Source organism: Zalophus californianus, chromosome 6, assembly GCF_009762305.2.
Source record: "Zalophus californianus isolate mZalCal1 chromosome 6, mZalCal1.pri.v2, whole genome shotgun sequence".
NCBI lineage: Eukaryota > Metazoa > Chordata > Mammalia > Carnivora > Otariidae > Zalophus > Zalophus californianus.
Window position 1 is genome coordinate 55213955 of NC_045600.1, and position 72089 is coordinate 55286043.

Below are 72089 nucleotides of genomic sequence, written 5' to 3' on the forward strand. Positions count from 1 at the left end.
TCTCTTTTCTCTGTCACCTTAAAACTTAGGCATTCGCTATAATGTATTTATTAAGATATTCCCATCCTTTACTTTGAGGCATTCCTCACTAGATTTTGAACTCCTGGATAGCAGTAGTTATGTTCTCATTACTATATCATTGTTTCCTGAAATTAAGTTCTAGAAACTGGAATAATGAAATCCCTGATATTAATGTGTTTCGATGGCCTATTGCACTTGCTAGGTACCTTACATATGTGTTTGCTCAATAGATCAAGATAACGCTCCCAGAAAAACCTTAAAACATAAATTTCCTTCCTGAAATATATTTCCCGTATGTTCTACTAGAGTCATATTTTCTTTTTCTTGTCTTTTGGTGATGCTGTGTCTCCAATGAGGTTAATTGGATTTTAGAGAGTAGCATGCCACTATCAATCTTGGGAGAAATTCTTTGAGTGTGCTATAGTGGGATACTATTTACCAGAGATAACTGAAAACCTCACTGACAAGATGGTCCTACAAAGGACAAAATATCAAAATAATGATGCTGAAACAATTGCAAATTCACACGGAAATGCCAGGCGGAACACTCTTGAACCAAGTGACAGAATAAAAGAATAATTTACTAAGGTATTTCCTATCTACTGTACCTCACCCCTAAAAACACATTGAAGCTATGTTGAAAACTACATTACAAGTTATTGCTGCCCTGAGCTGCAATAACATGTAAAACGTCAGCAATGTACCTACTATAAACACTTTGATAAAGCATCTTAATACATTACTGCCTCCAGGAGTGGAGACCATGTTTATGGAATTGGGGAGTTATGACCCCATCTGTTATGTATGTCGAACAGCTTACCCAAGGTAAAAAAGGCTGCCATGCAACTTCACACATATCAGACAGGGATAGTGGTACTTGGCAAGGTGAATAAAACAACAACAACATTTGTTTCTTAGCTCATTTCCCTCACTCCGACACCTGGCTAATATATTGCTGTTAAAATGGACTCTGAAAAACAAACTGAGGGTTCTAGAGGGGAGGGGGGTAGGGGGATGGGTTAGCCTGGTGATGGGTATTGAGGAGGGCACGTTCTGCATGGAGCACTGGGTGTTATGAACAAACAATGAATCATGGAACACTGCACCAAAAACTAATGATGTAATATATGGTGATTAACATAACAATAAAAAAATAAAAAAATAAAACAGAAATCAAATGCAAATAAAAGTAGTTAAAGAAAAAAAAATCTCTCATACAGTATTAATCATGCTACTTTCCTTAGAGAGCTTTCTTAACCCATGTTCAAAGATAGTATTAAAAATTCACTCAAATGTAAAGCACCAACAAATGAGTCACTAAAAATAAAGGGGGAAAACTTCCTTTTATGAATTGAAAAGGTCATTCAAATTACTGCTTCCTGCCATTTCCTATGATCAAAACAACTCCATATGAATTACATCCTGTCTTCTAATATAAGTGCTCACTGGTCAGCTATTCACAGACAGGCTACCATAACCTGGGAGCTAATTAGAAATGCAGAATCTTGGGCTCCGCTCCAGACCCACTGAGTCAGAATCGGCAATTCAACAAGATCCTCAAGTGATCAAAGGGCAGATTAAAATTTGAGGAGCACTCGCTAGGATCAAAGAAAATGGAAGAATTAACCTAGAATGGAGGTATTACAATCTGTGTCTGCAGAGATTTAGGTTAGTATTTTTTAAGTGATGTATGTTCAAGTTTGTTTGTGAAATGTTAGACTAAGTGAAATAAGCAGCTGTTTCTACTGCTCAACTGACAGTTCATAGTAAGTTCATGTGTACTGTCACTCTCCCAGAGAGGTATATGGTGTGCTGGATTCCTTCCTTAAAGAATGGAGAAATATCCAGTCACTCAAGTGAATTACTGCATGCCCAATATATACTAGCCCTGAACAGGTAAAAGAATATACTTCTTTAAAAAGGAATGATATAGGGGCGCCTGGTGGCACAGTGGGTTAAGCGTCTAACTCTTGGTTTAGGCTCAGGTCATGATCTCGGGTCATGGGATTGAGCCCCAGTGGGGGCTCTGGGTGCTCAGTGTGGAGTCTGCCTGAGACCCCCCACCCAACCTGTGGGCATTCTCTCTAAAATAAATAACTGTTTTAAAAATAAAAAAATAAAAAGAAATGATATAGCTTCATGTATTTCTATTACTTCAGTAATGTAGACTTCTAATATCTAGTTTATTAAAAAGGAACTACAGATATTCCTTGACATGCAATGGAGTTACATACCAGTATTTTCAACTTATGATGGGTTTAAGTAAAAAATGCAGCTAATACACATAAACTTCTGAACATCATAACTCAGCCTAGCCTAACTTAAACATGCTCAGAACACTTACATTAACCTACAGTTGGGCAAAATCATCTAACACAAAGCCTATTTTATAACAAAATGTTGACTATTTCATATAACGTACTGAATACTGAACTGAAAGGGGAAAACAGAATAGCCGTTTGTACAGCAGGGTTCTGTGTCAGCTGTTCACCCTGGTGATCATTTGGTCGATGGGGAGCTGTGGCTGCCACCACCCAGCATCGCAAGAGAATATCATACTGCTTAGTATCGTACCATCCCAAGAAATGATCAAAATTCAAAATTTCAATTATCGTTCCTACTGAATGCATATTGCTTTCACATCGTAAAGTCAAAAAATTCTAAGTTGAACTCTCAGTCAGAGACTGTAGATATTTCTGTTCTCAAGTGGAAAGATGTTCATGATATATGAAGTGAAAAAAATTTTAAAAGTATACATATAAACAGTATGTGTCAATTGTTATAAAACATACACACCATATATTGTATAATATATATGACACCTATGTGGTGCAGACACACACACAAACAAGTATGGGAAGAGAAAACATACAAAAATTCTTTGTTATTCTGAGTGCTGCAATGAGGTACTTGGAATGGGTACTATACCTTCTTAAAACTTCTTAGCAATAGTTTTAGGATTAATATTTACTGTGTGGAGTTCCAAGAATTTTCTAGTTAAAAAATAAAAATGCTTTCTTTACCCAAATGCCACTATTTCTATTGTTAAGTAGCTAATTTTACTATTTGTCTCTGACCTTTTTAACAGGTCTTTTGGCCTTTCTTCTAGGAAGCATTTCCATTAGAAAATGTAAAGTAGTAGGCAGAAAACAAAATAATTTCTTGATAATGACTCAGACAAATTTGGCAGGAGGAATATTCTAATAGACAAAATAAAGTTTCAGAATTCTCTGTATAAATTATTTTATCCTTCCTTAATTTAAAACTAACACCATGGACTCTTGTCAAGCTTTGGTTGATCACGAATTGTGCCATTAGGTGCCATCTATTGCCCCATCTCCATGGATGAGTCATCCTTATTCAGGGGAAAATCAGTTCTTTTTACTTAGGAATCCCTGTGCCGTCGTTGTTGTTCTGGTGCCCCCTGGTGGAGGAAAATCCTGCAGCTAGGAAAATCGAGGAGCAACCCACTAGGAATCTGTCGTCTGGAAGATAAATGTGTTGCATCTTTCAGGTAACTTCTAAGATTGGAGCACTTTGGGATGAAAGTACATTTCAGCTACATTGATTTAGTGCTATGGCCTTCTGACAAAGACACTGTCAGGCCCTCTGTGGTGCAAACTTCTCTGTGCTTCCTGTGGGGTTTTAATATTTAGTATAGCAGCTGTGCACAGTCAAGTTCAATATCCAGGGATGCACGAGATAAGGTCACAGAGTAAACCCGATTCACCAAACTCTTAGGATTTAACACATATGTGTGTGTTTGCTTCCTATTTGAAAATTTGGCCCTGTATTTTGTGGGGTAATCCTACAGTGCCCAGAAGAGGTTGTAAAGGCAGAATTATTGAGTTGCTACAGGCAGTTTTTGAGGTCGGATGAATATAGGCTGTATGTATACTGTAACAGTTGTGTGTACCTTCGTGCTCTCATCTATGAAGAACGGAGGAGTGAATCAACGTGTATTTAAGAGAATTATGAGGTTTAAAAGGCAATACGTGTAGAACGTAATACTTAGTACATATTAAGCACTTAGGTTAGTAATACACAACAGCTTTCTTTGGAATGCAAATAAAAGTACTTTTTCATTTTCTTTAGTTTTAATACTAGAAAACTGCAGATGTCTCTCTTCTATTAATGGAAAATCAAACTGTACCAATAGTAAAATATATAGAGGTTTTTGCACAACATATGGTGATCATCCAGCAGACTTCAGTTACCCCAAATTATTGATGGCCTAGAATACACTATGTATTCTGATAAAACAGTGATGATCCCCTTGATCATCTCTCAAAAGGGAATGCCTCTCACCCCCAGTATTTCAATTTGACCTGACCTGTGGGAGATAGATATACTTTCAGACTGAGAGATCATTCATGACCCCATTTCTAGGTGGTCATTCAAGGAGGCCCGGGAAGAGAAACTCCCCTCTCCCAGGAGTCAGGCATGTGGTTTGACGTTGCAAAGCTTTAGTAATTGGAGTCACAAGAGTACTGATTCAGCCCAAGTGGCAGACAAGGAGTCATGGATGGCCATCTGTTGCGATTATACTGACAGCTGCAAGCTCTTCACTGAACAAGAACACCTGAAAAGTCGATCCTTAGTAAGTGGACCAGCTGCATCAGGTTCTCACTGCAGCATCTTCTGTTTATCCAGGTTTCTCAAGTGCAGTTTTTACTTCCCTTGGGCACAAGTCAAGGCCTTTTACTGTTCAAGCACCCAGGTGCATGCTAATACTTTTGGGGTTTTCTCTAAAACTAAATTGGGTGTCTCCCAACTAAAGTTCTGTCATCTGAACTGAAAGCACTGTTTTGGGGAAGGCTTTTTCCCCCCTCGGCATTTAACCAAAGGCAAGCATTATGTTCACAGCGTTCTAAGAGTACTAGCCTAACCTCATTGAAGCAACTGCACATAACATCTACTTCTTATCTCTACCATTTTGTCATTTCATGGATATGCCAAAGCCTCAGCAGCTTTCCATTATAATGTATATTACACGTTATATATATATATATATACACACACAATTTTTAATATGTTTGTGTAGTCTCCTTTAAGGTATATTACAACTGAAGGATAGGGACAATTCTTTACATATATTTTCTGTCTATATGCATGTGAAGTATTTGTAGGAGGCAGCTGACACTTCTCAACACTTATTTCTTTAGGAACATACCTAAATTTTGTACAAAAGCACATATATAGTGTTTCTTATAAGATACTCCTCTAACTGCTTCACCAATATTAACTTTTAAAATTCTCCTGGAAGCCCTACTACATCCTATTCCTGCTGTAATCAATTATCATAAACGTAGTGACTTAAAAAAAACAAATTTATTATCATGGTTCTGGAGGTCAGAATTCTAAAATGGATCTCACTGAGCTAAAATTGGTTTGTCAACAAGACCAGTTTCTTCCGGAGGCTCAAGAGGAGAAATCTACTGCCTTGCCTTTTCTAGCTTAGAAAGACCATCCACATTCCTGGTTCATGGCTTAATTCCACTATCTGCAAAGCCATCAGTGTCCAGTCATGCTTTTATCATGCTACATTACCCTGGTGCTCTGCTTTCATCACATTTCCTAACTCTCAATTCCTGCCTCTTTCATTTTTAAGGATTATTTCTCCATCTCAAGATCACATCTGCAAAATCCCATCTGCAGGGGATGTAACTATGTAAGGTACCATATTCAAGGACATGGACATCTTTAAGGGGCCATCATTCTGCAACACCTACTATAATCATCCTCATCTTACATATGAGGAAACAAACTCAGAAGTGGAGAAATTAAAAAAAAAAGTTGAGGAATTTGTCCAAAGTCACACAATTAATTATTGGCAGAGTTTGGATTCGAACACAGGCAAGTTGACTTCAGAATCTCAGCCTCTAACAACTCCAGTTTAATATTTGTAGACTATGAGAGTGAAGAATGAAGGAAGGGGCCAGAGATCTGTTTTTTATCTCTACAATCACAACAATGCCAGCTGGCATTTAATGAATTAAACTATTACTTCTCGTTAAATAATTACAGGGGAAAAAACACCATAGAAAAGAGAACTTAAAGACAAAAGAAACAATGTCCCAAAATAATAACTATGGGCCAGAGATTGATCATGTTTGTTGAACCAACTGCCAGAGGAAGCCTGAAAGATACTAAAACACAAATAAAGAATCACAGTAAAAGATTATTATGTTAATTATGTTGTTATTATAAAGATTGTTACGTTAATTATTGTTATTATGTTAAAACAACAGACAACTTTGAAAAGCAGAAGAAAGTGAGGAGGCTCTGAAGGGGTGATCAAAGAAGTCTAATAGAGTAGAAACCATAAAATTAGTATTGTATTTGGTAATCCAGGAATGCATCTAAAATGGGAATCCCTTAACCCACCATTTCCACTGTCAAACTACACAAAATAACCAAAGTCATTCAAAGTATTAGATCTTCTGTGTTGTGGTATAACGTGTTGGAACTCCAAGTTGAACGCTAGTATGGGATCCTTAACCAATTTAGAGATGATGAACTGAAACCAGGAAACTGAGAAAAAGTAGAACACAGTAACACAAATAACTTTAAAATGAACCTCTCTGAAGTCAGGATTCAAATTCATGATCTTCGGTTCCATAAAAGTAAAGCCATGGTGTATGCCACCCCACAGAGACAGCATTCTGGGCATCCCTAAGTAAATGTTGTGAGTCACATTCTCCAATTATGTACTCCTTTTCAGAAAATATAAATAACTGTTCTTTTACCAAATAGATTTGTATTCATTCATTATTTAGGAACTCTTCTACAGTAAGCATTGTGTTAAGATGCATAAAGAATGCCATGTTCCCAATCACATGCATGTGTTTAAGGTGTGATAGGACTATTTTAAATACAAACATTTATAATATTGATCTATCTTATTTCCAAAGAAATATGTATTCACTGTAGACAGCTTAGAAAATATACATAACTAAAAATAAAATATTCATCTATTATCCTACCAATCATCTAAACATCCTATTAACAAATGCTAGCATTTTGAATTGTTTCTATAGACGTTTTGCTTATGAATACATCTGCACTTTTAAGAAAAATTGAAAGTTACTAAAGTTTAGTCAACTTTTTTTAATTTAACAAAGTGTTTTGAACAAAATGCTTACGGACATTTCCCCCAACATTAAATACCATCTTCTCTCATGGCTACATACTATTCTGTTGTGAATGCACACCATAATGTATTTAGCTAAGCCAATTTTTTTTTGCAATCTAGTGAATTTAGTCACGGGACTGCAAATTTCTCTAAAATGTTTGCTCCACAATCCCTGCAGGAACACAGTTCCGTGATATTTATCACTACTTTCTGTCCAACTGTATTGTAGCATTTCCAGCATCTTGAAATTTCATTGCAATGGATATTATCTTTTCATTAAATATAGAACTCAGGAAGAGTTTTTAAAGTCCTATTTTTAACATATTAGGCCTAGAAATATAATCAATAATGGTCACTTTAGAAAAGGTTGCTAAGACATGATTTTTTTTATTGTTTCTTGTTGCATTTACATGATTTCTCTAAAATTACAGACTATAAAATATTCTTCAACATCTTTCCCTGCACCACCACTGCAGTTTCCTCAAACTAGTGAAAAATACCAGGAAAAAGAAATGTGTCTTGTAATCAACAAGACGGGTAATTTCCTATGAAAATACTTTTAGAGTACTAAACAGTAGAATTATTCTCAGCAGTAGTCAGAAATGAAATACATCATGTGATAAAAGTTTTGCATCATTATACTTCGATACGGTTGTCAGTATTTAATGTTGGATGGCATGAGACAATGAAAATCTAGAAAAGAGAATCAACAAGTGAAAATATTCAGGTGAATTCCCTGTTTGTTACCTGGTTGCCTTATAACCACAAAGCAATTTGGATCCATAAGCAAACATTGCCATGCCCTTAATGTCTCATTTATGTAGCAGAAATAATCTTCACACAAAAAAGCCCGAGTGTGTGGATCTAAGTTTGTGTGATGAAACCTAACTGGTACATACTAGATTCATTATTTTCTCCTTAAAAAATACATGCATTTGACATACTTATTTTAGACTAATATTAATTTTTCAGAAAAATCACATAAGAGCCATAAGTACTCAAATTTAAGGTTGGATTCAACAATACAAAGAATATGATTAAGATTAGTCTACTTTTACAGATCATTTATATACATAAAAGTAAAATACACAGTTCTAAAATATCTCATGGAAGATACTTCAACTCATAAAATTTATAGTTCAAATATCAAAGTATTTCATGGTAAGATACTTCAAAGTAAAATTAAGTTTCACAACAATACCAATGAACTGTGATTTTAAAATATTCCTGATTCAATTACTAATGAAAACTGCAGATGACATTATTACCATCGAAGAGTGAGGATGAGGAGTACTGGCTATGATTTTCAACCAATTCTACTAGCTCTTCATAAAAGGACAATCCTAGGGTAAGCCCAGGCTGTGAATTTGTTTTGTGTGAATGGATAGATGTTTCTCAAGAGTCCCTGTCTTCTAATAAATGCATACTTCACAAAGGACCAGAAAAGAATTGGTCCCTATTACATCAGAGGCTTAATGTTTGCAGTTTGGGTTTTTTGTTTTTTGTTTTTTTCCACTCCAAGAATTACTGAGGAGATTTTTGATTCCTAAAAAAAAAAAAACACTTCTTCCCCTAAGAGCGGTACCTAAACCTTTAGTGAACCATTTCCTAGAGCTGACAGCAGTTCCATTTCACTCAAGCCAGAACTCCATGTTCAAGTATCTCAGCCTCTGAGCCCTTTTTGAAAACAGTAGGTCTGGACAGCATAAATGGAGGCCATTATTTAGATTCACCTCAGTCACTGGACAATCTACATCACCTACAAATGGGTAGGTGCAGATTTGACCCTTCCACCGTGATAGGTTATAATGGACTTTAAAATCAGGACTGGACAGAACTGGGACTCCTTCTATGCCTTTTAAAACTAAATTAAGCACACTTCCCAGTACAGAGAAATTTCATCATTATTTGTTAATACTCCAGTCACTAGAAAAAAAAAAAAATTCTGAATGTCCTGAGTTTATCTTTCCGTCTAGTATCAAGCAGGCATAGAATGACTTGACTAATGAATTAATTCCAAGAGACCATATAAAATCACTCTACCAGCATGGCCACCTTCACGGCTTGCACTAATACTCGGGCTATTGTGAATAACCTACATAATTTTGGGGTACCTCGAACGTGACAGATGCTGTGCTAAGTGCTTAACACACATTGCCTCTGATGTATCTTTTAACACCAATGAGAATCGTTAAGTACATTCAAAATAAGGCTTATAGAGGTTGTTGGCTCTGACTCGGCCTCTTTCCAAGGCCTGCCACTTCCTGAGGATGCACCATCTCTGTCCATTTATACAAACCATGTATTGTGTTCATTAATGTAATGTGCCTGTCCCCTTTTTATAAAAATAAATAATCTACCTTTGAGAAGCTGGCTGGATCCACAGGTCAGGGCCTCCGCTCCACCCATACTCTTCCCACTGTGCCTCAGTTACATGGCATAACTTCAGAGTCTGACCTTGCACGCCACTCTGCCAAGCCTCCTCAGGCAGCCTTACATCCCAATTTTCTCAGCTTCGGCAGTACCTTATCCAAGCTTTCATTCTAACTGTGCAACTTCACATTGTAATCATTTATATCCCTTTCTATTAAAATGTGAGATACTTGAAGATATGATCCATGCCTGTAATCCTGGTGCTCCCAGTTCTTAATACACTGACTGGGAAAGAATAGGTATTAAATAAATAATTGGTGAATGAATTACTGTGTCTTGAGAAAGATGATTTACTGCGGAGGGATGCAAGCTGCCCTCTGGTAGGTCTGGTTTAGAAAGGATGTCTGACACTGCGAATTGGTGCTTGGAGCAGTCTTACTTCTGTGTAATTGTTTCAGCATTTCCTACTTAATCAATATTGTCTCATACGTATATTACCTCATTCAATCTAGCCATCCCACAATTTACTTCGTCTAACAGAACTCTTTTAAAATACCACATCTACAATTTGGTGCAGGTTACAAAGATGGGATCTGATCCCTGCAAATCAGGGTCTATGATGGGCAGAATTAGTTGGTAAGCATCCACGAGAACAAAAAATAAGAAATTATCTAAAGGTTTTATGACATTTTTAAATGCAGTGCTGGTGTGTGTGTGTGTGTGAGAGAGAGAGAGACAGAGACAGAGACACAGAGGCTCAAGAGGGAGCGTAGGGGCTGGGGGGAGGGGCACTGCATACAGCAACAGTAAACCAGCAGTGTGTTTTGAAGATGAGTGGTGGAATTAGCCACAAATAGCCCCAAGAATTGACAAGTCTTTTAATGGTGGGAAGACACAGAAAAGGTAAAGTCTCCAGTAAAGGACAGTATAGGAAACTAAAACTTCTGTAGTGATTAGCAGATCTGAGACAAGTATATTGAAAGATGTTTATCTGAATGACAAGGACCTCACCATTCCCTATATGATGAAGTATATCAAGATTTCGAAGATTCTTCTATTTTTAAGGCATCTATGCATTTACAGTATAACTAGATGTCCTCAGCTGAAAAGAATAAAGCAGTGTATTTTTAGTTGTATTAAGTAGTGCTTAAGGATTTGGGAAGGCAGAGAACTAGAAAAATCAAGCCAGTTAGGTTATATACAATCATGTCACCTCAACAGCTTTACTAGTACCTCTACTTTTATTCATTTTATCTATTAGATTTCTTGGTGAGCCTTTGGGGAATAAGATACTGTTGTTGTCAAAAGGAACGAACAAGCAGAAAATGAGATCTAAAAAGTGAATCTATCCATGTTTGAACAGAAGAAAAAAGGGGGGGAGGGGGAAACAACGAGAAACAAAACTGAGCATTTAAAACAGAGAGAACAGGTATTATGCGAGCAACGGAAGAGCCTGAGAAATCAAACCAGTCTCAGGGAAGCAATCGAGAGAATAATGCTGCAGAGTAAGCCTCTACCATCCTGCCTGGATTTTGAGGATGAAAGGCAGACATGAGCTCCAAGAACCCAGAACAGGGTCACCCCATCTCTCCCATCCATTTTGTGACTTCACCTTCTCTGCAAATCACATTTTCAGACTGACCTTCTTTAAAGGATCTTTACAGCTCTGTAAAAAGTTCTTGTGAAGATGCCGATAAATTCAGAAAAGCTTCCCCACTTGTTTTGGAAATCATCCCTGTGGCAGAGTGGGATATCCTGATAATTAAAGCTTGGGTCGTATGTCATGTGTTTACAATAATCTACAGGAGTAGATTATGTTACAGACAGGGATACGGAATAAACTCTAAAAAACAAAAACAAAACAACAACAACAACAACAAAAACCCATGGACTAGGGGTGGGAGGGCAGTAGTCGTTCTCCAAAAGAAAAAATTTATTGCCACCAGAAATACTCACATTAGCTGCACAAAGCTTAGCTTACCTGAGAGTTATATTCTATTCATAACACACCAACTCCACTCATTTAAAAAGCATATTGGAAAACAAGTGAGATATTGAATTAGGGATTACCTTGGGTTTCCCACATATGTAATGTTTGTAAAGAACATTATAAACATTTGCTATTTAAGTATTAGTAAAACTGCGTGACATCTGTATATGACACATTCTTGTATAAGGAGACCACAATTGAAATCTGATTTTCTAGAGAGGCACAGGAGAAACCCCAAGTCTTTTTCCAGCAATATCAGCATAAGCCAATGTTTGCTTTGCATGATAATGTGTCCCGAACTTAATGTGGGGGGAGGACATGGAGAAGCAGACTCCCTGGCATGTTGCTGGATTCAGCCAGCAGCAGCACCAACTGCCAAATCAGAAAAAAGGAAGGGAGATCAAAAGTTGGACCTAGGGGGAGTCATCCCTAGGGTCAGCAATTTTTTTGAAGGGGCCACTGTGATGGCCTTGGTATAGGACAAGGAAGAAGAATTTCCCTGGATGCAGTGAAAGTCGAGTTTTCACCCACTTGGGCAATTATATTTGTGTGAGAGATGTTTACAACTCAGGCAATACATACTGTAAAGTATCAGCTGAATTATAACTTTATCTCTTAAAAATATGCCCTGTATCCAGTGTTATAAAATTATGGCTTATTTTCTTATATTGAAGAGTTTATATTCGATAGTATTAGGATGAAAAACTGAAAAGCAGCTTCAAAAAGTGATGAGAGATCAACATTACCTTACAGGAAAGTGAGCATAAAATTTGCTAACAGCTTTTCATCACCTACATCACACATAATTACCACAATAATAATACACACGGCAGAGTATCTGCTTAGTTATCACAATATTGCAATTCTCAGAAGTTTTTTATTCCAATTTTCACTTCAGAGTAATATAGAAATACAGCAGTAAAATTAAAAAGCAATGGAAAATAAAGAGAGAAGGGAAAGGCATTAATTAATATGAGTAGGAAAGGACGCTTTTTAAGCGAGATTAGATTTACAATACATAATAGGTCAATGAAACAAATAGAGAAGTTGTATTAAAAGTCAAGATTTCAATATTACAAGTAGGTGCAATAGGTGGACAGATTGAAATCTACAACTAAAGGGGAGATAGGAAGAGGAAGTGATTATATTTGAAAGGACAGGTTGATGGGTTTACTATGACTATACGTATATTACCTCATTCAATCAATCTAGCCATCCCACAGTTAAAAAAAATAAAAGATCTCCAAAAATGAAATCATGCTTAGTTACCTATAGTATAAAATGTTTTCAAATTAACATTTCTCTATATTGTCTAAACCACTGCCTGAAGACATTTCACCTAGAATCGTATTGTAGAAAAACAGGGCTGAATTTGTAATCAGTCATCAGCTTTGAGCTTTCATAGTATACTATTCTCTGACTCTACGTCCAAACATTGAGAGACTAAATTCTTAATACTTATTTGAATTGATACTGTTTGCAGAAATGGAGTTATTTCAGAGGAAGAGAATTTCTTTCACACTTAGGAAAGGAGGCAGCTGATGCCAAATCGAAAAGACACTGGTAAATGAAGATCCGTTTTTTTCATAAAATTTGATGCCTGACTTGGAACATATAGAGATCATAGTACACCACTTTGAATCATATTTGAGTTTGTTCTCTTTACTTACCTGATAATTAATGCACTGTAGAATAATACAGATGTTTAAGATAAAGGTCCAAATATAAGGAACAACTACCCTATTCCTGTTTGCTTCAAGATATAGTTGTGGGCTTATTTTATCCTTGACCATATATTCAAACCCATATTTGTCCCTCTCAGTAATCTCTGCATGCCAGAATTCTAATTTTTGACCAAATAACATAATAGTATTTGCCAATTTCTCTGTCACCAGAGTCTCTTCTTTAAGGAAGAACATCACCCAAGTTGGAAAATAACCATGTGCTTTTTTTTTTTTTTGCTTTGTATTTGTTTTTGCACCACTACTTCTACAAATGAAGTCCTTAGTCTTCTTGATTAAATGTTTAGACTTCAAATTTAATCCCTCAAAATAAAACTTTCCCCCAGACCTTTGTAACAGTAAGAACACAAAAAGCAAATATAGAAAATAAAATATACAAAACTACAAAATATATAAAAGATATAAAAAGTAGGTTTACTGTGGAGAAAATTTCGGTAGAACATAGAAAAAGTCTAATATTTACTAGAAAAGTCAAATGCAACAAGGTTAAGCCGTTACTAAATTAGATTTATGTTCCTCTGATGTGGGATTTTAAGAAATTCCGTTGACAAATAACTTTTCTGATGGTCCACATTTGTTATTTCAAGGAATAATGAAACCAGTTCTTAAAAGAGTGAGCTACTAAATAGTGTATTAGAAATGATTTTTGTACCATAAACATATGTTCCTTAAATATATGGGTAGCACTAACTTGGATTTGGTAGAGAATTTAAAATCTGAATTTAAAAGAATGGAGAAAGGTTTGTAGTTAACGTAATTTATTATTTTGAGATAGAAAGTGTTATTGTGCATTGCCCATAGAGCCAGCCAATTTAGATATATGTATATATATCCCTATAATTCTGTTAACTTTTAATCACTAGATACTTAATCTTTAGTGGTCTATAAAAGGCAGATAATGACATTTAGTCAGAAGAATGGAACAGATAGATACCTGTTGGTATTAATGATAATTTAAGTGTTTTAAGAATTGTTTAGTGAATTGATACAAATAATTTACAATAAACCTGTTAATTTCATATAGAAGTATTTGTCATGCTAGGTAGATGCTTTCACAAGTTATGGGTTTGATTTTATTTTAGTTTATTCAACATCTCTGTTGTTCCCAGGCATTGCTTTAGGTGCTAGAAATAGAGTAAACAAAATTAATAACTATTTGCCATTATGAAGTTAATTAGGTGTGTGAGTCAGAAAATAGAGAAAACAGGGACAGATAGTGACAGATTATCCAAAAAGAAAAAAAAAAACAATTTTGATAATTGAATATTGAGTGCCAGCATGCTAGACTGGCTATTTAGGTGACCTTTGAAGAATAGAGGACATGAGAGAGTAAACCATGCTTGGCACTCAGAAGAACACACTTTGAATAATACCTGATCCATGCCCCTGAAATCCTCATTGTCTCAAAGAAAAGACCGGCATGTATTCAGTTAGTTATCTAAGGTAGATGTGGTTAAATGACATCGAAAGTTAAACTAGCTTCAGAAGAGTTATATGGGGTAAAATAATTTTCACCTTGAGGTCTGGAGGATTTTTTTTTTTTTTTTTTTTTTTGGAGAGCATGGCATTGGCAAAATATATGGTAGAATATGTGGATGTAATCAGAGGAATTTTAGGTGGGAAAAGTCATATGATCAGAAATATGGATACAGAAAATAAAATGTAGAATGTGACTAGTAGTAGCAAGCCTGTATTGTTGAATATTGATTTTTTTAGAATGACCAATTTGAAGCAAAGCCAATTCTAGCTTAGAACTTTAGTCAAAATTAAATGTGACAAACTTGGAAATGAGATTTCTCATGTAGTCTCTAAATGAATAAAAATGCATTCTCTAATCATGCACTTGTTCTCCTTTCCCCTTGAGTAGTCATGATAAAAGATGCCACATGGAGAAAGAAGTGGTAAGGAGATATTTTTGTGGCAAGATAGTTACAGAAATAACGACAACGATGAGTAAAGATATACCCTTAAAAGTTTGCTTTAATGGCAAAAAGTATAATCGTTAAGGGAATAGTTCTCAAAATCATGTTTACTTCTAATTAAAAATGGATGTATACTCAGGCCTTCTAAAGAGTATGGTCAAAATAAGTGGCAGGAGTCTTAGGACTCTTTAAACTCTACCCAGAGTTCAGTTTTGATAAAGCTCTATTAATTTCAGAGTTCCTCTCCTCTGCCCCAGCCCAATTCATGTGCAGACATTCATCTGAACCCATCATCATCAACCTGTGGGACTTGGGGGGAGGGAAACTGCTGCAGAGTAATGATCATTCCGCTTTCTGTGTCATGAGGAACAAAGTCCCTAATTTCTGACCCAGGAATCTTATCTTTTGCCAAAATACATGAAACTGTGGCAGGCTAATTTGTTAGTTTGCAAGTAAGGTAAAATATCAGCCCCTTGACATGGGTTAAAAGGATAAGTGAATTGGTTCAAAAGAGTTACTGGATATATTACTCCATACCCACTGATCTGAGTCTCTGGGAGTAAAGCCTGAAGATTTGAATTACCGTCAACCTCCCCAAGTAATTCCTACTAACGTACTCTTTCAGAACCACAGTTTTAGCACATTATTCATTCTATAAACAATTCAAACAAGTTAAATGTCTATTTCTGTTCTGAGGGTAGAAAATCAGTGGATGCAGACTGCACAGAGGTTGGCATATTACAGACAACAGCACTGCAAGTGAGGTCTTCTCTGTTCCAGAGTTATTAAGTTAGATTTCTCTCAACTAAGAATTTTCCCTTATCCTCTTGTCTGCAGAAGGACTTTTCTTCTGGTTTATATGGGTAGAGTTCCTAGATGGATGTTAAAAATGCTCACTTGACCGTTCTTAGATATGACAAGCTGATTGCTCTCATTTACTCTGACTCAATGGCCAGATGATATCAATTTCATAGACTCAAAGTTTTTCTGATTTAATTCACTGTTCTTTTTGCCTTATTTCTTTCTCTCTCCATTACTTCCTTTCACATACTCCTGCTTCTCTGGAGTTCAATCCCCTTTATTTTTTTTTACTTCTATCTGCCTGTCACAATTCAGTACTTTGCACATCTAATTTTATCCATTATGCATATTTTGCCCTTGTTTACAGAAAATGGGAAACACACGTATACTAATCAACATAACCTGTTTATCAAAAGCAAGAGTAGGAATTCCCCTTATCTATCAAACTTACCTTGAGAAGGTACAACTGATGATGTGGAATCGTGTGCAAAGTTATTGTTCCCAAAGGAAGACCTAGGAGGGGAATACTGGCTATTGCCTTAATAAAAATCCAATCTATTCAGTGCCTTAGATATTCAAATTGCTTATTCCAGCAACCTGGGCTGTCACCCCCAACACTGTTCGCCTATAGGTCTTTTTGGCTTCAGTGACTTCAAAATTAATAGACTGTTAACAAATACATTCACAGTCTGCAGTGGATAAAAAGGGATAATTTAAACATGCCATTTTGGAGAAGAACATATTTTATCTAATATAGTGTAATAAAGAAACACTAACACCATCTCTCAGGGGTACTTGCTAATTTACTTGATAATAAGGGTCACAGTGGTCAATTTTGAGATATAAGGAATTTTAAAACCATGGAGGGCATTATCCAGTATGATCAACCTTCTCAAAAACAGTATCTATGAATCAAAGTGAGGGAATAAATATAAAATATGTTTAAGAGAATTGTTTCTGTATGAACTCAATTATGTATTTCTTTTTTACCACCTACCATGTTCTGAAGTTCAAGGCCTGATTTTTTTTTTCAAATTAATGCCTCATGTTGAATGAGAAAAGTAACAGACTTTTTGTTATCCTATCTTTTTTCTAAAGATTACTAGACTTCCTTTAATCATTCATGAAACAGTCAGTGTTTTTCCTTTTGGTAGAGGAAACAATATTATTTGAATTTAAAATCAACTTGTTGGAAATAATCTTTAGCCATTGTTACATCCTATCTAGGCAGGTGAAAGGATAAAGAACAATTATCAATCTGTGATCTCATCATATGTATAGTTTTTAATCTGCTATAGTCTTCAAACAGAATGGCACAGACCATGGGATATTTTTAATTCAGCCTGGAGTTCTTATGATAGATTAATCACATATTCTCAACTAGGAAAGTGAAGAAATCGAGTAAGTCTTACCCCAAAGGTTTTAGTAAGTTGTGTTTTGTTGTTATTGTTATGTAGTTGATGTCATTTTCTTTTATATAAAAGAGGCACCAAAAATACAAATTTATTTCCTCCACCACCATGTAGAAAATATTTTCCATTTACTTTATATGATTCTAACATAGGCCCTATCATGTCTTCTAAGGAATCAATGGTGAGAATATGCTCCAATTTTAATTCAATAGCTCTCTTTCCTGATTTAATTACCCACAAATCTCATTATGCTTTTGTAAATAAGATCCTGTAGAAACTAGAATGCATTTGAACTGGTATCCACACATTACAACATTGCTAAATCCTGGGTTTTAATCTATTGGCACTTAGATAATGAGTCAACTGATTTTTGGATTTAATATGACTCAATTGTGTTAAGAAAAATCAATTTAAGTAATGTGAGAATTATTTTTAAGAGGCATTCATTAAAAATACATACCCTCTCTTAATATACATTTATTCATTCTAACTTAGTTTTATGACGTCTGCTAATATTTGTGAAGTATACTAATGGAGTTAAGAATCTGTGCTGTGATGTCAGAGGTTGTTTGAAACAGCCATTCTATTTTTTTCTTTTCTTTTTTAAAATTTTTTTATTGTTATGTTAATCACCATATATTACATAATTTGTTTTGGTGTAGTGTTCCATGATTCATTGTTTGTTCATAACACCCAGTGCTCCATGCAGAATGTGCCCTCTTTAATACCCATCACCAGGCTAACCCATCCCCCTACCCTCCTCCCCTCTAGAACCCTCAGTTTGTTTTTCAGAGTCCATCATCTCTCCTGGTTCGTCTCCCCCTCTGACTTACTCCCCTTCATTCTATTTAATAGTTGGGAAACCTCACACATGTCACTTCAACTCTGAATTTCAGTTCCCTTATCTGTAGAGATCATGTACGGGGAAAGTGTTTACCTCCAAAAGTTGTTTTAAGAATGGTGCCTGTGTAGGGTGCCTGGGTGGCTCAGTCGGTTAAGCATCTGCCTTTGGCTTAGGTCATGATCCCAGGGTCCTGGAATCGAGCCCCACATCAGGCTCCCTGCTCAGCGGGGAGCCTGCTTCTCCCTCTCCCTCTTCTTCTCCCACCGCTCTCTCCCTCTTAATTAAGTAGAATCTTAAAAAAACATAAATAAATAAGGGTGCCTGTGTTCAGTGGAGGCGATGAGGGGGTTGACTGTAGTGCCTACTATTTGGTTATAGTTAACTATCCTCAAGAGTTATTTTTAACCTCTTTTTAAGATGTAAGAGTTTTGTGTTCAAGGACAGGTTTTACATTTGTGTTTTTCACCATGAAACTATGAAGTTTAATATACTATAATTTTGGTTTAATAAATGGGATGGAAAATTCTTAATATTCCATTGAAATTGAAACCACAAATAGAACTTAAATTTAAAAGATTACCATTTAGTATGTTGTGAGGATTCTTTTTTTTTTTTAATATGACATTTTCTTTGAGTTTAGTATGGCTGAATTTCAAAATAAAAAAAAAATTCTAGAACATGTTGTGAAGCCTTTACCTCCTAGGCAGAATTAGTATTCCCTTCTTCTCTGCTTCCATTATGTGCTCTGCACACATTTATCACATGCTTTAGCACAACCTTTATCCCTTTTTAAGTACTGTTTATAATTTATGGATTTTTATCACATTGTGAGTATCCAAGGTAAAAGATCTTCTTTGTATTAGCTCATATTTAACACTACCTTCAATATTATAGATATTCAATCAGTTTTTTGGTATCAACTATATGGTTTGGATTCATGACATTAGAAATCGAAAATTTACAAATGTCATTTTACTGCTTTATTCCTAAGGTCATCATTAATATTATTAGCCAAACACTTTAAGGCATATGGCAGGTTTGTACTTGCTATAACTCTGGTGACTGAATTGACCCTTCTAGTGTTAATAAGATAACATGATATAAGTCTATGCTGAGCATTTAATTGTTAAAAGAGGATTTCTCACTTCTTTGTCATGGTGATCAGCAACATTGTATATGGCACTGCTCTGTCTGCTTGAGACACTAAGGGCCTGAAATGCAAAGAGCTCCTGCTGACACTGTGTGTGACCATGTAATATTAGAGAGAAAAATATTTTTGTATTAAGCTGATATTTTTAGATTTTTCCCTGATTTTTAGTCTAGCCTATATTCTAATACAATGTTCTACCATGTTAGATCAAATTTAAAAAGAAAAATCAGTAGGACTTAAAATAAATTTTTTTCCCAAAAAATATGATATGGAGGACAACCATGGATTTGGGAAAAAGGCTACACCTACAGAATCCCAAATACTCAAATTCCTATTCTATGAAGGTCATGTGTTTACTTCATTCAAGGAAGCAAGGAGACTTCAGTCTTTCTTAGGATATGACTTTGAATAATAGTCTAGGCAGATAAAAATACAAATACATGTTACCAAATTGTGTATTTTCTGAAATAAAAATTATATAGAAATATGTTAAAAATTCACGTATGTGGGCCTATTAGAAGATAATCTATAAAAAATGAAAGTGGATGTGTTTAGGTAATGATGCTAAGAGTGATTTATCAATTATCATGATCTTAGGTGATTTCTTTTCTTAAATAATTAAAATAAAAACAAATTTCAGAGCCCTCTTATCTGGTCCCTTAATGTTTGTAAAAGATCTTTCAGATATTAGAAACCTCAACATTATACATTCAATCCTTAGAAAGGATGAATCTAAGATGGAGAAGGCCCTATTCCTACACTGAGTTTTAGCTACATTAAAAAGAACTTACTAGAACCCATACAAATCCATATTTGTTCTAAGGAAATGAATTAATGCCCATGCGTCTCACACTCAACAAAAAGAGATTAGCAAAATATCTGACGAACTGCCTCTTATCTATTTTATATTCCTTAGTTTAGGATATTTTATATCATAATTATGCTTCTTGGGCATCTTCAATTATTGCATTTGGGCTTAACACATAAAGTTATATAAAAGAGAAATAGAAGTCGTGTATGTTAATATTTTCATATAATGTGGGAAAACCCTTTATTAAAGAGAAATGAATTAAATGTGTTCAGGCAACTCTACATTTTTAGCCTATAAATCTACTAAAAATGCAACATTCCCAGTTTTCTATTATTGCATAGAAATGCACTCCAAATCAATGGCTTAAGACGATAGCAATCACTTATTTTGTTCATGATTCTATGGGTTGATTGGGCTCAGGGAGGCATTTGTCCCTCTGGATGTCTCATGCAATTGCAATCTGAACGTGGCTAGAGTTGGGGACATCTTAAAAACATTTCCACTCACGTTTCTGGCAGATCAAAAGGCTGGAAGTACTGCTTGGGGCCTCCTAGCATTTTTATCTCTATTTGGTCTTACTCTGTGGTCTCTCCATGCAGCTTCAGAGTAGCTGAACTTCCTACAGGGTGGTGAGGTTCCCGAGCAAGTGTCTCAAGAGAGATCTGCAGAAACCTCCTGGAAGACCTTATCTAACCCGCTCTTGGAAGTTGCCCAGCATCACTTCCACTGTATTCCATTTGCTGACACTGTCAACAAGGTTCACTTTTTCAAGAGTAAGGGATACGGTTTCTGCCTCTTGATGGGAAGACGTCAAAGAATTTGCAGACATGTCTTTAAACTATTTCTGAGATACAAAGCAACATTATAGGATTGGACAGCCCATACAATTAAAATGTGATTTTTGTGGAAATCCACACTCCATACTTTAGGAATTGTCTCATCTGAATCACGTCACTAAGCAGCATTATTCAATTTACTGAAGCAGGATTTTCCCAGTGAGATCAAGCAATGGTTGAACTCCTCAGCATGCAGCAATTTTACTAAGCAAGCAACTTTGTATCACCTGATGCTTCCTCTGCTTCCTCAGCAGCTGAGGAATCAATTGTCTTGAATTTCACTTCCATTCAAAGCAAAAACGTGTTATTGACGGTGAGACACGCGTGCTTGGCATTTAGAAGTCCTGCAAGGCAGCTGTTTTGTTTCTTCCAAACATTAAACTGATTATAGAAGATTAAATATAATAGTTGTTTGAAATCAAATAACACAGGACTTGGCAGATTGTACAATTAGAATTTTGAAACAAGTGATTAAGAGTGATATCGTCCTTCGTCGAATGGCAACATGATTTACAAAGTGGAGTTTTTATAATTCCACCAACATCTGAGCAAAGCAACTATTGATTTTTTTAAAGTTGGCTGCCATTTAAATGGGGCAATTAGTTAAAGACTGAGAATAAGCAAAATCTTGCAACGCTACTGCTGTTGGTGCCCTGTGACTAATTTAAATCTTTAAGAAGACACAGACTGTAGGTCTCTAGAGAAAAAGCTCAGAGGAAATTTTTTTCAGGGCTGGTGTACCTAAAGTTACAGGAGAAAACAAGCTCCCTCCAGATCTGCTTTTTAAGGCTAATAACATTCTAATTATAGAGAGTATGGTTGCCACTACCAGCTGAAAGCATTTTGTGGATTTAAAAAGCAAATTGAAGTGAAGAAACACAGCTAATGTAACTGTAGCATCTGTGGTTCTCATAGGTTTACTCAGCCAAAACCAATATATCTGTCAAGGTGACCCAAAGTCTGAGGAGGTTATCTCAGGTATGTTAATAAGTCATTTCACAAATGACTATAAAACATTTATTTTTCATGTCCTCGATAATATCAAAAACTCCAAATCACTTTAAAGAATTTTAGAAATACTTCACTATAAAGTGCTCCTTCCCAACAAACTTAAATTTTTAAAGATTTATTTGAGAGAGAGCACATGTAGGTGCAAAAGAGAGAGAGAAACATGAGGGGAAAGCAGGAGGGGCAGAGGCAGAACTAGACTGCCTGCTAAGTGGGGAGCCAGATGCAGGGTTTGATCCCAGTACCCAGGATCATGGCTTGCACTGAAGGCAGATAGATGCTTAACCACTTAACCGACGGGGCCAGGTGCCTCCCAACAAACTTAAATTTTTATAGTATTGCCTCCTTTTCTACATTTTTCTACACTTGACAAGTTGAGGTAATTACTTGACTAGCATATTCAATTTATCTCTTGAGCTATGACGTTATTTTTTAAATGGAATTTTCATGACCAGAAACCATGCTGTGCTCAAGAGTTCTGCATTTTAGGGTGCCTGGGTGGCTCAGTTGGTTAAGCGTCTGCCTTCGGCTCAGGTTATGATCCTGGGGTCCTGGGATCGAGTCCCGCATCAGGCTCCTTGCTCTGCGGGGAGCCTGCTTCTCCCTCTCTTCCCCACTTGTGCTCTCTCTCACTATCTCTGTCTCTCTCTCTCTCAAATAAATAAAATCTAAAAAGAAAATTAAAAAAAAGTTCTGCATTTTAAAACTTGCTGGGCAGTCTAGGACTAGCACTTGACCTTCTACCCTTTGTTTACCTCATAATTTGTATGGAAAGGGTAGTTACAGAATTCATGATTGGCTTAAATTTTCATCATTTTGAAATGAAAATAGTAATAATATTGTAAATGCTTCTTCCTTCTAAATGGGAAATTGCACTATGAAGGTCTAGATTATATGGACCAAGAAGAAAGGATTTGGAAGCCAATGAGTAATTTTTCAAAGAACAATTTACATGTATTGCTTATGAGAGTTAAAGGGAAACCTCACTGAAGTGGAGTCAGGAAGACAGAAGAGGAAGCCATACCCCTCAACATCAGTAACAGGAAGAATTGTCCGTTAAAGACTCCCGACACATGTCAATTACAGATCCCAACAGATAATCACCAACAGGAGAGAATCAATTATAGGCCCCAAAAGGGAAAGACATACATGGCCATCTCCTACAAGAAATTGGCTATCTCTGCAAGTCAGCCTATGAAAAACCATCATTACCCTGAACTCTTACTTTTCTACAGGGGACTTTTATTCAAAACAACCCCCACCCCAAATTCCTCCTCCTCCTCCATAAAGTAACTTCCCTCTCCCTTGTTGGACTGGCCTATGTTGTGGGGTTTTTTTTAATAATTTTTTATTGTTATGTTAATCACCATACATTACATCATTAGTTTTTGATGTAGTGTTCCATGATTCATTGTTTGCATATTACGCCCAGTGCTCCACGCAGAATGTGCCCTGTTTAATACCCATCACCAGGCTAACCCATCCCCCCACCCCCCTCCCCTCTAGAACCCTCAGTTTGTTTCTCAGAGTCCATCGTCTCTCATGGTTCGTCTCCCCCTCCGACTTATTCCCCTTCATTCTTCCCCTCCTGCTACCTTCTTCTTTTTTTTCTTAACATATATTGCATTATTTGTTTCAGAAGTACAGATCCGTGATTCATCAGTCTTGTACAATTCACAGCGCTTGGACTGGCCTATGTTTTTGCCATCATTTGCACATCTTGAATTATAATCCTGAACCAGCGCCATTTATACTGGTATGATAACTTTTATTTTTAAGGTTCACATTAAGGTTTACCTTGTAAAAGTGACTTTTGGGGGCTGTGAAAAAGAGTGGGACTGACAACAGAAATGAGGACGTGGCATCTTTCCTAGGGAAGCTGCACGGCAACCCATGGAAGAAAAGATTCTGGTCAATTTCTGACACTTCTGACTTCCTTCTCTTCAGAGTTCAACATTTCAAGGGTAAAGATGATTCTTTATAGATTTTTATCTGACACATTTCAAAACTCTCTACCAAGACAGTATAATTTGATGTTTTCAATGATTAGAGAATATATCCAGGTTGTTGAGGGAAACTGAATTTTTAAAAAATCTTAAAACCCTAAAACCCTCTCTGTGACTATAGAAAAGAAAAACGACAGCGTCATCATTGAATAGCCCAGAATGTGGGACCCATCACAGGCAGTCCACCACAAAGTTTGCGAAGACAGAAAGGACTCTCACACTTTTATATAGCAATGCAGATACCACCCATTACATATGTGTTTGCAAGATAAACAACTGGTCCCCAGGTTAGAGAGCTCACAGCGCTATTTCTCACATACAGTTCATCTCAAATTCACTTAGTCGTTAACTAACAAACTTCCCATATCTTTATAACAGGAAGCAGTTATACAACTTGGAGTAAGGGGTCTGCCAAAGTTAGGCTCCTACTCTTCCCTAGAGACTGGGAGATAGAGATGCTATCCTTCTTGAGATTTCATTTAAAAAAATGATTTATAGGTCCTTAAGAAAGACATTTCTGAGTCCTAAAGTCTGGGGCATATTTAGCTTTTAAGATTTGTGTACATTTCATGAGACTGGGAAAGAACTTACAAGTTTTTAGACAGGGAGAATTAAGTCTCTTAATTTATATTTGCTCCCACTGGGGAAAGTGCATTCTTATAGCTGAGAGAGAAATGACCAATTATATAGTATAAATTAATCATTTATGGATAAAAGGTCTAAGAACCAGAGTATAAAAATGATTTTTTTATGAAGATAGTCTTTGACCTCTACTCCAGTGTGCTTTCCATTCACTATGATTGTCCCTAGGAACAGATTCCTGAACCAAGGAAGAAGTAATACACCTGGAGTGAGCCATGCACTCTTAATTCAACCCTTTTCTTCCTCCTCTATGCCCTTCTTCATACAGGAGCTCCCCAATTTCCAATGCTCACATTTAGCGTTCATGGTGACAGTAACCAATGGATAGACATATTTAGGCCAGGTCCATTCTTCCATGGGACATGGCAGTAAAATTTCACATACTTGTAACTTTACAGGGGAACTTTGCAATGTGGGAAAGTAATGAAATAGGAAACCATACAAGGTTTTCTAATGTATCTAGACTTACTTTCCCCAGAAAATAATTTCACACAAATTATTCGATTTCATCCTACCCAAAGTAGAAAAGTTTTGTTCTAATTGTGATTGCTCACCAACAACTGTGAGTTGTCATCCTCAGAGACATATTCTAGTCTTGCTAACATTATAGAAGTAAATGTAGGTTACCTGTACAACTGTTAAAATCCTTACATGCCCTTACTGCTTGGTAAATAAGAAACAGAAGTCATAAATTTAGAGAATTACCTCTGGCTTTTGAAAGCCCTATTTCATCTTGGCTAAGTATGTTAAAAAACTGTAATTTTCTTTTGCTTTAAGGGGTTACAGAAAATGTTCTAACTCTCCACCCAGCTACTGGGCTATGTGACATATAATGCCAACAAAGCCACTAATGTGGAACAACTTTACCTTAATTTCTCAAGTGTGTATCAAGTCATTTAAGCCATCTGCCAAAAGAATGATAGCTCAGACAAGGGCAATATCAATTCACTGATTTTATTTAAAGTGAAAAACTGGTTCTATTGCCAAATAGTCATAAAAACAAGAGCCAAAAGCAGTACAAGATGACAAACCTAATAGGTAAGAGTTGGAGGGACTGTTACAGAGGGCTATGAGCCAAGGAATACAGGCAGTCTCTAGAAACTGGAGAAAGCAAGGGAATGGAATTTCCCCTAGAGCCTCCATAGGGAATGCAGCCCTGCTGACACTTTTATCATTCGGCCTGTGAGATCCATCATCTCAGACTTCAGAACTCTAGAACTATATGATAATAGATTTGTGTTTCACACCACTGAATATGTGGTGACTTGTTACAGCAGCAATAGGAAACTAAAAGAGTAATGTATCCCACATCGATCACTTTTAAATTATCAAACTAGTTGCCACTAGAGGCAACTGGCTCTCGATTCCACTCAGAATCCTAGAACCAAGACAGAACATATATGTTAGCATTTTCCCACCCAAGTAAGAGCGATATGTACTAGGAAATTTATTCACAAACTTCTAGAAATCTTTGGTTGAGGGTTGCTCCTGGGGAAGAAGGGAGAGTGTGGTAAATATCCCCTTGTAGACTGACCTGTGGTTTACAGACTAGGTTCTCAAGGTCAGAAAAAGCTCTGAGATAAAGCAAGACAGGGGCTGACTTTGGAAGATGGGTCAGTATATATGAAAATAATGAACGCACATGCAGCATTTAGATCCACTCATGCCCAACGTTAATTTTATTCTATCCTGTCATTGATTACTCAAGGTAGTGGCTAACCACAATTTCTTAAAAAAAAAAAAAAAAAAAAAAGCTTTGGAGGGTTTATGTGACAAACTATACTCCCAGTTCTGCGGTTGTTACCAAGGTCACAGATGTTATCATCTGTCTCCTCCAGTATCCATTCTAGATTCTCTCTACCCTTAATCAGCACTTCTGCTACTCTAGATTGTTTTTCTAGTAGGGAAGCCCAGGTCAACATCTCTGAGGAATCTGAACTTCTGTTTACCCTGACCCTGTCTGGCCATGACTGCTACAATTTCCATTTACAGTTACGACCAGGCGTGTAAGTACCCAAAGTACTCCTGGTAAATTCCCTAAGCTCCAGATGTAGTTATTTTTTATGCCATTCGGGATCAAGTTGGGCCAGTTGCTGGGTCAGCAATTCAATTTTATCTCCTCACAAAAATCAGCGCTATTTATCCAAGGTGGCGTAATAACTCCTTTGTCTGCTAATCTACAGTCCGAAAATGTCCAGAATGGCCAGGCAAAAGACATAACTGGGATTAGTGAAACACTTGCTGTGTTACATGATAGAAGCAACCCTTATTCTGTTCCAGCAACCAGATGTCTGGTTCAGAAGAACTGAAATTGTGTGGGAAACACAATCTCAAGTGAGTGACTAGTGATTTCCAATAGAGTCTTGTCCTCCACTGCAAGGAAAGAAAGTTTCCTCATCGAGATCATTTGATTTTACAAGAGACCTTAAGCTGTCAATTCATTTTATCCACACATGCATCAGTGACGCCAAACAACAAATTGCTCAGTCCTTACCTAATTTACTATTGCCTTATCTCTAAAATGCTAGACATATTGCATAAGCCAACACATTAATATCCACAAGTGAGAGTCATTTTAATTCTAACACCATGCCAGGGCATATCATGCAATCATGTTTTTACAGCCTCTGGCTGGCCAGGGAGTGATGTGATCCAATTCCAGAATTCCATCCTGAGACTCTCTTTCCTATAAAAATTCCAGTTCCAATAAAAATTATCTTAGTTTGGGTTCTCCAGAAGCAGATCCCATGACAAACATCCAGAGGCAAATTGTTTATTTGGAAAGTGATCTCTGGAAACGTGCAATGTAGGAGTCAGGAAGTGAGACAGGGAGGTTAGATGGGGAAGAGAATGGAAGACACTAAAGACTGCACTGACAGACAAGTTACCTCTGTGGGCAGGGAGCTTAATCCAACTGAGAAATTGAGAGCCTGTATAGAACATATGATTCAGCTTATCCCAACCAGGGGCAACTGTTTGAATGGTGTTTCAGGCATGATTAATTCTCTTGCACTCTGAGCAGACTAAGTTTGGGGAGAAAGCTTTAGAGTCCAGAAAAAAAATATTTAAGCAAATAGAAGTTTGTGCTGGAAGTCAGAAGTTGGGCCATTGTGCAAGGAAATGGTTAAATATGAGGGAAAGACCCTGACCAGCTTTGCTATACCCAGTAATATCGCTTCTTAAAACCTACCAGTATAACCACTTCCTTCTCTTGGTGATTTTTCTTCCTCCAACCCATAGATGACACATAGGTTAAAAAAATAACCAATAGACCATCCTCTCTGCTTATGAACACAGATATATTTTTGGCTTTATTTTTCTTGAAATTCCAGATTCCACACAAACATGTCCTGAGTCCATCTAGAACTAGAGACCACCATTTCTAGCCCATTTCTGTATTAGATTATCAGGATTGCTATGTCAGTATAGAAGTGTTGAATCTGACCCTAAGCATACCTACTGATAGGAGAATCACAAATTGCCTGTGTTTGCTTTGGAATCCCAGGTTAAATTGGCACCTGAATTTATCTTTACCAAATTTCTTTGCTTCCTTTGCCAACAGTTGCAGTCATCTTAAACATTTTCCTTCTACTTTCCCAAGAGATTTATGGTTACAGATTTTATACTGGCTGGGGCCTATTCTGGTTACTATGTCAAAAGCATAGCATAAGTAGCTGGTCCTTAGGCGATCCAGATTTTACCACATCTTTTTTAGTTTAACATTTGATATAATAGCAGCAGACTTCCTGTAGTGCTGTTCATCATGGTGGCTAGTGATTCGAGTCCTTTTTCAAAAGCACTAAAAGATACATTCACTCGTCAAAAATTCTTCTTTTTCAAATATTTTCCCAACTTTCTGAAACCTGAAAGCAAATATCAATAACCTACAAATACACAGAGTTGACCTTTGGAGAGCTCAAAAATTAGATGTTTATTTTTCATGAAGGATTCTCAACCAGTTTCCTAAAATTGTTATTCTGAAAAAGGGTATTATCCTTTCAGTTTGTTCTTTAATTCACATGTCAATTATTTTTTCTGTATTTTAAATCTATTGTCACATACACATGCAAAAGAGACTAGAAAAGTACTCTTAATTTGGAGATGATAAATAACTTTTTAAAAATAATTTTTGTCTCTCTCAACTCAAATCGCATTTGGGGTTAGGAGAGTTGTCTTTCTTCCTGAAACCTTTTTCTTCTATAGTGAAATATTTAAATACAATAAAATCTACATGACTATATAGATTTGTGGAGTTTGTATATGAAGCGATAATTTTTCCAGTTCAGTTAATGTTCAATCAAATAAATATATGTGGGTGACAATACCTTTAGGCTAACACTCAATAAACATTTGAAGTACAAATTTTAAAACATAATTACAGATAGCGTATGTGGTAAGCCAAATAATTGCCATCTCAAATATCAAAGTCCTAATTCCTTGAACTCTGAATGTTACTTTAAATGGCCAGCACAGTCTTTGCAAACATGATTTAATTTAAAATCTGGAGATGTTGAGATTATCCTGTATTACCTAAATGTAATCACAAGTGTCCTTATAAAATGAGGCAGAGGGAGATTTAATTGCAGAAGAGGAAGAGGAAATGTAATGCAACAAAGGGGTCATGAGCAAAGAAATGCAGGTACTTCCAGAAGCTACAAGAGGAAACAGATTTTCCTGTAACCCTCCAGAGAACCAGCCCTCTCACCTTGCTTTTAGCACTGTAAGACTCATTTTGGACTTCTGGCCTCCAGAACTGTAAGATAATAAACACGGGTTCTAAGCAATTAAGTCTAGTAACTTGTTACAGCAACCATGAGAAACAAATACAGCACACAAAGACATTCTGACACAATAAAAACAAAACCACCACAAGGGTGGGAAGTGGGAAACAGGATTTTAGTTGCCAAAATTTTATTACAAAGGTAGGAGATGAAATTTGCATTATTTATGTCAGTAAAATGACTGAAACTCTGAGGACACCTTCAGATATGGAAAGCCTTCATACCTACCATATCTCTCTAATGCCTCATGAATGAAACATTAACATCCTAAATGTTAACTAATGTATTAAAAACTGATTTTTGGCAAAATAGTAAAAAAATGATTACATATGTCTTCTACAACTTTTTGTTAAGCAATCTTCTCTATAAAGGCTACGTGGTTTCCATTCACTCTTACTGTCCTCCTGTTCAGAAAGAATGCAATACACTTATTTTCCATAACATGCAAGTTAATGGTGGCTAGCTTTTATTTTAATATAGGTCATAACCTTAGTTCAGAATGGTAGAATACTTTTCATTTGATTGTGAAGAAGAGGCAAACATCTCTGATTAGGGTCTTTTCCAACGGTCTCTAAAATCACATTTAAAAATTAACTGCCAAATCTGGATCAATTCAACACCGCCTATGGCCAAATACAGTAGTACCAGCTCACAGGATCCTGAGTGATCCAGAGTACTAGAGATGTCCTACAGAAACAAAAAATATAAAGTCTTATATCATAGACTGATATCTGTCCAATAAGTTACAGAACCCTGATATAGGTCTTTCCCTTTCTCAAATATATGCCCCAAAGGAGCATATATTCTGGACTAGTTTTGATGTCCCAACAGGAAAAGACGACAGGTATATTGTGCAGGATAAGGATGAAGGTCGCTGGTTCCCAGGACTACGCTATAGACAACACTGTCCCCACCAATGAGGCATACGAGCATGCTAGATCAAACACAAGTGTTGGGGCATCTAGGTGGCTCAGGCAGTTCAGCTGCTGACTCTGCTCAGGTCATGAACTCACATTCCTGGGAGTGGGCTCCATCCTCAGCAGGGAGTCTGTCTGTGGATTCTCTCTCCCTCTTCCTCTGCCCCTTCCCCTCCCCCTGCTCTCTCTCTGAAATATATAAATAAGAAACCACAAGTGTTTATGATGGACCAAACAGTTTCACTTCCTTCTTAGTCCACAGTGAGTTAAACTGAAAGGTAAAAAGGGAATTGGAGAATTCAGTATGGGAAGGTCAAGAAGGGGAGAATAGATGACAAATTCTAAGTAGGCTCTACATTTTGTGCCTTTTGTGATAAGAAATAGACCATGAATCAGTCACTACATCAGCTTTTACATACATAGGGCTTTGAATAGATTCATAACAAAAATAATTATGGAAAAGTAACACCCAATATGCCATTGACAATCAACCTGAACCTGCAGAAATGAGATTTATATGACATTTTCTAGGTTCTAAGAGACAAACAACAACAACAAAAAAACCTCTTAAATATAAGCAACTGGTGGTTATCAGACAAGTGGGTGGGGGAATGGGTGAAATAGGTGAAGGGGATTAAGAGCACACTTATGTATATGTATAGAATTGTTGAATCACTATATTGTACACCAGAAACAAATATAACACTGCAATTATGCTGGAATTAATAAATAATATTAAAAACATAAGAAAAAAAGATAAATTTAACTTCAGATACATGAATAGGAGGAATAAGAATCAATGAGTGGACTGGGGGTACTCCAGTTTGAAAGCAGAATAAGTTGTTTTAAAGGCATGGTTTTGAGCATAGGGATTTGGGAGTTTTCTGAAGACAGTGTTCTAAGAAAAAAATGTGCTTTCATTTGGAAAGTGGAAACTAAAGAATTTCAGAAACTAGAGACCAGTTGGGGACTTTGTCATCAGGAATCCACATGGATCTCATATTATTTAATCCCTGGGTCCCACTTCTCAGTTTCAGTCTGGTTTGCTATATTCTTCCCTTTGGTTCCCAGAGATTATTGTCCAGATATGACTAGTGGAGAGGTAGAATGGAATAAAAATAAAGGATCAAGTACTGGGAAAAGAACAATATCAAGGCAAACCCTTAGTTCTAAATAAAATGAAAGAACTACTTAGTCACTCATCGATCTCTGCTTGGTAGTGGTTCTACACCTGCAGGAGAGGTTTATTCCCCTACAGAATCCACAGGGGAACTATGAGCTTGAACTAGAAGGTATAGTGATAGATGCCTCCATACACATGAAATATAAGCTCAATGCTATACATTCCCAGCATTGAGATTACAATTATCTGTCCCCTAGTCATAGATGAGACATTAGGGTTTTTAGAAAAGAGCACTATAAGAAGCTCCAAACAAAAAGCAGTTCAAATTATGAAGTGCTATAAATCAGAATGGAGGACAGGAATTAAACCCAAGATGACTAAAGCAAGAGCCTAAAAGCCTAGCTGTAATTCAAACAATTGAAGGAAGAACAGCCCTGGACAGAACATTTTCCAAAGTTCTACAAACATCTGTATGAAGATACACAGGAAAAAAATTTTAAGTGATACTAAAACCAAAATTTACTTACATGAAACCTATGTCTGAACTGTAGCAGAGTTTATGAAAGTAGTGTTATACTCAGGCTTAAGTACATTTAATCTTCCCATTCCTGTCCCTTCCCCCAACCACTTGAATGCTACGCAAAGCTTTCTGAAGATCAACTAAATTAGCAGGCATAGCTGTATTATGTATTAGTTTATTGTGAGGCTACATGCATGCTACTCACACCCTTTGTTCCCTAACTTCCTCCAGAAGTTGCACTTCCAAATGTTCAATTTTCAAAAACAAAACGTGGGTTAAAAAAGCTGAAAGGAATAGTTTTATTGCATTTTGGGAATAAAATTATTGTGTGTGGATAAGGAGAAAAATCTTTCCATCAATCCTTGCTAAGGATGGTATATTTCATTAATACAGTTGGAAATTTGAACTGGAGCTGTGTATATCAATTCATACTCAAATATACATGAGTAGCTGCAACTTGAACCAAGAGAGCAACTCTCTTTCTCTCACTCTACTGGTAAACACTGTTGTGGGGTGATCTCTTCTCATTAAGAAATAAACAATGTGTTCCATAAACTATTATGCATAAAGCCAAAGGAAAAAAAAATCAGCATCATACAAAAGAGACAGGCACAGATTACCTCAAAAGGCCAAAATCTGCTGTAAATCTGTAAGGATTATGAAGTGCAAAGGGAATTCTACCAAATCAACAACCATTCCCCTTGAGACCTTGAGCCCAACGCAGTGGTGCATATCAAGTTCCTAAGCATCCAGTAATGTTGCTTAGGATAGTTTTGACAATAACATAAGAGTGACTCTTCTATTTACTCCACATTTATATCGCACAAAAGAAGATTTAAATGGTTTGGTTCTACTCATAAAGATCCATATTAAACACATTTTGAAGCAGTTGTGAAGGATACTAAAATAGCTTATTTTGGAGTACCCAGATTACTGAGTATCTTGTCTTAAGCAGCCACCTACTATTTAAACTAGTTTCCCCAAGGAGAGAGGAAGAGGGAACACCCACGCAAACTTGTGCTCTTATTAAAGTGTCTTTGCCTAAACTCAAGCCTACTTTACTGATGAGTCAATTGAACCCAGAGACTTTAAGGACTCCTTATGCCTAACCTAATCTTGGCCAAATGTCTAAAGTACTACATAGTTTAAGTGGCTGATTTTCCCTGCTTAAACTAGACCCCCAAACTTTGGCTCTGCCTATCAGGGTTTTCATAGCAAAAGAAAGTACCCTTGAACAATGTGGGGGGTTAGGCTCACTGATCCTCCACACAGTCAGAAATCCACATATAACTTGACTCTCCAAAAACTTAATACCGGGCTGTTCACTAGAGGCCTTGGTGATAACAGCCAGTTAACATGTTTTGTTTACAAATTATATTCTATATCCTTACAACAAAACATCTAAAGAAAATGTTAAGAAAACCCTAAGAGAAAATACATTTACAGTGCTGTACTGTATTTATCAAAAATCTGCATATAACTGGACCCGCACAGTTCAAACTCTGTTCAACTGTAAATTCGAACAAAAGCAGAGCTGACATATCTGTTCCAGGCATTCTTTAGCCCCTTCAGCTATTGCTTTAGGTCCTGAGGAGAAGCTGACAGAGAGCACCTTCTCCCAAACAGGGCAGGACTGGCTTTCCTTCCACTGCCACACCCGCATTTGGTCATTACCACTATAGTCCCCATCTAATCCCCTTATCCATCAAATGCAAGGTAGACTTTATCCCTCTAGCTCAACAAATGTTACTGGATTTTACTAAATCTTTCTCGGACAGAGCAGGCTTGGAAAAGCACAGGAAGTTTCAACTGTTTGGGTAACACACAGGTCAGATCCAACCTGGTGGATCTGCTGTGCTCTTTTCAGAATAGAGGATGCAAACTGATGGGGAGAGGACACTCAACAGAAAAATAGAAATACTGCAAACCTTCCTGAGGCTACTTCCTCTGGGCCTGTGTGTCCAGCTGAGACACACTAATGAAACGAACCATTTACCCCCTCAAGATATTTTGACAGTATCTTAGTATTTTCCCCTACCCAGAGACCTTTAAAATGGATCTGAGTAGGATAGTTTTCTTCCATTTAGTTTACCTTAAGGCCACAGTGTACATCCAGCTAAGTTACATACTTTGTTTTTCATTTCAAACTATATCAGCTAAGTAGTACAACAAACTCACAAGGTAACACAACGAGCCCTAGATTGCCATACAACTAAAACACACTCTACCTATATGCATATCAAGTGTGAAATGCCTCAAGTTCACTAAGATTTTTCTAAAAACATAATAGGAACATTTTCACTCTTTAATTCTCATGTAAATCACTTTCTTGGTGGTTTCATCTACTCAATATGCCAAAACTTCTAGAAATTTTATATCCAAAAAATACCCTACTAAAACTTCCACTCCTATGTCCCACTGTCTCCTTCCATCCGTACTTAGATGCCTAATAGTCCTCTCATATCTTATGTGCTTGTGGCATTTAGCTTCCAAACCTCCAAAATGGCCCTAGTGAATTATACTTCCATTATTCATGCCTTTGGAGACTGCTGTCACATTGGTTTTGGGTGGGATTATGTGATTTGCTTAATCCAATAAATGCTAAGGAAATAGGCACAAGTTCAAGTTCTAAGCCTTATGAAGGCCTGCCAAGTTTCCGCTTTTGTGCTTTTGGTGCCTTACACCATCACTTAAGCAGTCCAGCTACTGGACTAGAGAGTCTAAGTAGAGACACCACATGAAAAAGCCCCATAAAGAGAGAGAAGCCCACGTGGTCTCCAGGTCCTAGATTTCCAGGCATCCATACCAAAATACTAGACATTTGAATAAAGCCATATTGGACCTTTCAGCTGGGTCAGTTTCTGCCTACATCCCTCTGAGACTTCAAACATGACAGTCCAAAACTGTACAGCTGAACATCATTCATTCCTCAGAATTCTGAAAATTCATAAAACAGCTGTTGTTAGACAACAGCATGATTTGGGGTGTTATTTAGGTAGCAACTGACAACCTCATCTGGATGCCTAAGGTACATTCTCATTTGGGTGCTGAAGAGAACTCTTAACCTGACATCCTCTTCGCACCTAAACATTCTACACCCAGGCTTTCTCATTTCAGTTGATGGCAACTTTGTGTCTTTTCTGTGGCCTTTTATTTCTCATTCTACATGGTCATCTGTCAGATTATTCTTCATTCTGTATTTTCAAAAGGTACCCAAATTCCAACCACTTTTTGCTGCGGTCAGACATAACACTCTTCCCTAACCCATCATCATCTCCACCCTGGATTACTGTAATAGCCTTCTAACAAATTTCCCTGTTTCTACCCTTGCCCTGCTACTGTCTATTCATAACACACAGCAGTTAAAGTAAGTCAATATCACTGCTCTTTTCCCAAATGTCTCATTTCAAAAACCAAAGTGTTCATAATTGCTTTAAAGCCCACGTAACTTGGGGCACCTGGGTGGTTAAGTCAGTTAAGCATCTGCCTTCAGCTCAGGTCATGATCCCAGGGTCCTGGGCTCAAGCACCACATCGGGCTCCCTGCTCAACAGGGAGCCTGCTTCTCCCTCTCCCTGCCACTCTCCCTGCTCATGCTGTCAAAAAATAAATAAAATCTTGGGGCGCCTGGGTGGCTCAGTTGGTTAAGCGACTGCCTTCGGCTCAGGTCATGATCCTGGAGTCCCGGGATCGAGTGCCGCATCGGGCTCCCTGCTCAGCGGGGAGTCTGCTTCTCCCTCTGACCCTCTTCCCTCTCGTGCTCTCTATCTCTCATTCTCTCTCTCTCAAATAAATAAATAAAATCTTTAAAAAATAAATAAATAAATAAATAAATAAGATCTTAAAAAAAAATGACTCTTAAAAAAAAAAAGTCCACATAACTTATTCCCCATCTCCAAACTTCGTGATCATTTTTCTTATTTTCCCATGTTCACTCTGCTGTAGGCCTTCTGAACCCTCCGATGTTCTTCAAACTTGTCTGGCACATTTCCAGCTTGGAGGCTTTTCACCAGTTCTTCTCTGTGCCTGGAATGTTCCTCCCCTGTTACATATCTGCAAGAGTCACTCATTCTTACCCTTCAAGCAATGGTTGAAATGCTTCCTTCATGAGGTCTATCCTGAAAATGCTATTAAAATTGCAAATTTTCCCCCAAATACTATAGATTCCTTTACTGCCCCCCCCATAGCATTCATCCAATATATTAAGCAATGTACTTACTACAGTAGTGGTTTTGAGTATCCCTTGTTAGAATATAAGATATTTAAGGGCAGGAATCTCTATTGGCTCTATAATATATCCCTTACACATTCTATGGTATATAGTAGGCAGTCAACAAATATTTGTTGAATTAAGTATGATCCAATGCCAATACTTATGAAATTTAAATGAAATCACATGTATTTGAAATCACAGTAAAATTGGTATTCAAGATCTATTATTACTTCATGACTGGCTTTGGCTCTAAATTGTCTTTGTAGGATTCACTCATATTGTATATGTAGTTGTAGATCATTATTCCTCATTGCTACACAGTATTTCATTGCATGACTATACCACAATCTATTTATTCTACTCCCTAATGGAGGTCAGGTCATTTTCAGTGTGGATTTTGTGTTAGTTTGGTAGGACTGTTGTAACAAAATATAGGATGGTGGCTTAAACAACAAATTTACTTCCTCACTATTCTGGAGGTTGGAAGTCTAAGATCAAGGTACCAGCGGGTCTCATTTCTCCTGAGGCCTCTCTCGTTGGCTTGAGGATGGCCTTTTCTTGGCCAACACATTCCCTGTGTCTCTCCCTTTTCTTATAAGGACACCAGTCATACTGGATTTGGCACTACCCTTATGACCCCATTTAACTTTACCTCTTCAAAGGTCCTATTTCCAAATAGAGCCACATTGGGGGTTAGGCTTCAATATAGTAATTTGGGAGAGAAAACACTTCAGTCCATAACAAGAGGTATATTAAATACTGTGATACAAATGTACTGTGATGAACCTTCTGTTATGTATTTTGATGATCCTATACACTTACATTTCAGGTGTTCCTAAAAAAAGGAATTTCTGGATTATATATCAGTTTTCAGATTTAATTGATCTTCCCTATTTTATCAAAGTATTTGTAGCAATATTCTCTCCCATCAGAAGCACTTGAGAGTTCTGATTGCTCCACATCCTTAGTCTACACCCTTGCTGTATTTGTGTGTGTGTGTGTGTGTGTGTGTGTGTGTGTCTATAAAATATTCTCTCCTCACATTCCACTTATACTTGTTTTAGTTTTTTTCACTGTATTCCTGTGATAAATAGACTTCTAAGTGGCCCAGTGATTCTTCCTGCCCTTTACCCACACCATGTGTAATTCCTTGCTTTTGAATGGAAGCAGAAACAGACTTCCTTCTAGCCGACAGAACAAGTCAAAGGTGAAAGAGTAGTCACTCCCGAAATGATGTGACATAATATAACAGTCTACCTTCACAGACAAGAGCAAGAGAATCTCCTGCTAGCCTTCACAAGTTAAACTTCTACATTCTGAGGGAGAAGCACACCAGGATAAGGCCATGGGAAGGAACTGCAGAAGATCTTTAAAACCTGAGAGAAGTCCCTAGTCAACATTCAATGAGAAAATAGAGACCTGGGTTCTTTAGACACTGAATTTTTCCAGTCACCTCATGAGCTTGGAAGAGGACCCCAAGCTTCATAAAACACAGCTTGACTCACAACCTGAGCACAACCTTATGAAACTCTAAGCAAAGGACCCAGTGAGATGATGTTCATACTCCTGACCAATGACAACTGCAACATAATAAAAACATGTTTTAAGGTGCTAGGTTTGTGGTAATTTGTTGTACAGCAATAAATAGAATTCCATGTACCTCTTACTTTTAAAAAAATATTTTACAATTCACCAGTTTACATTTCATAATACCTAATATCTGTTAATAGCCTTGGAGCTGTTGGTATTTAGTTACTTGGTTTAAGAATATATTAATGGGTTCTATAGCATTTTAACTTGCCAGCTATTTTCCTTCAGCACAGTAACTATATTAATCTTAGTCTGATTTCCATTGTTTAAGGCATCAGTCCCATCTTATTTTTGTACCTTCAAAATACATCATTTTGTTTTTCTTGCTTTTAAGATTTACTCATATTTGGTTTTCATATGTCTTGATATTTGATAGTTTGAAATTTTTTCTTCCCATTTTTTTCTATTACTTCTATCTTGTTTCTCTTCTCCTTCTAGGATTCCAAGTGCATATATTAGACTTTTTCACTATACCCCATATGTCTTTTATACAATTTCCTGTGTTTTTTATCCTTTTTCTCTGGATATTTTTTTTGAAGTCTTATCGTGTACTCACTTGCTTTTTAACTATAGTTAATCTATAACATAACCTATTGAATTATAAATTCCAATTATTGTAGTTTTCAGTTCTAGACATTCCATTTGGTTCTTTTCAATAGATTTCAGTTCTTGACTTAAATTCTCAATTTTGTCTTACTTCCTTAATCATCACAAGCATTTTTATCCTAAAGTCTGCATCTGGATTCACAGGGGTTTTTGGTTTGTTCACATTTTTACTGTCTATAATGTCTCTTGATTTGCCAATTGAAGTTCATTTTTCTACATATGAAATTATGATCCTATCCGGGGGCAAGTAGCTAGGGTAGGAGGTTAACAATGACAGAACACAGTAAGCCTGGTGGTTAACCATAGCTGCTCCACTTTGGTGGACATTGAATTCCAAATTCCAAATTCTTCCCTAGTGCTTGAATCCTCACAGATACTAATCAGTCTCTCAACTTCTCAGCCATAATTATGGAACTGGAAGAAGACTTGAACTGGAAGTAATTCTAAGTGCCAGAGTTCTTTCCCTCTTTTTCTCACATATTGTTTCCACAGTTTCTTACTGATTTGTTAGCTCTTCCAATATCTTTAAGAAAAATCTTTAAAAATTAATTTCTTCCAACTTCCTTAGCTATTCTCAAGAGGAGAGTTGGTTGCAACCACATTCACTGTCAGGAGAAGAATCTTAATGTAAGTATTTTACATAACTCAGTGGCCAACTAGTCATTCTTAGAAAAAGCTACATCTTTCAGGATAGGTAAAAATAATTGGCCCAAGTAAATAGGTAGCTAAAGCGCACTGCAAAGAGAAACAAGTTAAAGCCTTGGGCAAGACTTTCAGGTCTTATAAGGAAAATACACTTTTTCAGTAAGAAATCTGAAGCAACAGAATTATCCAGTATGGTTGTATAAAAGTAAAACATTCATCTAGAATGCAGTTCATCCGTTGCTGTCCTAAGGTTCTACATGTTTGGTCTGGGCTAATTTATAAGCACTTCCAAGAAAGAAAGTTCTTCAGGATACCTGAAGATTTTTTTCCCTTTCAAAACACTATTTATGAATAATTAGAGGATTTTATATTGATAATATAATTGATTATACCCAACACATTGTTACCAGCATCAGACCTTATCATCATGTGGAAAACACATCCAAACTCTGATTTTTCTCAAACTTGTACACCTATCAAAGCTACATGATACAAAGAGAAAGACAGGCAAATAAAGTATTGATCATTCTAGAACTTGAAGGATTCTAAAGTGGATAGCTCAACATTTGATTGAATAATTCCCTAAGGCATGACAAAAAAATAAGTGAAGTGGCTGCAGGATTTAGTTGTGTTCTTTTTTTCTTTGATAAGTGGCCTATTTTTTTGTAATAGTAACACTTTGAACTGTTTCAGAGCAATTTAATAGCTATTAGCTCTTTTTTTTATCCTCAAGGTAGGGAGAACAAGTGTTATTATCCAGAGAGGTTAGGTGAACTGAGAAGATCACAGAGCAAATTAGTACAGAGCAGAGACAAGAAATTCTTCTGGCTTTGTGTTTTTCCATTATACCACATTTCCCCCTTGTGATGTTATAGGATACATGACACAAATATATATGTACAATGGTGAGAAAACAAACTTCCCCTTACACACAAACTCTTTTAGAAACCACTTCAGTGCGTGTAATGCATGTAAAAAAAAATATCTTGAGATGCAGTCGATTAAAATTGCAGAAAGTGTTGTTCTCGGCACAAACAGCTGTTCAAATAGTATTCCAAAGGGACAGGCAATATTACAAAGAGACACTCCAGAGTAATAGGAAAGGAGAGATGAGGGAGGCAAATGAGGGAGCAGCTGAAGCATATCAGCAAAGCGAGAAAACTTGAGGAACCAACAGAAAGACTAAAAAGTCGATTTATCAGGTCTATGATATGCTGACTTCTAAAGAGGCTAATTTGGGGCTGTTCTGATTCTTGTAGTAAAGACCTTTATTGGTATGTTGACATTTATCAAGATATTTATCATTCTCTTGAGCTATTCAAAGATATTAGAATGATTTCGTTTTTTAGAGGCATCCCTCCTTTACTAATGTCATTGCTCTAGGCATGTGGGATATATAAGCTAATATTGTTCAATATTCTTTTAGAAAACCACAAATTGGCCATCATCATATCATTGATTTTGTAAAGTCAGCATTTGCCTTAGTCATGTAATTGTTAATATTTTGCTACTTTTCCTTGCATCTTAGAACTTCCAAAAGTAATTTTTATATAAACATATTTTAATCACATTCCAGTTAACATACAGTGTAATATTAGTTTCAAGTGTATAAAAGTGTTGAATTGGTATATTGTGCAACACCCATTTCACCCATCACCCTTACCCACCTCCCTTCTGGTAACCATCAGTTCTCTATAGTTAAAAGTCTGTTTCTTGGTTTGCCCATTTTTTCCCCTTTTGCTCATTTGTTTCTTAAATTCCACACTCAATATTTTTTCTTATATTTAGAAGAGCCTATATTGAGAATTTGGTTAACCTAAACATAGTTTCCACTACAATATTAAAATAGTTTTCTCAATACAGAGTTTCAACAAGTTTTTTTTTTCTTATAGTTGAATGGTGGATAGGACTTCCTGTTTCTATTACTGCTATTGAAAAATTAAATGTTAGCCTAGTTTTTATTCTTTGTAGGCTGTTTTTAAAGTCTTCTCTTTATCTTAGATGTTCTGTAGCTTGACTGACTATCATAATCTTTGGATTATTTCTAATTGTATTTTAGTTGTAGAAATTGGTTCTTTTTCAAATGTTTGGCTATTTATGAGTTGCTACTTATTTCATGTTTAAGCTATTTTATTAAAATATGAAATGCATTTATAAGTGAATTCTATACTATGGATGTGATAATGGACCTGTAATTTTTGTGCATGATTATGCAGTTGGTTATTTCTCTGGACTCAGTCATGGTGGTTGGCTTTCCCATGTGATTTTTGTCTGTGATTTTTACTGTGAGCTATCTTTCTTAAACTTTTATCTGTGGGGTTCTTTAAAGCCTGAATGTGAAATAACTCCATTGAGGATTTGCTTCTGTTTGGTAATAAAAGCCACTTTAAATTTTTGGCAGTGCACTGTTCAGGACAAAATATAAATTCCAGAAGATTCTGGTTCTAAATGGTGATATAGGAAGATCCTGAACAGACCTCCACCGACAGACCTACTGAGCCTATAGTTACATATGGAAAAACTCCTTTTTGAAAAAAAGAAAAATGCAAAGCCTTAGTGACAACTACACATTGGGCAAATGGAGACAGAATCTCACCATAAACCCCACTCCTGGTGCAAGACCCATAACCTAGTGGGAACTCAAAACTGGGAACCTCTCCCTGAGGAGCCGAGGGTTCAAATTCCACGCCAGTCATCCAAACGTTTAAGACATACACTTGAGACAAGCCCTAAACACATGTAACTCTGAAAACCAACAGGAATCATGTTGCAAGACCCACAAGACTGTAGCATCAAAAGAAACTGCTCTTAAAGGGCTCACATATTCAAACTCACCCCCCCTCTAAAGCCCAGTTCAGAGGCAGCTGCTGTGGCCAGACTTAAAGGGAAAGAAGTTCACCTGCTTATATTAAAGCCTAGGCCTGAGAGGCAAGCAACTAATTTAAGACACAAATCTAGTAGCCTGCCATAATATTCTCTGGGGATGGAGACTGCAGGCACCATCTTCACACTCTTCCTTTGCTGTGCTCCAGAGGACCGGTATCTTCCAGAAGGGAGCTTTTACACACATCTGGTGCCCTGATTTTTTTTTTTTTTAAGATTTTATTTATTTGACAGAGAGAAGGACAGCCAGAGAGGGAACACCAGCAGGAAGTGTGGGAGTGGAAGAGGGAGAAGCAGGCCTCCCACAGAGTAGGGAGCCTGAGGCAGGGTTCGATCCCAGGACCCTGGGATCATGACCTGAGCTGAAGGCAGATGCTTAACGACTGAGCCACCCAGGTGCTCTGGTGCCCTGATTTTTTAATGGCTGCCACTTATGGGATGCTTCTTGATCACCTCGCTCCAGAGGCTAGGGGAGTTGGTATTTCTGATCCAGTGGACTGTAGTAACTGGTGTCACCCAGAAAAGAACTCCTACCTTTGTGCAGGGTCCTGATTTTTGTGACTACTGCCAGGGAACACCTCTACATTGCCTGGTTCTGGTGGTCAATAGGGCTTATACTTGTGGGCCACAGGACTGTAACTAATAGAGGGCATCCTTAGACAGCCACAACAAACCCAAGCTCAGTCTTTCTGTGAAAGAGGCCTATTAGCTAACCATTATGATTGTGGCCTGAAGGAAAGACTTCTGATTAAATAGACAAATCTAGGGGCCGACTATAATCTTGTCCAGAGACCTCGGAGGGCAGACTCTTTCCTCGTGCTCAACCTACACTGTACTTTAGGGTATCACCATCTCCCAGAGTGGAGTTTCCAGGTGTCTGGTGCCTTGGTTATTACATCTGATGACCTGGTTTTCACAGCTGCTGTCTAGGGGATGCCCCTCAATCACCTGGCTCAGGTAGAGTGGGGGCTTGCGTCCCTGGGACCCAGGGGCCTGTAACACTTTGAGAGAGTTCTTGGCAGGCTACCGCCCCCAGGGCACTGCACTAATAGCAGAAGCTAACTTGCCTGCCAGTCTTTCTGTGAAGGAGGCCTCTTTGCTTGTCCTGGAGCTTTGGCATGAGAGGTAGGCTTTGGGTTTGCCACATGTTTAGTGGCCAATGAAGCTGCCCCTCAGGGAACAAAAATGAAATGCAGTCCACTGAATGAGAAGGTATTTGCAAATCCTATATCCAACAAAGGGTTAATATCTAAAATATATGAAGAATTCCAGCTCAGTAACAAAATCCAAAAAGTAGGCAAAGGAATTGACCATTTTTCCCAAGATAGCATATAGTTGGCCAACAGGCAGAGGAAAAGATGCTCCATATGCCTAATCAGGAAAATGAAAATCAAAACCATAATGAATAGTTATTCAGAGAGGTATGAGGTGACATTTATCAAAAGTAAGTTTTGACAAAGATGTTGAGAACAGGGAACCCTCATGCATTGTTGGTTAGAATGTAAACTGGTGCAACCACTATAGAAAACACTATCAGGATTACTCAAAAAATTAAAAACAGAACTTCCATATGATCCAAAACTCTACTTCTGTGTGTTTATCAGAAGCACAACACTAACTCAAAAAGCTATATGCACATCCATCATCACTGCAGCATTATTTAGAATAGTCAAGATACGGAAACAACCTAAGTATCCATCAATGGATGAATGGATAAAGAAATTTTGGAGTGTGTGTACAATATGATATTGTTCAGACATAAAAGTATGGTATGGTGTCATTTGAGACAACTTAGATGGACTGCAAGGGCATTATGCCTAGTAAAGTAAGTCAGAAAGACAAATATCATATGCTCTCTCTTCTATCTAATCTAAAAATAATTAAAATAAAAAAAACCTCTCAAATATGAAGAATAGACTTGTGGTTGCGAATTGCCATTTTATCTGAAACCAAAAGAAGTGGTCTGTTTCCAGTTCACTCACTGGTATTCTTGCTTTTGCAACTCACATTTTTTAATGTGGGGTATTTGATCCAACTTTATTTTTTGGGACCTGGGCTTTTTTTCCTTTCATCTCTAGACCTTTTAAAAATCCATATGCTACATTACCAGATAGTAGAATTTTCCAGAATAAGCAATAGCATAGTGGATGGAATTGTGATTTCTCATCATTTCTGGGATCTGCATATTACATTACTTTCCTCTAGCTCTGAAATATATTTTTCTTTTTTAAAACTGACTTTGAATTTTGGCCCAAGTGAGATCTCTAAAAATAGAAATGCCATTTTCATAATTTTGTCTATGTTCCTTTCCAGGAAGTCTTTCCCTTTTCAACCTGAAGTAATTCAGGAGTGAGGGAAGTTAAGTGATAAATTGATCAACCACATTTGAAAGTATGAATATAGGATAGTCTTTACTCTGCTTCCATTCAAGAACAAGCTATTTTAAAAATTAATGCAAGTAGAATTTTAAATGATTATTTCTGAACGAAAACAATCACAAATTACCTTGAGAATTCTTTTGCTTATAATCTAAACAGCTTAGTTTAGACTGGAAATATTTTACTCAAGAAATCGAAGTACAGAACTTTCTTTTGGTTTTTAAATCCTTTATGCTTTGTCTTGTCACAGGGAGTATGTTTACCAACATTACTAAGTTCTGAGAAATGCCCACAGACTTACAGATATTCCCCCACTTTCTAGAAGTTCACATTATACAACTTTGCTTTTTTACCAGAGATCTCCATTTCTCCTACAAGCAAAAATTCTCTTCAGATTTGTTAGTGAAATCAAGTACTAATGTAGGTCTTTCATATGCTAAGTGGTTTAATGCAAACTTTCAGAACATGGGAAATGCTCTTTTCTTTACTCCATTTCAGCTTATGAGAAGTTCCATAGGAGCACCATACTTTCAGATAGTGAGGGAGACTTGTACTTATGAAAACATGTGAAATTCTGGCTCAAATCTCTTAAGTTCTGAAAGACAAGGTAGAGTTAGCTCAAGCTGTAAATTTTCATAAATATAAAGTTATATTTGGGAGAAGTCCAACACACGCATTTTGCACTCTGGAATTTGATGACAAAGGTTTTGGAAAGGCCAGTCTGTGCACGGAGTCTCAGAATGGGACTCTGCTCAAGCAGCAGCTACAGCTGCCATGACAGGACTTAGTTCAAGACACTTTGGTGAATAAAACTTCACAGCTAGATCTTAGGACTCCAATCACATTATGAACTAGGGAAAGTAAAAGGAACATGTGCTTAAATAATTTGTACATTATGCCAGATAATATCCACAGCACACTAATGTGTGGGGATTAAAAAAAAAAAAAACCTAATAGACCATGCCTAGGTTCATGCATTCTTCATTGTAGTAGAATAGAGAATACTGGTGAAAATATATGGATGTGAAATATTAACTTAAGATTCTACTTTATCAAAATGGTCTACATGACATATTGGTCTTGTGATACTTATTAGTCTTGTAGAGTTTTCAGTGGGCTGACAGTTTGTTTAGTTAGACCTCTCCAAACTCCAAGTGTATATATTGGAATATTTCTTAAAGTGTGTATATATCCTTAAATTTTACAACAGCAATTTTTTAGTTCTTTTGTATTTATAGTTAAGAGAATGAATTATTTTTATTAAAAAATATTTTATTTATTTGAGACTGAGAAAGAGAGAGAGAATGCATGTGCACACACGAGGTAGGGGGCAGAAGCAGGCTCCCTGATGAGAAAGGACCCCATTGTGGGGCTCGATCCCAGGACTCTGGGATCATGACCTGAGCGTAACGCAGATGCTTAACCGACTGAGCCACCCAGGTGCCCCAAGAGGATGAATTAATTCAAAAAATACTTATTGGGCAACAACTCTGTCAGACACCGAAGACCAGGAAAACACAACAGTTAACAGAGAAGAAAGGTGTACTCCAGAAGAGCTTTCATTCTAGTGAGGCAGCGAGAAAAGAGATCTGTAACTCATCAGGTATGCATAAGTGCTAAGAAAAATCGGTCACAGGGCTAGAAGGTGATATATTCTATTTTAGATTGTTAGAGATTGCCTCTCCAACATCAAATGAAAATTAGTAATAGCAAGATGAATTTTCTTTCAACTTCCTTTTTAAGCATTGCATTTTTTTGTGCAGTGATTTGATGCATGTGAACTGTATTCAAATAAGTTAACATTTACTTTGTAATAAAATTTGAACTTATCCAATTACCTCTATCTTTTGACTCCTATTATGATAAATGACACATTTAGGTCCAAGGTTTTATCTAGGGCAAGAGACATGATTTATTGACATAGAACATAACACATTTACTTGGCTTATAACAAATTAGTTCATTAGCACTGTGCTTAACCAATTTGTTTAAAATATATTTTATAGTTTCATTTCACTGTCTCTTTTATATAAAAATGTGTAATCATGGTTAAGGTGTTATGTTATGAGTGAGTAAACTAAAGCAACATTACATTGTTTCTAGAGATGACTGGATTATGCTTGTTATTAACTGGTAACTCAAGAGCCAACACTAAGAACACAGACATCTAATGAGGTGGTATTTTCTGTGGTTGTTCCAAAAATCTTTCATTATTGGAGTTCTTAATTTTCTTGGATTATTTTCTTTTACCCTGCTGAGTTAATACACTTACATCTGGGATCTGAGTTGTAAGACAAGGAATTCTTTATGCAAAATATAATTTAGGTAAGATGAGTGTCATTGTGTTGATTGCTATGAGTTTATTTCTGCCTGGAGAAAGACCAACAGAGGTTATGCTTATGTACATATTTTTCCATGTAATCCTTTTGTTGCTTGAATTTTTAATAAAATCATTTCCAGAATAGATAGGTATGTAGTTATGACAGAAGGAAATTTACTCTATTTAAATGAAGTTGTCAATAATTCAGTTTTATAAACTACTCTTTTTCCAGATAAAACCTAAAAGATATGGAAAAACAAGATGACTATATCAATAAATATGGATACAATCCAACATGCTAAACCTTGACTAAATTCCTTCTTGTTCCATTTTGCAAACCCCTTCCATATTAAATAAAGTTAGTTTTCCAAAAATTCAAACTATAGTTTATGTTTTCATAGAAATCAATGAATTCATTTTTAAAATATGCCATTGCTAAAATAGTATTTTTTTAAAAGTTACATTAGGTATAACTCATGTTTATAAAGATTATGAGAGGCATATGGACATCTTGAGCTTTCAAACGAGTATCTAAAACTTAGAAAATATTTTCACCTCAATTTTCTATGTTATTGCAAGTTACTATTTGGAAAATATTTTATTGTCACCAGTCTTTTTTAATCTTAATTTTTATCTTTATGTCTTTGTGTTTTTTTTTTCTAATTAGGAACATACACATATTCTGTGAGGAAAGTTGAGAAAATATAGCAAATATAGAAGAAATAGATTTCCAATAGCAAAGACTCATTATCTTCACTTCAACTGAAAATTGAGTGGGGGGATCAAAGTGCTTCTCATCCAACACTGTATATTCAGTTGCTAATAGTGTGCCTGAAACAGCTGGACTAAGTGTTCATCCAAAGAATAGACTGTAAATTATATACATTCTTCCTTTTAGCTTCCTGTTTTTATATGCATGCACGCATGCACACACGAGGGCTTTCTCTATATAAATGTTCTATACCATGCTTCTCGATTTATTAAACTTGCTTCTATCCTGTTCCCACTGCCTGTAACATCATTCCTTCCATTCTAGCTAATAATCTAAGAACTCTCACCTTTCAGCTATTCAACTGATAATCAATAAAGTTATCCTTTCTTTTCCCATCCAGCATGAGTTCAGTCAGTCCTCCTTTTCTTTCCTAATTTTGTTTTGTTTTGTTTTGTTTTTACCTTCTGCTGCATTCAGTCTCATGACCTCCCTCATCTAATTGGCTCTACTGATGAAAAGCCCCTCTTCTGGAACTTACCATCCTACAAGCAAGTAACCTTAAGGTTCAATTTGCTAAAACAAAAACAAAAGGTAAACACTCCACTAACTCCATTTCCTTTTCTAGCTACAGCGCTCTTGCTTGTTATGTCACCGTAAAGCTTCTTGGAATTTAATCCTTTCTTTGGTTTTATGTTTCCTCATTTTCTAGTTAATCCTCAATCACTGCAATTTTCTTCCTGCTCTCATAGTGCTCTTTCCTGCTTTCAGAAACATCAATAGGTGTCCATTGGAAAGTTTACCAGACATTTCTTGCTGTTATGACAATGACAAGTGTACTTTCCTTTAAAATCATCATAAATAACCATGGTTATTCTTCACACTAAACTTAATCATAACTGTTTATTAGAAAAGTAAACCTTTATGATTAATCATATTGTTTAGCCCCCACTCCCCTTTTCTGAAGAAATAAGTATTTCCAGTTTATGTATTCTTCTAGAGCTAATTTACATATACACACGTATAAAAATATGTATTTTATCTCTTAATACATGACATGAGACTTCTGAAAAACTAGAAGAGTTTAAGATGATTATAAACTTGTCCTTAACACCAGAAGGATGTCAAATCCCTGAAAATGATTTTATGAAAGCAGTGTATCAACTCTTTGGAAGAAAGCTTACTGATGTTTTCAAGAACGTGTAAGAGAACACGACATCTATAAAGATAAGCAAGAAGAGATTATGAGAAATGGGTAAGATGGCAAAAACACAAAGCGTAGTAAGTAAAAATGAAAATCAACCAACTTTCAATAGTGCAATTATTACTGTAAAGGAAATAAATTTAACACTGCCAAAAATTTAATTGAGTATACTGTATTGTTCGTAGGGGCTTCTAGTATATTGGAGGGGGAAATTTTTCCATATGAAACATAGTCTTATAAATCAAGAATCTTTAAATCACAAAGACAAAGTTCTAAAAAATATATATGAAAATGGTCTACATCTAAATATATCCCAGGATGGGGCACCTGGGTGGCTCAGTTGGTTAAGCGACTGCCTTCAGCTCAGGTCATGATCCTGGAGTCCCGGGATCGAGTCCCGCATCGAGCTCCCTGCTCAGCAGGGAGTCTGCTTCTCCCTCTGACCCTCTTCCATCTCGTGCTTTCTATCTCGCATTCTCTCTCTCTCAAATAATCTTTGAAAATCAATCAATCAATCAATCAATCCCAGGAAATAAAGAAAAAAGCAACTCAGCAATTAGTCGGGGAAAAACATGTTATCTCCTCAAGCTGGCCTCAAAATTTTCTTCTTCAAAACCATGGACCCAGATGTTCTTACCATATTATATTTTCACCATGAGAGATATAAGGAACGTAGAAAAGACTTAACATCCAGCATATTTTAATGGGGAGTATTAAATTTCCTTTTTCAAAGATTTCAAATATCATCTCAAAGGAATATATTTTATTGAGTTTTACAGAGATAAGATTTTATCCCACGATTAACAGAAGAGAGCAATTTCCTATTGATTGCTTTTCCCATTTTCTTTCCCGTCTTCTGTAGAAGACAGCACAGCTTAGCTATAGACTGACAGAATCTGGAGCCAAATCATTCCCTTATTTGTGAAGACATTAACTTACATAAGACATCTTTAAAAGAAGAGACCAGCTGACCCAGTATGAGCCATGAAAACCTGCACACACAAAGAATCGAGAGACAAATGCATCCAAACAATCACAGCTTATATCTGCTTAGAGAAGCTGAAACCATAAGCTGTAAGAAACATTGAAATAGTAATTTTGAAAAGTTGTTGGAAACGGAGAAGGAGCAACTCATGGGCTTAGAGTCTTAGAGAGCTCCCACATATCCATGCTCCTTAAAATCAGGAAAGCCAACATGTTCTAGAAAAGATTTCATACCGATTCCCTGATGGCCTGGGCACAGAAAAAAAATATTTATTGTGAAATACACCTGGAGAGTTCTTCCTAGCAAACGCCTACTTCACAGGGTAATACTTTGCCAGAGCCTTCTCTCAGCTAATGTAAGGTAATCCCTCTGACTCCAGTACCTTCTAGCCTTTCGGTATCACCTTAGAGTATAATAGATAATGGACAACAGAACTTCGAAGAAATAGACTGGGAAACTGTGGACAGGGAATGGAGTAAGGACCTGGAGGAAGAGCTATACCACTAGACAAATACTTGCAAATGTCAAAGCCTCAAGACACAATCTCCCTGAAGCAATAATATTCAACTGGAGATTATTGAACATGCATCTTGCCTGCACCTTACCACCATATTAACAAATACAGGGCTCAGATACAGTAACAGGGGATTATAGCTGGATTAGATAAGAGATACAGAATCTGAGAAGTATTTAGGTAAGACAAAAATCAGGAGGGATAAAAAAATGTATAAAATGCAGGGACACTAGAAAAATCTGAAGCCACTGGCACCTGTAGCTAAAGCAGATAGTAAACACAGCTCAATTCCTAACTAGATCACCATAAATCCTAATGCTAAAAACCTGTTTACCTCAGTTATTTTGCAATACAACTCATCTTTCAGTTAAAAATTTACAATGCAGTCCAAAAGGTAAAGAAAATCATAGCCTAAAGGACAAAACAATCATCAGAACCAGACTCAGGCAGGACATGTATTAGAATTACCTGAGAATTTAAAATAACATTAATATATTAAGGGTTCTAATGGAAAAAATTAGACTATAGGCAGTAACAGATGAGTAATATGAGCAGTGAGATAAAAGAGGATGAATTAAAAGGAGAGTTTTTAAATATTTTATTTATTTGACAGACGAAGAGAGAGCATAAGCAGAGTGGCCGGCAGAGGGAGAGGGAGAAGCAGGCTCCCCGCTGAGCAGGGAGCCTGATGCAGGGCTCAATCCCAGGACCCTGGGATCATGACCTGAGCCAAAGGCAGCTGCTTAATCGACTGAGCCACCCAGGCACCCCTAAAAGGAAATATTAAAAACAAAATAATCCAACAAATTAGGAGTTCTTTAATGACATCAGTAGACTAGACATAGGCAAGGAAAATAACACTGACCCTGAATAAAAACAATAGAAACTACCCAAACTGAAGTGCAGAAGATCCAAGAACTGTGGGACAATTTCAAGTTGTAATATACAATTGGAATACCAGAAGGAAAAGATAGAAGGATCAGGAATATTTGAATACTGGCCTAGATTTTTCCACAATTGTTACAAAACCATAGAACTAGAAAGTACACAAAGTACCAAAACAAGCAAACAAAACCCAACAACACTGAGGCATATTCCTTTAACTATAGAAAACCAAAGACAAAGAAATTCTTGAAAAAAGCCAGAGTAGGATGAACACACTTTACCTATATATGGTGTATATAATTTTTTGTGGCCAAGTATATAATTTTAGTTTGTGTACAGCATTCCAAGAATATGGAGAAACTTTTTAAGATAACATTCTTTATAAATCTCTTAAATTATGCTTGATTATATTACTCAAATATTCTAATTTTGCCCACATGGAATTATAAAATTACAATAAAACTTAAGCTTTATTGTAACAAGTTACCTTGCTTCTAGAATCCTAATTCAGTGCTTCACATTTTGATGCAGGGTTGTGTGCTGTATAAGGATGCAAGTTACTTTTGTACATCTCCTATGGATGGTCATAAATTTTTGTATAAAGTCTTTTATTCTGGTTAGTACATATAGCCTCAATTTTCCTTTGCCCTGATACAAATATAATGAAGTGTTAAATATTAATATTTGTCTCATTAAAAAATTTTAGTGGACTTCTCAAAATCATAGAAGCAAAGAGAAAGTAAGTGAATTTTTTTTAAATGTTAAAAAAGAAAAACTTCCACCTTATTATTATATACCGAGGGAAATATCTTTTTTTAAAAAAGACTTTATTTGGGCACCTGGGTGGCTCAGTTGGTTAAGCGACTGCCTTCGGCTCAGGTCATGATCCTGGAGTCCCAGGATCGAGTCCCGCATTGGGCTCCCTGCTCAGCAGGGAGTCTGCTTCTCCCTCTGACCCTCTTCCCTCTCGTGCTCTCTATCTCTCATTCTCTCTCTCTCACATAAATAAATAAAATCTTAAAAAATAAATAAATAAATAAATAAGATTTTATTTACTTTTGTGAGAGAGAGAAAGAGCACAAGCAGGGGGAGGGGGAGGAGAGGGAAAAGCAGACTCCCCGATGAGCAGGGAGCCAGATATGGGACTCAATCCCAAGACCCTGGGATCCTGACCTCAGCTGAAGTCAGACACCTAACTGACTAAGCCATCCAGGTGCCACCCAGGGAAATATCCTTAGAAGAGGAAATTGAAATAAAGATTTTTCTCTTCAACATTTATGATAAAACTTTCAAAATGGGCATAGAGGAAATGAGCATACCTCAATATACAAAGACCATATATAACAAGCCCACAGTTGACATTATCCTCAGTGAAAACTGAAAACTTTTCTGCTAGGATCAGGAACCAAACAAGGATGCCCACTTGTGCCACTTTTATTCAATTTAGAATAGGAAGTCCTAGTCAGAGCAATCAGGCAAGAAATACTAATTAAAATCATCCAAATTGTAAAGGAGGTAGTAAATCTATCACTATTTGCAGATGGCATGATATTATATACAGAAAAACTCTAAGACTCCACCCAGAGAGAGAGTGTTACAACTAAATTTTTTTTCAGTGAAACTGCAGGATACAAAATTCAATATATAAAAATCTGTTGCATTTCTATATAGCAATATACTATCAGAGTTATTAAGGAAACTATCCCATTTAAAATTGCATCAGTAAGAATAAAATACCTAGGAATAAATTTAACAAAAGAAAGACCTGTAAACTTAAATCTTTAAGACATTAAAGAAATCGAATACAACACAAATAATTAAGATATGCTGTGTTCAAAGATTAGAGAAATACTTTTAAGTCCACAGTATCCAAAACAATCTACAGATTCAATGCAATCACTATCAAAATTCCAATGGCATTTTCACAGAAAAAGAACGATCCTAAAATTTTTATAGAACTACAAAAGACCCTAAATAAACCAAAGCAGTCTCGAAAAAGAACAAAGCCAGAGGTTTCATGATCCCTGATTTCAAAATCAGTTACAAACTATAGGAATCAAACAGTACAGTATTCACTTAAAAACAGACACATAGATCAATGGAATGGAATAGTGCACCCAGAAATAAAGCCATGCTTACATAATCAATTACATTATGACAACAGAGCCAAGATATACAATGTGGGAAAGTCTGTCTGCTCAATATTATGAAAAGGGGAGAGTGCAGAAAATCAAAGGAGTCCGTTTCTACACTTTACTTGAACTAGTAAGTCTTGACACCTATCTTTGCGGTAATGAAATAGTTCTGTATCTTGATTGCAGTGGTTATATTTATCAAAACGTGATAAAATAGCATCTATAAGTACACTATATACATTACAACAGTTTTACTAGTGTAGATACTGTAACATGAATGTAAGCTGTAAGCACTGCTGGATACTGGGTGAAGAGTACAAGAAACCTTCCTGCAAGAAAAGTCTCAAATAACCAACATAACTTTACACCAGGAGGAGCTAGGAAAAGAACAAAACCCAAAACGAGTAGAAGGAAGGAAATAATAAAGATTAGAACAGAAATAAATAAAATAGAAAGTAAAAAAAAACAAAAAAACTATAGAAGAGATCAACGAAACCAGGAGCTGGTTCTTTCAAAAGATCAACAAAATTGATAAAGCTTTAGCCTTGAGAGAGAGACAGGGGGAGGGGGCCCAAACAAAATCAGAAATGAAAGAAGGGAAATAACCACTGACAATGGAAATACAAAGGATTATAAGAGAATATCATGAAAAATTATGTGGCAACAAATTGGGCAACCTAGAAGAAATGGATAAATTCCTAGAAACATAACCTTCCAAAACTCAATCAGGAAGACACAAAAAATTTGTATAGACCAATTATCAGCGAAGAAATTGAATTGGTAATTAAAAAAGGAAAGAAAGAAAACAACAACAAAACCTCCCAAGAAACAAAAATACAGGAGCAGATGGCTTCACAGATAATTTCCACCAAACATTTAAAGAAGAGTTAATACGTATTCTCCTCAAACTATTCCCCAAAATAGAAGAGGAAGGAAAACTTCCAAATTCATTCTAGGAAGCCAGCATTATCCTAATACAAAAACCAGATAAAGACACCAAAAAAAAAAAAAAAAAATACTACAGGGCAAGATCTCTGATCAACACAGCTACAAAAATCCTCAACAAAATATTGGCAAACCACATACAACAATACATAAAAAAAAGAAAAAAAAAATCATTCACCACAATCACGTGGGATTTATTCCCAGAACTCAAGGATGGTTCAATATTCACAAATCAGTGTGATATATCAAAATGAGAAAGGATAAGAACCCTGTGATCTTTTCAATAGTTGCAGAACAAGCATTTGAGAAAGTACAACCACCATCCATAATAAAAATCCTCAACAAACTAGTTTTAGAGGGAACATACCTTAACATAATGAAGTCTTTTATGAAAAACCCACAGCTAACATCATACTCAATGATGAGAAATGGAGAGCTTCATCCCTAAGATCAGGAACAAGAGAAGGATATCCACTCTTACCACTTTTATTCAACATATTACTGGAAGTCCTAACCACAGCAATCAGACAAAATAGGGGGAAAACGGCACCCAAATTCGTAAGGGAGAAAGAAAACTTTCACTATTAGCAGATGATACTATACATAGAAAACTCTAAACACTCCACCAAAAAACTGTTAGAACTGATAAATGAATTCATTAAGGTCGCATGATACAAAGTCAATGTACAGAAATCCACTGCCTTTTAAACACTAATAATGAAGCAGCAAAAAAAATTAAGAAGGCAATCCCATTAACAATTGCACCAAAAAATAATAAAACACCTAGGAATAAACTTAGGAGGTGAAAGACCTATACTGTGAAAACTATAAAACATTGATGAAAAAAATTGAGGATGACACAAACAAATGGAAAGATATTCTATGCTCGTGGACTGGTTGACGAATATTGTTAAAATGTCCATACTATCCAAAGCAATCTGTAGAATTACTGCAATCTCTATCAAAATACCAACAGCATTTTTCACAGAACCAAAACAAAAAAAACCCTAAAATCTGTATAGAATTACAGAACACCCCGAATAACCAAAGCAATCTTGAAAAAGAACAAAACTGGAGGTATCACAATCCCAGGTTTCAAGATAGACAACAAAACTGTGGTAATAAAGGCATGGAGTCTACTTAAAAAAAATCAGAAACAAAACAAAAACAAAACCTTATGAGATAAAATAAGATGCCCAGCAATCAAGAGAAATAGTGGAAGTTGAAGCAGGTGGCAGTTAGGATGGATATAGAGTCAAAATGGTTATGAGGTTCAAAGCTCCTGAAAGGAAGTCAGCCTCTTTGTTAGCACATATAGATCAAGCTTTAAGTATCTAAGAACCTTGAATCACAAGCCACTACATGGGATAGGTTTTTAAATATTTCAGTATCACTACCTTTTGGATATCCTGAAAGCTTCCAACTCAATAACAATAGTATTAAAAATAGTAATAAATTGGGGCGCCTGGGTGGCTCAGTTGGTTAAGCAACTGCCTTCGGCTCAGGTCATGATCCTGGAGTCCCGGGATCGAGGCCCACATCGGGCTCCCTGCTCGGCGGGGAGTCTGCCTCTCCCTCTGACCCTCTTCCCTCTTGTGCTATCTCTCATTCTATCTCTCTCAAATAAATAAATAAAATCTTTAAAAAAAAAAAAAAAGTAATAAATTACCTTTTCTTCTCAGTAAGTAATGTCTCCAAATTAACTATATCAGCCACATCTAAGTTTCAAATTGAGTATCTATGATAGTAAGTTATGTTATTTTGTCACATAATGGGAGCAACAACATTAATTCAACTCAAACAATTATTGCAAGAATGAAATTATAGACTTAAAGTCTTTTTAACTATATATTAATTTATGCAATAATGTTAAGCGTTGGACATATATGCTTCAGAGTGATCTATACCTTACACTTGCATAGAACTTACACAGTCATATTTTAAAATATACCTAAAATATAAAATATATATTACATTCTATAAACATAAAACATTTTTAAGTAATTATGTAACTTTTACCAGGCACTTAGCTATTTATAAAGAAGCACTTTCACTTCTTTTGTCTCATTGGTCAGAACAAACTTTTGAGGGAGGCATAATTAAGCCCATTTTAGAAATGAAAAATGACTGACTCATGAAGTGGCTTGCCCACAGACACACAGCTAGAAAATGGTAAATCTGACCTGGGGTGTCATTCTTATGCCTAGAATTCTCACCTTCCTTTTAGTCTACCCAGATATGTAAATTATTGTTAAAAATGAAAATTGGTAAGAACGTAATATAAATGAACTATGGCTTTACCTAATAATTTTTAAACACATTAGTATAAGAATCAGATAAAGTTCTTAATGTAGACAACAGCATGAAAACTTTCAAATTGATTAGATAAGTCTGGGTAACAGTAAGAGAAAAAATGTGTTCAGATCAATGTTGATTTCTGTATATTAATGAACCACAGGGTCAAAAATACTTGAATGCTGCTTTCAAAGGGAGTACAATATAAAACTGCAGTGACGGGGAAAAAAAAAAAAAAGACCATGTCACTTAGCCAATACTTGACTGTTTAGCAGGCTTGTTTTTTGTTGTTGTTAGCAAGAACTTTAAGTGTTCCTGGGGTGAGACGTAAGAGAAATTAATATTAAACACATAGGGCCAGAGTAAGTTAAGGATCACAAATCTTGAGCATTTGGGGCTCAGACACATCACCATATAAAGTATTGGTTTACCTATGGCTCAATGTCTTATACACCTTTTCTTGGTTCGACAAGTCTGACAGCTTACCTTTAATTTCCTTGTCTTACAACATTGTTCTAAATCCTAGATCTTCCTACCTTAAAACCTGTAATTTAGAGACGGCATTGAAGAACTGAAGGCACAGTAATACCATGAGAGACAGTAGAGAGAACAGGGATCCACAGTGATATTTTAAGAAAGGAAGAAAGTGGGTTAAATTCCAATTTCATATTTTACCAGACTGAGCAGAGACAGAATTAAACTTGATCCTTACTGAATGGGAGACGCCCGCAAACCTAGGATTTCAACGATTACATGCTCACTGTACAGGGAACATGGCTAAAAGAACAAGATTGGGAACATCAAGAGTTTTAAAATCCGTTGTGATTATTGATTTCAAGTGATCATCCCCACATTTCTTCTCAACCAGCAAGAGTGATACAGTGTGATGGTAATAAATATTGGAGGATCAGATTACATGGGTTTGGATCATGACTAGAATAGTAAATATCTAGGTAAAATGAAGTGAAAATCTAAGTGAAACTTAACATCTTTAATTCTCCGTTTCCACTTTTGTAAATGCCCATTAGTTATACTTATGGAAATAGTGCACTTAGCAGTTGCTGGCTCAAAGGAAGCACTTGACTTCTCTAGCCATAATTACTAGTAGGAATGCATCTTTGTCAAATATGAGGACTTCTAGAAGAGAAAACTAAAAAGTTAAAAATAGCTACTTTTGCCACCTAAAGGGGATGCTATAATAGGTTTTATAAAAAAAAAATCTGTTCATTCATTTTCCCTCTAGCATATTGGTGAGTAACAGAAAAGTAAACATTTCAATTTTTTTTTTTTTATTTTGGTCCTGTAGTCACTGACTGACAGTACAGAACATTGATGAGTTCAGGGATACACAATGGTAAGCAACCATAATATGTAGGAGTGGAAAGCTAAATTGCTATGTGAAATGAAGACTGTAGAGTTTGAGAAATCATCAAACAGATCAGATTCCAACAATTGTGACGAAAATATGTGAAGGGTGTATTCACAGGAAGAAAAGAAGTCCAGCAATATACTAATGGATAGGTCTGCCGGTGCCCTAACCTCATGAAAATTCTATTCATACACGCACATGCATGTGTGCCTGAGATGACTGATACTTTCCAAGGGAAACCAGAGGGAAGATTTGGGTCTCATCTGGAACCATCAGCAGCAGAATGGGTACACATTGAGGGAATTTGATCATGTCCTCACTGATGCAATTTCATAGAGGCAGAGATTTAGAACTTTAAGAGGCTCAAAATATTCTTCATTGCCCTCCCCACTCTATTCTGCAGCATGACTGAAAGGTCTCCAGGCACCAATTAACACACAACAGGATTCAAGGGGATTTAATGTGACACTTCAAGGAAAGGTATCTAACTGGCAACTGAGTTAGACTGAGCATTTAAAATAGCTCATCTTGTAGTCCTCCAGCAGATCCAATGGTCATCTGTACTCCTCTTTGAAAAGTTCCAACCTTGGTGGTGGTTGATTTTTTTATCTCCGTTCTGGATTTTGTATTTGTCTAATATTTTCTAAGAAATGTTGGAGATTTCTCCCCGTTTCTAGGTCTCATTTATTGTTTTTACAAACTTTTAAAGTTGTCATTTCCTACTTAGTAATATCAGAACATATGATCTCTTTTCAGTATGAATGTTTAATTCATTTTTCTTCAACATAAGAAGTTATAAATTGCTATTCTTTTAATCACTCTTGATTCATATAAGAGAGAGATGTTTGTCACCCTCTGCTAATTCATCAGCCAACAACCTAATCTCCTTTCTTGTTTATACTACCTCTTTAACTTCCTTAACCAGTTTTTCTTATCATTAAGAAATATTATAACACTTCCATGCTCATAAGTAACACTGTTAGTACAGGAACTCTAAGGTTTTGTTCTCTGTTAGACCAGCCATACAGAGAGAGATAGGAATGGAGTGTAGGTTTGCATAGCTATGGTAATGGAAGAAATGAGAGCCGAGGCACTGCAGCAGGTAAGAACAGGTTAGTCAGGCAGAAGGAGCACCACATCTAGGCTGTCAGGGATTGCCATTGGAGTGAGGAAATTATACAGCAGAGCCTCAGTTTTAAGGAATCCAATCTCTAGGGAAACTCAATAGCATATAAAACTGCTTTAGGTTAATTTGATTTTACAAAATATTTTCAAGAAAGATCGAGGTACAAAAGAACTAATATAACTTCATAAGTTTGAGAACGGAGGTAGAAAGTTTGACATTCATATTTACTCATTCAAAAGAGGTGAACTGAGCATGTAGTATGTGCTAGGAACTGCTGTAAAGGGGTGGGAATCACCAAGGGGAAGAAAGTTTCAAAAATGAGTGTTGAAGAGACTCAAACCCTGAAACATGTTCAAGTAAGAAAAAAATGGCTATAAAACTAATAGAAATTAATTAGCATTGTTTACAAAAAAATAAAACTGTCCAGTCCCCACTCCACCCCCTTAAAGCATTGTTTACTAATAGAAATTAATTCACCAAAACAAAGTAAATGGGATCATTGAATTCAGCAATGTCTGATTGGAGACCTTAGGGAGAATATCATTGGTCATGTTGTGGGACTGAAAGGCAGATTGCTGTGTGTCAAGTAATGAAAGAGAGGCTTAGAGCAACAGATGTATGGCAACATTCTTCACCAGAAGAGTTTTTATAAAAATCTTTATACATCATCAAGGTATTGCCTAATGGCACTTACTTAGATTTAACTTACAAAATTGTTGAGCATCTACTACATGCTCTATACAGTTCAGGACACAAAGATACAGAAATAAATGAGATATAGCCTCTGCCTTCTTGGTACTAATCATATAGCTAGACATTGATGGTAAAGATGAGCAAAGAACAGTTTTTTAGACAGTGTGAAATATTAGCTGCCCAGAGAACACTCTAGAAGCACTGACAAATGTGCTTAATATTTGTGTGTGGTATGGAAAAGGCGATTTTTGAACCATGCTGTGAAAAATATGTAAGGATTTTGCCAGGCTTAGAATAGAACATGTTAAGGGGGGAAAAAGTATACACAAATAAAAATTCATCAAGTGTTTGAAAATGGCAAATAGTGTAATCAGACCCTCTGTAAGGTATACAATGGACGTGCATATGTGAACATGTGCCTTTATGCATGTGTGTTGGGGTTAGGGTTAAAAGAAATCAGTAAAAGCAAAACGAAGCCCATTTTTTGAAAGTCCAAGTCCAATCGTTAAGAAAAGGAAAGTTATGAGGGTTTTTTGTTTTTTTAATTAGAAAAATTACATGACCAGAATTGTGTTGTAGAAAGATCCAACCTGGCAGCAGCTAGGAAGAGGAACTGAAGGAAAGGCAGGAGGTAGAGCTGGACTGGAACAAAGGAAACCAGTTGGGTGGCTATTTTAACATTCCTACAGAAAACCAAGAATATACTTAACCAAAGCAATAGCAGTGGGAGTAGAAGGCAGGGAACATAGACTTTAAAAGGTATTTAGAGCTTGAATTAAAGTGTCCTGGCAACTGACTGAATGATGGGGTTGAGCAGCAAGGAAGATTAAAGGATACCTGAGGTTTCCCACTTAGTCCCATTAACAGAAGAAAAATCTAAAAACATGCTTGCCAAAAAAAATCAAGATGAGATTATGAAATTCCTTTTGGATAGGCTTCTTCTGATTATAAAAATAGTTTGTCCAATGTTGAATACACGCAGTATAAAAGTAAAATGAGAATCATAACCTGACCCCAAAAAACTACAAGGGTTAACATATTTAATCCAGCTCTTTTGTTTAAAGATTTTATTTGACAGAGAACAGGAAAGAGCACAAGCAGGGAAAGCAGCAGGCAGAGGAAGAAGCAGGCTCCCCGCTGAGCGGGATGCTGAGATCATGATCTGAGCCGAAGACAGCCGCTTAACCGACTGAGCCCCCCAAGCGCCCTTGTAGTATATAACTTTTAAAATATAAAGTCATATAGCATTATGTATCATGTCATTTACTTATTTAAACATTGCCACAATAAGTCTTTGTAACCATGCCTCTTACTTGTACATAATGCAGTTCAATAAACCATGTTCCCATTCTAACATTAACAGCGATGAGAATCGTGTACGTAAAGATTTACATTCAAGATTAAACATCAAGATTAAAGATAAATTCCTAGAATTCAAATGATCTAGGCAAAGAGTTAAACACAAATGAGGCTTGTGATATATACAGCTCAATATTTTTCCATGAAGTGACTTTCTCTTACACCACGACAGGAGTTCTTTCTGACCACTTTTTTTTTTTCCTTTAGTGATTAGAATTTATAAGTCATCAGTGCAGAATTTGGACATATTGGTTTTAAATTGTAACAATTTGATGTTGAACTTATTCACATTTATTCAGTTTTCCCGATCAATTTTTTTTGTTTTTGTTTTTCTATTTACTTGAATGAGTACTTTGTTATATAGCCCATTTATTCTTTGGCTTTTATATTTTATTTAGAAGGATAAATTTTAATTCCATTGCTGTTTCTTCCATTAGTTTTAATAACATGGGAAGAACAAAGCCTTTACCTTAAGTTTCAATTTTGATTTTCTCAATTCATATTTCTCCCTGGAATAGTATGTTAATTCAGAGAAGTCATGTGTATTAAGATTTTAGGTTTAGTGTAACTGAGAAAAAAGCCTTTTATGTCCATGCATTTTTTAATTCACTTTTATGGGAGTATATTTAATATTTTTTGATGATCATTGATTCATTAAGTATACAATTATGGCTCACATCTGTTTATTTTCATGTTAAATATTTAGTATGTATTAGACTCCAGTGAACTTCGGGGGGGGGGTGATGGGAAGATGTAGGAAAAGATGGATTCCTACTTTATAGTTCTTAGGCAAATTGGGAATTTTGCTTTCATGCATTTCCCCCAATCTACAGATTATAGATATGGATACAGACAATAGATTTGAGTGAAATAATATACAGTTCCTGTTTCTTTTATCTCAATGGAAGATGATATAGTATGGGTAGAAAATGTTTTTGTAATTCAGCATAGTTTATCAAATTCTGACTGCTGCTTACTAGCCTCCGGCATTTATATAATGATTTGAACCTCCATGTCTCCATCATTAAAATGATAATAGCCATCTTTGAGGGTTTGTTTTTTTTTTTTTTAGGACATGAAGCTTATTATGTATGGTAACACGAGACTTAACAGGTATTCAAAACATTGTCCTCCTATGGTATTTCCTCCCTCTTTCCCTGCAACATTTCTAGCGAGGGATGAAGAGCATGAATTCAACAGGAAGTGATTACAAGAGGAATGTAAACTCATCAACAATTGCCTTATTTGTTTCTATTTAACTGTAAATTACCACAGTATTAAGGAAAGTGGGCCTATTTTATGTTTGATTTATGATTTATCAGTATTCAGAGATACTGAATTTTAAAAGTAGAATTTAAACAGATCAATAATACACTGAAGAAAAACTATTTAAGGATGGTCTTTTTTTTTTTCATTCCTTCCCACAGCCCCCCCCCCCCCCCGCCCCCAATCCATAGAATGACTGGTTCCTTATCCAATCATCTCAGGAATCCAATCTGTCCTTAAATTCCTTTTGACAGTTGATACTGCGCTCAATCCCTGTTTGATTTACCTTTACTCTTTTTTAAAACCACTCTACACATGACAGACAGTACATTAATTTTGTTGGAGTCAGTAACTGAAGTCCAGTGGGAATATTTAGGATTTCTTCTGTAGATGGTAATAGATCAACTTTTCAAATGTGGCCATAACATGTTTCACTTATCCTTTTTCTGCCATGTTTTTCCAACTTTACAGTAGAGTGTTTGATTTGCCTTACAAAACAAAAGTGATAGACCTGTACTGCCTAGTGTTCACTGGTTCATCTCAAAAGCTTTTGGTATAGAATGAAGCGCCCTCAAATCAAAGCCTACTGTGAGCAATGCAGTGAATTGAGTCCCATGCGGGTGTTTGTTGCCTTTACTTCACTCCTCCCTTTTGGAATGTTTATTAAAGTAACAGTAAGGTAAGTCACCTTAGTTTCCTTCCTAACAAGAATACCAAGTATTTAACTGCTTTTGGCAGTCCAAAAAGTCAGTCAGATTTGGAAGTTTTATGTTCAAATGAAAGAAGCTGAGTAATGTGAATGTTATTAGTTGAGGTATACATGACTAGAAGTTTAAGCCAAAAATGATTCTTCACCCTGAAAGGGAAATGCAAAACATTTGGAATTTCCCTAGATATGGGAACAACATCTGAAAACAGCATGTCATTTCTCATTACATGATCTTTGTGAACACAGAATTTATTCCGCTTCTTGGATATTGCATAAAGGATGAAATATTTCTATGATTAACAATTTACTTGGATAAATTTGTTTTTATTTTTGGTTGATTTCTGGTTTGGTTTTCAACTGATTTTTAAACAAATGTATGAAGTACATTTTACATAAAGATTCAGCAGTTTTAAGGGCCCATTTCAGTTTTGCCAAGTATAGTTGAGTAACCATCGCAATAATATTCCCCATACATCCAAATTTCCTTTCCCACCCTTCAATTTTCTCTCTTGGCTCTTGACAACCGGTGATGTACTTCCTGTCACTGTAGTTTTGACTCCTCTAGTATTTCATATCAATGGAATCATACTGAATTTGGTCTTTTACATCTACGTTCTTTCATTTAGCATAGCATGCTTTTGAGATCCAGTCATATGATCATGTATAGCAATAATCTGTTCCTTTTCATTGCTGAATTGTATTGTATACCACGATTTGTCAATGCAATCATCTACTGATGAATACTCGGTTGCTTTCAGGGTGTAACAATTATAAAGAGATATTTGGAGTATTTGAGTACAAGGTGTTTGTGTGGAAATATGCTTTCATTTCTCAGGTAAATACCTTCAAAGCAGCATTGTTAGGTCAGGTGGTAGTTTCTGTTAAACTTTATAAATAGTTCATGTGAGCTTACAAACATGTATCTTCCCTACACTGAGTGGGGCAGTTTACAGGGTACTACAAATAACAGATCAAACTTGTAAATTATGTTGTTCCAAATCTTTACATTTGTTATGATTTAGTACTATTAATATCTTAAGTGTCAATTTAAAATTTGCTTTCTGGTTCTATGATTTTGCTCAATATATTCTATTCATAGGCTGAATTTTTCATGAATAAAACTTAATGATTGTGATTATTTGTGGTAGATTTCTTTTATCATGTAGAATATCTTTCTCCTAATAGGTTCCCTCTAATTTTATATAAATTTAATAAAAGTTCTGGCCTCATAGAGTGTAACCATGTTATGATGAAGAGACTAAAGAAAAAAAAAAGACAGTATATTGAATGCTGGACAGTATATTAAAGAAAAGATACAATATAGGAAGGAAGGGAAGATAATTCTGGAAAGGAGACAATGCAATGTAAACAGGGTTCTTGGGAATGGCATCCCTGAGATTTTGTATTTGAGTAAAGATCTCAATGAAGGAAAGAAAACTTCAGATAAGGGAAAACCAGAAAGATAGAAAAGCAGATAAAAAGGCCCTGTATGTATGATAAACTAATAAGAGTCCGAACAAGTGAGGTGAGCCTGGCATGAATGGACAGAACATAGGAGATAGTGAGTGAAAAGATACACAAGAGATTCATCAGAAATGTGAAAGTTATATGTGGAGCCTCGAGAAGGCTTTGGCTTTAAGTGGGAATAACATGAGAAGTCATTAGAAATATTTCAGTAGGGAAATGCGATGAGATGATTAAAACTTTAATAGTTTTTTTGGGGGGGGAAGGGGGGATGTTGTGTAGAGAATATGCTGAAGCAGGCTACTGTAATAATCCAAGTGAGTGCTGCTCATATCTTGGACCAGAGTTTAGATAAACAGAGTTATAGAGAAGTGATTGGAAAGTCTAGTCAAGATCTGCTGATAGATTGTATGTGAGTGTGAGGACAAAAATGACCCCAACTTTTGACTTAAATAAATATGAAGTTGCCATTGACTTAGGGTAGATAGTTGGAGGAACAACTTTGGAGCAGGGAAAAGATTAGGAGCCCAATATTAGCCTTATTACAGTACATACAAAAATACATGTTCAGACATATACAAGAAAGAAAAGTATGGCTTTTGTTTTGCATTCAGTAGAAAAATCATGGGCTTTGACATCAAAACAGCCAGACTATCATTAGTTAACATTTACAAATTTCATGACCACAAATAAAATTTAAAACCTCTGGCTCTCACTTCATTGATCTGGCAAAAGAACCCAATGAAACCATGGGTTTTTCTATATAGTAACAACACTTAGCCATATTTATTCAACTTTTACAGTGAATCTACACTAAGTGCTATATATACATATATATCATATATCTATATGACAGCCAGATGCAAAAATGACCCCCAATTTCTCCCCTTCCTGACATTCACCCTCTTCTGTAGTTCCCTCACACTGCACCAGGATTGGTCTGCGTGATCAACTGTATACAACAGAAGTGATGTATGTTCGCTTTTGGGATTAGGTTATAAAGTCTTCGGCTTTTGTCTTGGCCTCTTGGCCACTTCTTTCTCTCTGTTATTTTAACTCAAGAAAATAGCAAGTGACTTCCCAAAATTGAAAAGTAAATACTAAAAAATACTAGTTGAAATAACATGTTCCAAAATGTCACTGAAGAAACCATGAAGAAAACTCCCCAATGCAATTATTGCTATACAAGTTTTGTTTGGTTTCGTCTTATTTTCTAAAATATACTCTGATTTTACTTCAAGCTCTTTCACAACTTTGTCACTTAGCCATCTGTATGCTCCTGGCCTGTGCTATGAAGCTGCAGTCCATTGTTTCTGGACAGGATTATTACATAATTTGAGAGTTACTGAAGATAGCTCATAATAATTTAAGGTAAGAAGTAAAAATTCCCAACAACAAAAGTCCAGAACCAGAGTTGGCATTCTATTTAATATTTAAAAATTAATACCAAAACTTCTCAAACTTTTCAAGTTTTAAAGATACCATTCATCCCTATGGCTTGGTGATCGGGTCCAGTTGGTTGCCTCAGGGCTACACCAATGTCTCAGTAAAATCATGCAAATCAAAAGGGAAAGACACAGTCCTATTCTGCTCTACAGATGCCTAAAAATCATTTTTTAAATGATTTTATTTATTTGGCAGAGAGAGACACAGTGAGAGGAAACACAGACAGGGGGAGTGGGAGAGGGAGAAGCAGGCTCCCCACCGAGCAGGGAGCCCGATGCAGGACTTGATCCCAGGACCCTGGAATCATGACCTGAGCTGAAGGCAGATGCTTAACGACTGAGCCACCCAGGCGCCACCCTAAAAATCATTGTTGCCATTTCATTGTGGTCGCTTTGGCTTTACATATTTTATGATGGGATAAGTAAGGAATAAAGTAATGAAATAAATATTGGAAATATGGGATATCAGAATTTTTAAAAGCTTTCAGTAAACACATATTAAATATTTGTCTTGAGTCACTACCATTTACAATTCATTCCCTAAACTGGATTCTGTTAATTTTAATGTTGTTGATCCCATCCCTTAACTATTATGGGTCTCTAGGCAATACATATTTCTAAGTTTACTCAACTGTAGAATAACCCATTTCAGTTTTACATAAACGTGCATGTATATAACTATGTATGTTTTTCTGCATGCACATACATATATGTATGTTTCATGCATGTGTTTAAGTATATTCCACAACTCCTTCTAGCTTTAAAATGTTAGCTAATACAAAAAAACAAATTAAAGCATTTGATATAGAGTGAATATGTGTAACAAAGTTAGCATTCAGAATTTTTTGAACTTCCACAAACCAGTAAGATGAAGACAGATTATACGGAAAGAAGGCTGTGAATAAGTAATTTACAGAAAGTAAACGTGAAGGACTAAAAAAAAAAAAAAAAGGAAAATATATATGCAATTTCATTAATTTGGGTGAAATGTTAACAACTGTTATGAACCCTCATCCCAGACTCATGGGATCTGGAGTACAAGCCTGAATCTACTCTCCCCAAATACTGTTCTCCAAAACATCGCAGTTGAAAGTAAATGTGGGAGCGCCTGGGTGACTCAGTTGGTTAAGTGTCTGACTTTTGATTTCGGCTCAGGTCATGATGTCAGATTAAGCCCCATGTCGGGCTTCCGGTTCAGTGGGGAGTCTTCTTGTCTCCCTCTCCTCCTGCTCATACTCTCTCAAATAAATAAATAAATAAATAAATAAATAAATAAATAAATAAATAAATAAATAAATAAAATATGCAGTGTTAACTATTGAGTTGATAGGATGGTTCGCTGTGGAATTCTTGACAAAATTTGCCTCCATATTGGCAGTGATGAGAGTTGGCACCACTTAACCACTGGTTAAGTGCCAAGTATAAAAGATTTATCAGGAATGTAGAGGAACTTCCCACTTCAACTTCATGTTTTATAACTAAGGCATCCTGAAATAGGGTAGAAATGCCTTACAACTATACTTGAGATGTTGTAAGATGTCTTGGTGTAACTGCTGTCTGGCTATGCACTGAATTGTCATTTTGTATCCTTTAAAGCTAGTAAAACTGGTGTTGGATTCATATTGATAGTATTTCTATCATAAACCAGAGACAGAATTACATTAAATCAATGGTCATGGAGCACCTAGCTTGGAATCAGAACATACTAAAAAATGGAATCAACTTTTGAAGAAGAAATCAGTCACTTTCAAGTGTTAAGGATTTCAGGGTGATTAAACTCTCATATGGTGATGGTACAACCACTTTCAAGCGAGAGAGATCTAATATAGTTAAAAGAAATACTACACAAGTCTATTTCCACACATATCTAAGAATAATAGCTTTACTGCTCTCTGTACATTGGAGCTCTTGGGAGTTATAAGGAGATACACAGCCATATACACAGGATCTGGCACTTCAGCAAGAATCTGGGGTCCAGCCCAAGCAATGATTTTTTTTTTAACTCCTTAGGGCATCCTAACATACAGCTACTGTTGAAAAACAACTTCTCTATAATGAATTTCTCCAAATGACAAAGGAGAGATTTATAAACCTAGTCACTAAGTAATTTTTGTAATGGCCTTGAAATGGAAAGCAACCCAAAGTCCACTAATAATTAAAGGGGAAAAATGTCATATTCAAAACATAAAACACAGCAGGCATAATATTTTGATATAAATATGACAAATCTCAAAGTAAGGGTAAAGAATAAAAAGTTTATAAGATTAAAGAAAAATGTAAAAGTTTGCATGAAAAACACACCTATGATTCTTTTAGGACTACATGTAGGAATAAAATCATGGAATATTGTATATATGACCATTTCCTTAAGGTGGTTGACTCAAATATAGTAGGAAGGAGAAATTTTGAAAAGATGAACATAGGGGAAATTCAACCTTATCTGTATGGTTTTATATTTTGACAAAAGAATGTAATTGTGAAAAATATGTTAATAGTCATTATTTGTAATACAGGAATCCTTGGAATGAAATTTGTATTTCTGAGTTGTTCTAAAAACTATTTGTGTAATCTGTTTTACAGAAGAATTCCAAATACATGTAGTACTCTCCCCCCTAAGAAGTGGAGTTTAATCCTCTTTCATCCCTTGAGGGTAAGCTAGGCTTTATTTCAAAGAATAGAGTAGATATAAGGAACATTGTACTTTTTAGTGGAGAAACCTGGCAACATACTATCCAAGTGATAAAGCTTAACATCACCAATTACAGTATATGGATACCATGTCATCTCTGATATAAATTGAGCAATAAGACATTTCAACTCCAATATTATTTCTAAAAATCGGTAACTTAAATTTAATCATGAGAAAAACTTCACAAGAGTCCAGGTTAGAGGACATTCCACAGAATATTTGGCCATTAGTCTTCAAGCCCACCAGGGTCTCGGAAAATAAAGGCAGAGAAACTGTCATAGTGAATTGGATCCTTGAACAGAAAGAGGAACTTGATGAAAACATTGCTAAACTCCAAATAAAGTCTGGAGTTACCTAATGATAACATACTAGTAGGAGTTTTAGTTTTGACAAATGTACCATGAAATGTAAAATGTTAAAAAGAAGTTAGATGAGGGTCAATATTCCCTGTATTACCTTTGCAACTTTTCAATAAATCAAAATATATTCTAAAAATGTTAATTCAAAAATATTTATGAGCCAAATTCTAAATGTAAAAAAAGCCCTTGTTCTTTCCACTGAAGAACAATTCCTGTTCAGTTTTCCAAAGCAATATAAAAGTTTAAGAGTTCTATGTATATTGTTTTTAGAATAATATAATCATAAATTTTAATATGGTGACTTTTTCAGGTGGTCTACCATTCCTGATACACTTGTCAGTGACCAGTAAGAATCGTAGACAGAAAGCCAAGTACATATTTGATTTCCTGCAAAGGGCAGTAAACTATTTTTCATTTCAGGTTAAATCTCGCTATCTAAAAGTTAATGATTTTTCTTTTGAAATTTTTGCCTAACTTCCGAAATTAACCAAATGTTTATATCCAAATATTTAAAAAAAAAAAAACGATGTAATATAAGAAGTCTCCCCTGATGTTCAAAGAGTACAAAAGCTTGTCTATTTCCCCCTGTCACTGAGGCAAACAAGCTTAGTTATTTGTATAGGACTGGCTTGCATTTGCTAGTTTGGAAAATTACTAGTATTGACCTCTTAATTTCCTTGAATTTTCAGCTCTTTATCCCACAAGAGGTATTTCTAAATTTCTCCAGAAAGGATAGCAAATAAAAAGATGTACTAAAATTACTATTTGTTAAACTATAAACAGCACAGCCATTTCTTTCAAAAACATGACAAATATGTTGATTAAACCATTGAATATTCAGTTATTTATAAACTAAAACTATTTTGCTCTGTCAGCAGATCTGATTCTTTTGTAGGGGTGCATTCCACACCTTGAGCAATCTTACTTTTGTTGAGATCGTGAGACAGTTTTCGTAGCTTTTATCTTAAAAGTTTTGGAGAATCTGGGCACTTAATGAAGGCAGTAAAGTTTTGAAATTATTGGGAAGTATTGATTTTAATTCATTTCTAGCATTTACCTCTTATATGTGCAAAACATATAAGCATACAGTTCCCGATCAACAAATGGAGCTCATTATTCAAGCTCGTTTCAATAGTGTCAGTCCTATTAAAATTTTCCTTTTGCAAGCATAGCAATCAGTCTTCTTTTACCTTTTTAAAGCATGGCTTTGATTTTCTACGTCCTAACTCCAAACATGCTAACCAAGTCCTGGGCTTCAGCATCTTCTATTTCCATTTTCCCATTGTTCTTTCCTCATCTACCATGGTCTATGTGTTAATCTCTTTATGCTTCTCCAAACCATCCTGTATATCCTGTCACACTGGTTTCCCTATGGTATTTTAAGAGTTCTATTATAGATTTAAGATCAATCAATGTTGGAAAAAACAGTCCAAAGTCCAAGGGTCCAAACTGGTGGTAGGAGTCTTAGAAGCAAATGATTTTCTTTTTAAAATAGTGTCTGTCATTGAACAAATCATTTAACCCATTCCCACAATTGTACAGGGAGAAGGTTGAGCCAGAAAATTTGATATCCAAATTTTCTTCCTGCTCTAAAAACAGAAGTAGAACTAAAACAATTTAGAAATAATCTTTTTTTTCCTGATCATATTGTTTCTCACTTTTCATATAAGAAAGATTAAACCTCAACTATGAAATCTGGTTGCACTCTAGGAAAATGTGTGTGTGTGTGTGTGTGTGTGTGTGTGTGTGTGTGTGTATGAGTATATTTGTGAAACAGTTTAGCTCAACCTCCTATGTGGCAAATCCTCTTTGCTAAATAAGGAATAAATGCTTATTTTAATTCAGTCCACTAAATGTTATGCAACTGGATGGCATGATTTATGCATTTCTTCATGTTATACAAAGGAATAGGCCTCAGATAATTACCAATACTTGTTTAAGCGAGCAATTGCTCCACTGTTTGTATTAAAATATACTTTCTGGAAAAATGATTTTTAATAGAACAGGGCATAATTTGAATTTTGTACTTTATAAACCATGCATAAATAAATGAAGTCCTATCAGGTTTTGTTTTGTTTTTGGTGTTAAGAAAGGAAAGATCTAAATAAAGTTTGAATGATACAATTATTTAACTAGCCATCTGGAAAATTCAAAGCAGATAACATACCATTGACATGGAGAATAGAGAGTAACTAGATATACTTTTTGTTCATACATTAATGAAATCCACTGGCAAATCATTCAAATTCCAGTGTCTTTTTCTCTGTAAAATTATAGTTTCAATACCTGCTTGGCATGGTACTAGAAGAAATTGGCCTAATCATTTTGTTTATTTTCACAGAGGGCATAATGCATTTGCATTACTTTTCAGCTCCCTTTCATTAAACCATTGAACTGATTTTAATTCACCACGGATTTCAGAGAAAAATATGGATCTTTGGAAATCATATCTTTTAATTACTCAATTTGAATAGGTACACAACTGAGTTATCACTCTATAATTGCTCTTTACTTTGTATTAAATGGAAAACGCATAATGTTGAGGACATAACAGGTAATATAGAGACAAATAGTGGTAAAATAGAAAAAATAAGTGGGGCCTTGCACAGAACGATGAGGATAATGTGCCGTGAACAGGAGAATAATTAAGCCAATCCTCTGCACCTGAGATCCAGTCAAAAACAAGGGAAGACAAAAATACTCAGCCATATGAGACCTAAGAAATGGAGCTTAGTGTTACTAGTTTCTACATTATGTGGTAGGTGGGGCAAAATATGACCTACTAGAGTGTGCATAGCCCCAAGGCCAATGATGTTTTTCTCAACTTTACCTGAACATACCATGTACCTACTATACTATCAATTTCACATTTTTTTAGATTCTAAGTAAAAGCATGACTTGGTGAGAAACATGCAAAACTGTAAACATACAAAAAACCCAAGAGGTCCAATATTTTGACAGTCTTATGTTATTAAAATACTTACTCTTAATGTATCTAGATCTCATTTCTAAATACAGGGTTCTGTTTGGTATCTAGCCTATGTGACTTAACAAAATGCAAAAATTGAAAAATTCGAAGTGAATTTCCTGTTCTCTCAATGGGAATGATCAATAAAATTTCTAAAAATATAGACTTTATCAGATTCTATCAGGAAAATAACTAAGTTTTCTGTCTGAGCCCATCTTTTACTACTTTTCCATCTCTGCACTCAATTCTGCCAAACCTACTTCCTTTTCTCAAATATTCTAGACAATTGTATTGGTTATTCC